Source organism: Acipenser ruthenus, chromosome 21 (genome assembly GCF_902713425.1).
Source record: "Acipenser ruthenus chromosome 21, fAciRut3.2 maternal haplotype, whole genome shotgun sequence".
NCBI classification, from domain to species: domain Eukaryota; kingdom Metazoa; phylum Chordata; class Actinopteri; order Acipenseriformes; family Acipenseridae; genus Acipenser; species Acipenser ruthenus.
This window is the reverse complement of record NC_081209.1, coordinates 22,617,279-22,678,226: the sequence shown is the minus strand read 5'-3', so window position 1 is coordinate 22,678,226 and position 60,948 is coordinate 22,617,279. Positions and strand designations below refer to the sequence as shown.

General features: G+C 37.3%; 4 protein-coding genes across 16 annotated transcripts; 2 read left to right on the top strand and 2 right to left on the bottom strand.

The window, feature by feature from the left end:
- The first annotated feature begins 2,819 nt into the window (after positions 1-2,819).
- Positions 2,820-5,114, top strand: LOC117428321 (beta-1,3-galactosyl-O-glycosyl-glycoprotein beta-1,6-N-acetylglucosaminyltransferase 3-like). The gene is made up of 4 exons (XM_058995642.1): positions 2,820-2,987; positions 3,239-3,286; positions 3,575-3,772; positions 4,467-5,114. The coding sequence occupies exons 1-4, from the start codon at positions 2,820-2,822 to the stop codon at positions 5,052-5,054; spliced, it is 1,002 nt and encodes a 333-aa protein (XP_058851625.1). The 3' UTR covers positions 5,055-5,114.
- Positions 5,115-5,314: 200 nt separating this feature from the next.
- LOC117427941 (transcription initiation factor IIA subunit 2) lies at positions 5,315-10,236 on the bottom strand. The gene is made up of 4 exons (XM_034046347.2): positions 10,046-10,236; positions 8,886-8,990; positions 8,060-8,186; positions 5,315-5,648 (listed from the first exon to the last, which is right to left on the bottom strand). Exons 1-4 carry the CDS (start codon positions 10,115-10,117, stop codon positions 5,623-5,625), a joined length of 330 nt encoding a protein of 109 aa, XP_033902238.1. The 5' UTR covers positions 10,118-10,236; the 3' UTR covers positions 5,315-5,622.
- A 2,328-nt stretch (positions 10,237-12,564) lies between these two features.
- LOC117428150 (BCL2/adenovirus E1B 19 kDa protein-interacting protein 2-like) lies at positions 12,565-32,372 on the bottom strand. Of its 13 annotated transcripts, none has more exons than XM_058995063.1 (13): positions 32,357-32,372; positions 31,101-32,126; positions 24,808-24,906; positions 23,452-23,525; positions 22,585-22,770; positions 20,517-20,699; positions 19,728-19,830; positions 19,475-19,606; positions 19,136-19,222; positions 17,637-17,735; positions 17,092-17,127; positions 16,590-16,613; positions 12,565-13,705 (listed from the first exon to the last, which is right to left on the bottom strand). In XM_058995063.1, exons 2-13 carry the CDS (start codon positions 31,415-31,417, stop codon positions 13,654-13,656), a joined length of 1,392 nt encoding a protein of 463 aa, XP_058851046.1. In that variant the 5' UTR covers positions 31,418-32,126; positions 32,357-32,372; the 3' UTR covers positions 12,565-13,653. The 13 variants fall into 13 exon arrangements, with proteins under 13 accessions (XP_058851046.1, XP_058851049.1, XP_058851048.1 ...); XM_058995066.1 differs by lacking the exon at positions 32,357-32,372 and adding an exon at positions 14,655-14,711 and having other exon boundaries at positions 31,101-32,166; XM_058995065.1 differs by lacking the exon at positions 32,357-32,372 and adding an exon at positions 14,663-14,711 and having other exon boundaries at positions 31,101-32,166.
- Positions 32,373-32,928: 556 nt separating this feature from the next.
- LOC131699194 (gem-associated protein 2-like) lies at positions 32,929-34,583 on the top strand. The gene is made up of 3 exons (XM_058995653.1): positions 32,929-32,993; positions 33,548-33,607; positions 34,185-34,583. The coding sequence occupies exons 1-3, from the start codon at positions 32,981-32,983 to the stop codon at positions 34,340-34,342; spliced, it is 231 nt and encodes a 76-aa protein (XP_058851636.1). The 5' UTR covers positions 32,929-32,980; the 3' UTR covers positions 34,343-34,583.
- The last annotated feature ends 26,365 nt before the right edge of the window (positions 34,584-60,948 follow it).

Below are 60,948 nucleotides of genomic sequence, written 5' to 3'. Positions count from 1 at the left end.
AGATTTTATTGAAATTGTAGGATTTGACAAATAATAACACATGTACTTGTTTGTATTTGTGAATAAAGTAGAGAGCAATGATCCAACCTGAAAATTGGGGTGTAATTCTCCTGCCATTTATAACTTTTAAAAAAAAATGTGAGTGCTTTGAAATGCGAAATTCAATTCTATGGCTTAAGCATTAGAAAATTATTATTATTTTTTTTTTTAAATATTCATATTTTGGAAATAAACTCAGTGTAACAAGGGACAGTTTATGTACAACAAAATGCTGGACTTATGTAAATGTTTGTAACAGGGTTGACATTACATACAGAACATGAATAGATAAATTGCTCTTAATTAAGAGAATTTAACATCCTGAGATGGCACGATACCTTTTTCTGAAAGTTTAACATGTCCTTTTTCTGACAGAATGTTAAAAAGTTGGAAAATAATGTAAAAGAAAATCAACTTTTCAAAATCTAAAATGTCTTCTATTCGTGGAATGACCCATATATACAGACGTGCTCAAATTTGTTGGTACCCCTCCACAAAAAAAGAAGAATGCACAATTTTCTCTGAAATAACTTGAAACTGACAAAAGTAATTGGCATCCACCATTGTTTATTCCATATTTAATAGAAATCAGACTTTGCTTTTGATTTTTTATTCAACAAAATATTGTAAATAATAAAACAAATGAAAATGGCATGGACAAAAATGATGGGACCGCAAACCTAATATTTTGTTGCACAACCTTTAGAGACAATCACTGCAATCAAACGTTTTCTGTAGCTCTCAATGAGACTTCTGCACCTGTTAACAGGTAGTTTGGCCCACTCTTCCTGAGCAAACTGCTCCAGCTGTCTCAGGTTTGATGGGTGCCTTCTCCAGACTGCAAGTTTCAGCTCTTTCCATAGATGTTCAATAGGATTCAGATCAGGACTCATAGAAGGCCACTTCAGAATAGTCCAATGTTTTGTTCTTATCCATTCTTGGGTGCTTTTAGCTGTGTGTTTTGGGTCTTTATCCTGTTGGAGGACCCATGAGCTTTCTGACACTGGGCAGTACGTTTCGCTCCAGAATTCCTTGATAGTCTTGAGATTTCATTGTGCCCTGCACAGATTCAAGGCACCCTGTGCCAGGCGCAGCAAAGCAGCCCCAAAACATAACCAAGCCTCCCCCATGTTTAACTGTAGGTATGGTGTTCTTTTCTTTGAAAGCTTCATTTTTTTGCCTGTGAACATAGAGCTGATGTGAATTGCCAAAAAGCTCCAGTTTTGACTCATCTGTCGAAAGGACATTCTCCCAGAAGGATTGTGGCTTGTCAATATGCATTTTAGCAAATTCCAGTCTGGCTTTTTTATGTTTTTCTGTCAAAAGTGGAGTCCTCCTGGGTCTTCTTCCATGGAGCCCACTTTCGCTCAAAAAGTGACGGATGGTGCGATCATAAACTGACGTACCTTCACCTTGGAGTTCAGCTTGTATCTCTTTGGCAGTTATCCTTGGTTCTTTTTCTACCATTCGCACTATCCTTCTGTTCAATCTGGGGTCGATTTTCCTCTTGCGGCCGCGCCCAGGGAGGTTGGCTACAGTTCCATGGACCTTAAACTTCTTAATAATATTTGCAACTGTTGTCACAGGAACATCAAGCTGCTTGGAGATGGTCTTGTAGCCTTTACCTTTACCATGCTTGTCTATTATTTTCTTTCTGATCTCCTCAGACAACTCTCTCCTTTGCTTTCTCTGGTCCATGTTCAGTGTGGTGCACACAATGATACCAAACAGCACAGTGACTACTTTTCTCCATTTAAATAGGCTGAATGACTGATTACAAGATTGGAGACATGTGTGATACTAATTAAAGAAACTAATTAGTTTGAAATATCACTATAATCCAATTATTTATTATCTTTTCTAAGGGGTACCAACAAATGTGTCCAGGCCATTTTAGAATATCTTTGTAGAATAAGCAATAATTCATCTCTTTTCACAGCTTCTTTGCTTTATTCTATGACATACCAAAGGCATGCAAGTATACATGATAAAATAGCTTTTAATTTCATCACTTTTCAGGAGGAATGAAGCATTATTTCAATGAGCTGTAAGGGTACCAACAAATTTGACCACGTCTGTATATATATATATATATATATATATATATATATATATATATATATATATATATATATATATGGACAACATTAATATTTTAGGAGTGCAAAGTCTTTTTGAACTACTGTGATATCAAATATTTATTTTGAACAGCTGATCTATCATAATCTTATTTATGTATTTGTATATGTTTTAAACCCATGATAACTGAGATTCTGGGAAATGCAATTAGTTTCGCAAAATATATTTTAAAGAGCCCGTACCCCCTTGTGATTTGGGTCAGACCTTATATCGCGAGATGTGTAGTGAAATTTAAATTGTATTGCAGCATATGGGAGAACGTAATATCGAACACAATTAAAATGGGTAAGTGGCTGATTAAAACGACACATTTAAACAGTACTAGTGACATTACAAATACAACTCACACAGCTTCAGAGAAACTTTTTTTTTTTTTTTTTCTACAAGAGCAACATTGGAATCAACCGCGGTGCCGAAATCAGATTCAAGCACTGGGACAGCTGCAGGATCAATCATGGAGCCCACAGCAGAGTGCTCAGCACCGTTGAAAAAAAATAAAGTGGAATTTACCCAGGCAGGCAAGCACACATTTTTTATCACAGTGGGAACATGACTATTTTGCATTTGCGAGTGAAGATGGAACAAGCGATGTGTGTATTATTTGTCTGAAAGTCCTCCCTAATAAAAGCTACAAATTAAACATGCATTGGTACAAATCAGAATACAAAGACGTGTACCCATTGGACAGCAGTGCCAGAAAGAAGAAAATAGCAGAGCTTAAAACCTGTTTGAGTTTTCAACAAAGTACGCTGCGCAAAACAGGGAACCAGGCAGAAGTGGTGACCGAGGCGCCGTTCCGAATTGCATGGGTACTAGCCAGAAGAAAAAAAAAACAAACGTTTACAGATGGGGAAATGGTCAAAGAATGCTTTCTGCAATCTGCAGATGTATTATATGATGGGTTCAAGAACAAAACTGAAAATTACGTTTGCTCGCCGCGTAGAGATGTTGGGGCAAGGCTGTTTCAATCAACTGAAGATAAACCTGTTACAAGCAGGGGCAAGGCTGTTTCAATCAACTGAAAATAAACCTGTTACAAGCAGAGTGCTTTCGTTTGCAGCTTGACAAAAGCACCAACATCGGGGATGGTGCTGAACTTGCAGTTTGGGTAAGATACCCTTCATCGTATGGAACACGCTGCTGATTTTATTGGTAAAATTGAGGAAGAACTACTTGGTATAATACTGCTGAGCGGCCAAACACGTGGGGTCTGACATCCATTTCCCTCAAGGAGTACTTTCAAAATAATTATCTTAATTGCATCTGGTCGAAGTTGGTTTCTATTTGTACTGATGGATGCCCTGCTATGTTAGGAAAGAAAGTCAGTTTTCTGAGTTTAATACAAAATGACCCCGAAATACCAAAAATAATCGGTTTTCATTGCATTATACACCAGGAAGCACTTATTGGAAAGCTGCAAAGTGGACGCTTTTCCAGAATCATGGAAGTAGTTGTCAGAGTTACAAACTTTATTCGTGCACATACTCTTAAACACCGGAAGTTTCAGTCATATATTGAGGAATATGAAACTCACTACTATAGAGATCTGGTACTACGCAGCAATGTTCGTCGACTTTCAAGAGGCAGGCTACTTGTAAGTTTTGTGGATTTGTTTTCTATTAGGAAATGTAAATGAACTTTACTATATTGCTACATATTATAATATGATACTCTATATATACATTTTATTTTCTGTCTAGATAAGTATGTACACGCATTTTAACATTATATATTACAATGGTCTGTCTGCATTATATTTATTTTTTTCCAACTTTGCATATTGAATAATATTCCTTTAAAAACTTTACATACAGAAATATTCTGCATGTCAAACTAATCCATCTTGGAAGTGTACACCAACACAGAGAAGTAAACATGTTCAGACTTATGTGAAAAGTGGACGTTCTATGGGTAAGAGCCATTATGATTGTACTCAAACACTGAAGCAGTAAACATTTTTAAGGAGATATATAGTGTAGCGTGCATGGGGGTAGGGGTCAAAGCTGGTAGGTGACACAGTCTATCGGCGCTATGCTTCAGAGTTTGAGGTCCCGGGTTCGCGTCCCATTTCCACCTGTGAGAAACCCCTGCCTGCGGGAACCGGGGTTCGTTACTGTATATATATCTATATTACACAGGTATTTTAATATTTATCTGTTTTGTATATGTTATTTTGTATTTTTCAGGTACACAAACAGATTCCCTAATAGAAAAAATAAAGTTGTATAAGGCTACTTTAATCAAGGGTTTCGTGTATTGAGCAACGCAGGAGGCTTAACCTACTGTAGACAATCAGTGATGTAAAAAGCAGAAGATTCCTTACCTTCCCACTCAGCCAGGAGGAAACAGACTTCCCAATCGCCTACTCCCTTGTGGTGCATGAGAAAATCGAGATGTTTGAAAGGCTTCTGAGGGCCATTTACAATCCCCAGAATGTATACTGTGTCCATGTAGACCAGAAGTTTCCAGAGAACTTCACCAAGGCTGTGAGAGCCATCGTGTCCTGCTTGCCGAATGTTTTTGTGGCCAGTAAGATGGAGAAAGTGGTCTATGCTTCTTGGTCATGGGTGCAGGCTGATCTGAACTGTATGAAGGATCTTCTTGCAACAGCTGTCCAATGGAGGTATCTTCTGAACACCTGCGGGACTGACTTTCCTATCAAGACCAATGCTGAGATAGTCCGATCCCTCAATGTGCTGAAGTCTGAAACCACCTCAGAGCATAAGAAAACCCGTTGGATGTACCACTACGAGGTCACTGATTCCATAAGCAGGACTGATACAAAGAAGAGCCCACCTCCTATTAGCACCCCAGTGTTCTCAGGCAATGCTTACTTTGTTCATTTCAAACCAAAAACATTAAGCACCATACAATAAGGGAAATTAAAATTACATTTGAAACTGCTTCCTCTTTATTTAATGAATGTACATACCAAGTGTGACCATTTGTACTAAAAGCTAGAGGAGTCTTGCATATATGCCTTTTCAGCATGTTGCAACTAGAAGTCTAAATATTTGTCTAAATTTATAACTTAAATTTCATAACTGTATTCCTTTCTGTCCAAGCATTTGCAGGTGGGCAGTGGAATGTTTACCCAAATGCAACTTGGCTGTTACAGAACACACTCACAAGAGAATGGTTTTAAATAAAAGTTTATTAATGAAATCTTCGGGATAAAGAAAACTAACAAACTAAAAGAGAATAAGATGATGAGCCAGGAATTTGAAATCTCTTATTAAAAAAGGTAATGAAATTTTGCAATCCCTGCCTGACCCACTTGGCACTGGTATTCCCATTGTTCCCACTGTCCCATTACTTACAGGGCATCTCAACAGAGAAACCTCTGGAATAAATTATAAATACAGTCCTGTCTGTAAGTGTGTCCTCATGAGCCCAGGCTCCTCTTCAAACAGAATCTTTCTACACACAAATCACATCTTCATTTCATTCAGCAGTATTGGAACCAGTATCTGTGAAATAAACAATAGTTAATAGTAGGGGGGCATCCAAAGATTTCTTTGGCCAATAGCCAATGGTTATCTACCCATATCGCCCAAAAACCGACTGGATACCGACAACAATAGATAGTGCAGGTAAGCTATTGTAAACTACTTGTACAAGCATAGGGTCTATATTCAAAATGTTTTATAATTAAACACTAAAAATGAATATTGTTTATTTGTATTTATGACAAAAATGAACAGGTATTGTTTACTTTTTGCATTTACTTCAGAAAATGAATACAAAGAATAACATAGTGCTATATTGTGTGCTTGACAGAAATTGATATGTTTGTTTTACAAGTCACACAAAAATAACATTTTGAATTTGTACTAGTAAAAACACTTCTGTAGAAAAAAATATGTGACGTTAACTTTTAGACACGCTGTCAAACACAGCGTATTATAACTTCTACCTACACTGTACAGTAGAAATGTAGCCTACGCAATGTCAACTACAAAAACTTTTGTTAAATTCTTATTTTAAGCACACACTGTAAATGCAGCACAACTTAAATTGTACACTTAATCATCCAAATATTAAAATTTCCAGTTACAAAATTCAGTCAAACTTGAATTTGTAACTTAACAAAAGACAGCACAAAAATCAATTTCTGCTTCAAAATGCCAAATACACCCGCAACCAATGCAGATTAAGCAAGACAAACAAAAATGACAAAATGCTACTTTGAAGTACACTGTGTAATACTACTATGACTACTACTACTATGACTACTACTACTACTACTACTACAAATAATTATAACGTATCGACCCTGCAGCGTGCACTAACTAAAAGTGCTTGTTTTGCTGTTCGGATGTGTCGAGCAGCACGGGGCAGGTGAACACTCCAGAATCTTAAATATTCAAAGAAGAGAGCTCGAGCTGGCAACGGTAGAAGGGTTTGTTTGTTGAGATAGAGAGGAGCCAAAAGAGTTTGTTAAGGAAAGAGTGTACCTAGAAAATCCAGTAGTACAATTAAAAGAGGGACATCATTAGCCAGCGATGAGGCGTGGGTCACAGCTGACAGTGACTAAATACCAGTAAATAATAAACTGTGAATTTAAGAACTGCAATCCCTGTCTCCATTACAATAATAATAACTTAAACCATGAATGTTACTTAGGATTCAACCTAATGCGTGCTGCCAGTGCTAATTTACGGATGCGAAACCTGGATCCTCAATGCAAAAATGACTCAAATTACAAACGACTCAGAGTATAGAAAGATGCATGCTGGGAATAAGAAGAAGAGACAGGAAAAAGAAGGAATGGATAACAGCGCAAACAAAAGTATGCAACGTTATTATAAGAGCGAAAAAACTGAAATGGCAGTGTGGGCCGGACATGTAGCAAGAAGAACAGACCATCGCTGGACCAAGGAGAGAGTAGACTGGATCCCAAGATATATAAAGCGACTAAGAACAAGACCTCCAGGAAGATGGCAACATGAAATTAGGAAACACGCCTTATATCAGTGCCATGCCGATAGGCTACCGATTATGGGTGCACCCCTGGTTAATTATTATTATTTATTTATTTCTTAGCAGACGCCCTTATCCAGGGCAACTTACAATTGTTACAAGATATCACATTACTTTTTACATACAATTACCCATTTATACAGTTGGGTTTTTACTGGAGCAATCTAGGTAAAGTACCTTGCTCAAGGGTACAGCAGCAGTGTCCCCTACCAGGGATTGAACCCACAACCCTCCAGTCAAGAGTCCACAGATCAAGAGTTAATAGAATATAATTTTTTTTTTTTTTTTTTTTTTTAAACTAAACAAGATGTGTTATTCGCTGGTTCACTTACATCAAGGTTCCTTTTTAGTATATAAAATACTACTTGGATGGGTTTGTACTTTGACACATCTAGGCTATCATGCTACCGTTTAAGAATTACTAGGCAACATATTTATAACATGATCTTTCACTCATGGATTTAATTATTTGTATAGTTCACTGGATTTGTGTGTTAAGTACACAAGCTTGCATGTTTTGTTAACAAGTGCATATGGCAACATAGTTATGTGACCTGAATTCTGAAAAAGGATTCTACTTGTCTGGCACTTGTTAAGAAGTGTTACTGCAATAAATCAGATTCAAGGCTCTTGCTAAGTTACTCTTCAGATGATCAAGGGAAAGGTCTAGGTTACTATGAAGGGGTTTAGCATGGGTCTGACCTTGTCACTGATCATTTTATTTACACACAAGTTAGTTTAAAAAAACAGCTGGGAGAAGGACAAATACAACTGTGGCTGGGTTCTCTCAGAACAGGTTGCATACAGTTCAAACACAATTATAAAAAGACATGAGGTATTTAATTTTTGAAAGACGCACAAATAGAAATGCAAAATACATTAAAAAGCATATACTTACTTTTTCCATCACAAGCTACGATCTTCACTTTATCGACTTTGACCAGATCTGTAACCTCTCTGAACTCAACGTCATTCAACACAAAAGTCCAGACATTGTCACAGAATCGATAGGTATTGAGGGAACCCTGGGGAGGGGGGGAGAAACGGTTTTAAATTAAATCTAAATTCACATCACATATTTATTTATACAGTATAAGTCTCACACAGTGTACAACTTTTGGATGAGCTACTGAAATATAACCACAGATCTGTCTCTAATTCTATAAAACAATTTTAAAAAACATCTTCTAGAACAAAAGTTCCTTAGTTTGTGTCAAATCCAAAGTTTTGCATTGGGCACCCCCTAGTGTTCGGAAAAAGGTTCAGCAATAAATAAAAGCTACCCTCTTGTAGTTCAGAGAGGGACTGCATCTTGCTTAAGGAGCTTCAAGAAGCAAAGGATTTAGATGCTGAATACAACTTACTGGAAACATTTTACTTTGAATTCAAGCCAGGGTGAAGAAAGTCTTTACCCATGAGTTTCATTTTCAATTTTGCTTTATACTGTACCTCTGTCAGGAATGTGTTATTGTGTCTAATGTTCCAGCAGACTCGTTTCAGATGATGTACACCTTGGTTCAGTGTTCTCAAGAAGGTTGGTAGACTGTACTGCTTTTAAACCCCTCATGTAATCAATTATTCTGATGCAAGCTGTATGACTTTCTTCAGGACACCAACAATATTGTTGTCCATTTTTTTCACCCACTTAAAAAAGATACTAGACAGCGGTTCCCCTAATTCTCACACCGCTGCAGTGTGCCATTATTTGGAAGCCAGACACTCACCCGGAAGTTGACTCTGTTCCTGACCCTCTGTGCCAGTGCTGTGTTTATAGCTTTGTCAAACTGAAGAAGCACCTGCAGAGCAAGCTGGGGAGTGATCTGCTGGGACTAGAAGCCAAACAAACTCTTATTGAATTACAATAAAACAAAACAAACAAAAATCAATCAATCAATCAATCAATCCAGGGAAATAAAGCCACAACCCCCCCCCCCCCCCCCCCCCCGCCCCCCCCCAAAAAAAAGCAATTCTTAATTTAGATATTTTAATATAAGTTGCGCTGACTGAAGATGATTTTTATATATATATATATATATATATATATATATATATATATATATATATATATATATATATATATATATATTGTATATACAGAATATTAATCTACACTGGGGGTGGCCCCCTAACTAAATACTGAATCATGGAAAATCCTAAAGGTCAGAAGATGTAGTGGCACAATGCATTTTAAGAATGTCTTCATATCTTACGATTGTGTTTTACAGTTATTTATTATACAGAACTAGCTAGCTTGCATAGAATAACCTGTGTCACACTGTGCCTCATTTAACCAATGGATTGGTAGGACTTGATCATGCATTACAAGCAATGCCATGGACTCCAACAATAGAAAAAAGATAATCCACAAAAATAAATGTCTCCCACGGCATAGCGGCTTTCGATATTCATGGTATACAGTAATGGGGTTCACATGGGGCTTATAGTAACAATGTTTGTGATAATTCCTAACAAAATAACTAATGTCGTTTTTGCTTACAAGTTCTTGAAGAATAGGCAGCAGTATGGTTACGAGTGACTCGGGTACTGTACGTACTTAAATCTACCAAAATCTCATCAAGCAGTCAAGACAATATAACAAGAATCGCCTTACTTAAAAAAAACAACACCACAAAACTTTAAGATAGGGTAAAGGCTACAGCTTTCTCTTTCTTATAGTTAAGTTAACGTCACTCGGATCTCGAAACGAAAACAATAATAATACTTCAGATTTAAATAATATCTTGAGTAGCAGTTGAAGTTTGGTCATTGTTTACGTGCACCATTTAAACCGTACTGTTTTTTTAACAAGCATTTTGTTTTGTTTTGGTGCATCCCCGGCGGAAATGAAAACGCTTCACAGAAGAAAACACCGCGTTTTTATCACCTGAATGAGCTCATCCAGACTTTCCTGAAGGCTGTTGCCAAGAGTAGTATTTCGGTAAAGTTGGTATGCCATCTCTACTCGATATTAATCTGGGTTAAAAAATAAACGTACAGCTCCTCCGTAGCCGAATAGAGAGTTCTTTACTGCTTGTGTTTTTTCACAGGAAACTGACTCCTAGAGACTACGGCGCGACTAAGAGGACAAAACTAACGAGGCCCAGAAAAGCGATTTAAAGAGACACTACTGTTCATTTCCACATACAACAATCGGCGTCTGGAAGGCAAAATGTACAGTGAAAACAACTCTTTTGGAATCATACTGTAACTTACACAATATTGTTTTCATATGATATTAAAGTTGTTATCAAGTGGTATTTCTATTTTGAATTGTATAAAATACAATAAACTATATAACTAGTGTATAACGCATCCATGAGTAAAGCAAAACAATGGGTGCTTGCAAATCAAACCATGAAGACAACCGGAAGATGGGCTGTTACTGTAGCTAGTGTAGTGTGGAGGGATCCCCAAACACATACATTGGGGAAAATTATTGACCTGGTTTGTACACTGAACCAACAAAGAATGTGACCACCCCTGCTGGTTGCTTGGGGAAGTTTGACAATATTTTAGTATCCTACAATAAAAAATCATCCCCTCTTCAAATATTTACAAATAATATATGAAATATTTCTCACATTTTTGGTTTCAAATCTCTTGTGCTTTTCCCCACAAATTCTCCTCTGCAGACTGCCACTTGGCAACCACTTCAGCAAAGAAGAGCAATGCCAAACAGCTACCATGCACCATTACAGCAGTCCTGAATATCAACTATCAAGGAGTTTATAAAGAGGCAGAAAATTGAATTAAAATGAGAGCAGACTGCTGTGGGGTTTTCTTATTGCTTTCTGTGCTGTCATGACACATTCCTGGAATGTAATTTCCTGTGAGATTGCGCTTGGCTTTAACTGAAACACTCCTTTCAAAATGAAATAGTGGAAGTTATAAGTCTTGGAAAGACAGGCCATGTTCTTTTAATATAGTGCTTTACAGTAGCAGTAAGAACTTACAGGTTCTACACAATACCGTCAAACTGTACAGTAAACTGAAGATGTTTTAATTTCCTAAAATACAAAGCCTATTGCTTACAAAAAGAAAGTGAAGTTCAATCAGGATTCCACCTCTACAGCATGTACAGCAAGGCTCGGCACGGTGCTGACAGAGGGCTTCCGAGTGGCGCATCTGGTAAAGGCACTCCGAGTGGAGTACAGGATGCGCCCTATAGCCTGGAGGTTGCCGGTTCGAGTCCAGGCTATTCTATTGCTGACCGTAGACGGGAGCTCCCAGGGGCGGCGGACAATTGTCCGAGTGCCGCCGGGAGGGGAGGGCTTAGGTCGGCCAGTGTGTCCTCGGCTCACTGCGCACCAGCGATCCCTGTAGTCTGGCTGGGACATGCTTCGGAGGACAGCATGTGCTCGTCTTCACCGCTCCCGAGTCAACATGGGGGTGGTAGCGGTGAGCTGAGCCTAAAATTAATTGGATATGCCAAATTGGGAGAAAATAATAAAATAATTGGTGATTACTAAATTTATAGAAAAAAAAAAAACACACATGTGGTAGTCTTGGACGTTTGAGTGTTATTGAACAGACTGACAGAGAAAACAGGAATCTACTGAACCAGTTGTGAAGGGACAGTAAGTGTATGTAGTACTAAACAAAACAAGAAAACTTTAGATTTAGACAAACGCTTCACAAAGTCTTTCTCAATATCACAGTTCGGAGGTGTTCCAGTCCCCCAAGGCTCTCTGCGTTGGGCACAGTATTCCTTACAAAAGAAATGTTTTACTGTCATTCCCTGTTCTTCACTTTCATTAAAGCTCATTGAGTGTTATTCAATAGGCCTAGTCAGTGCTTGGTATGTTAAGGGGTATTACCAACACGGAGCCGTCACACCTCCAGACTTTTCAAGGTGAGAAAAAGTTATTTGTGACGAGAAGTTGATCTGCATAATCATAAAGGGAACAGAGAAATGGTACTGAAACCAGCAAAGGACTGAAAATAAATAGATTTGACCGTACATATTTTCAGAGCTCCTACATCTTTAAAACACAACCTTTAACTGTTAAACACACTCAGATATTGTTTTAGACAGTACAGTGACCAAATACAGTATATTCTTACTGGAAGAAATGCAGCTAAAATGAACCATTCCTGACTAAGCAGCAGCTATCCATACAAATCTTGAGCTCACTGGTTAGAGAGAGCTGTGCTGCAGAGGTCTAATCATTATCCAATCAACACTTAAAATCACCAGAAATGCAGAACTTTTACAGTACTGGAACTGCTGAAGCAACTTTTCCCTTGAGGTTTGTAACAACATTCTGTCTCAGTTGGGATTAACTGAATGGAAACACGGATATCTGGCACCTTCTAGTGGAGCAAGGTTTTATTTAATCTTGCATTCCAGCACCAAAAGGGTTTATTAAGCAGCAGGTGGAATCCTATCACATGCAACAAGCCTCAATCAATACCTGTTATATTACAAACGTACACTATATGCATACTGTATATGAATAGATATGTATAGATACGCAAATTCATACATACACACACAAATACATATATATGATTGGGTGTTTAAAAATATAAAAACATGTAGTTAGCTAATTACACTTTTTCAACACTGCAGACCTCTATATAGGTCTAGAAGATGTGAAACAACAGACCATTTAATTAGTCCAGTCTTTGGTACAAAGTTTTTTTTTGGGTCTTTCTGGGTAAGACACTGAAATGAATGAATAAATGATCCTGTAGAAAAGGGTTGTCTTTTTGCAAAGTTATTGCATAGAGAGTTACATCTAACTCAAACTGTGATTCTGTGAATTTAATATCAGACGTGTACAGTAATGTTTTTTTTGCAGTAGGCAGTTTACTTGCAATCAGTAAATGTACAATAAGATACTTTTTACACACATCTGACAACAGTCAGTAACAAACTACACAAATACATTCCAAAGTGAAAAACAATTCTTCTTTCCTCGTTACATCTACATTCTTCCTAGGACTACATCTTAGTTTTACCAGTTTTCCAAAATGGCTTATTTTTTTTATTGCATGTACAATAAACACATGTGAGCCTTTTCATGCAGACCATCAGCAGTCAAAGAGCACAGAAAGTCTCTGCCTTTGGTTTTTATAATATACATGCTGCAGGTTCACAGACCTATAAAATATTGCTCAAAATCATATCCACCATAAAAATATATTAATCTCTATCCTTTTCCACTTAGGAATATAAATATATATTTTTAAATGTACTGAAGAACATGCATCATTCAAAATTAGTGCCATATATATAGTTTCTTAAAGTTTGGCATGATAGGTAAAATATACAAAATGCTTGGCGATCGTCCTGAACAGTAAGTGTTTGGCATACAAATACAACAGTGACCATTGCTATGACATCCCAGGCTCCTAACAATATTAAAAGGCTCTTATTCTAGAACAATAATATCTAAAGGCAACGGCTGACCAATGCACTGTAAATGCATTAAAGCAGCATTCTTCAGTCGGTCACATCTTTCCATGAAGGACTGGGATTGGGTCTATTCACTGCTGGGCTGCTGCCGTCTCCTGTTTCCCAAGCATATCCTTGTCAAGTCTGTGGATTCAAAATAAAACCAAAACAGAGGTAGTTGGAGAGGGAGTCAAAATTACACACTGATAATATGAATTCCATACCTGCCCCCTGCTTATGACAATTAAATGAAATATATCAAGTGTCGTTGTTTTTCACATGCTGGGTAACTGTGCAATTCTGTCCCGCGTCTTCAGTCTCTAATGCTCCCAAAAAAAAAAAATGAAAGCTTCTGGTATGAGATTTTACTGGCCTCTATAAAGCTAATAAGTCAGTGCAACTGGTACTGCTTTCCTCGCTAAATCAATGTGATCAATTAATCTTAAATTCAATTTTTTATGCTTTGCTCTCTATTATGTAAGTGGATTAACCTTAACTGTGATGACCACCTCATTATTTGTGCAAGTTTACAGGTACAATGGCAACCCTTGATTTGATGAGAATTATCAGGAGTGGATAACATTTGTGTAAAGCCTGTTGTCTAAACTAACATGGAAGACTGCTACAGCACATACAGGATGAAACTAAAAGAAACTGTACACTTGATTGTGTATCTTATTTTGTCATGAAGGAACCACAATTCATGAAAGAAACATATAGGACAAGCAACTGTTTTCATTTTGTCCAATGTACAGTAATCGGCCTATGATTTCCTGGTTACTGGAATCACGTGAGTATAACCTAATCACATAACACTTAGGAGACACAGCAGCTGGAAGAGAGGAAATCTCCCATCAGCTATTGCAAAGAACAAGCAATCGCTTTCTGTTTTCATAAAATATGGTTCTTGCATAACCAACAATTTTCAGTTTAGCTGCATAACTTTTAAGGAGTCTTAAAGAAAAGAGTGCTACATCATGTGCCTTTAACAACCACCATAGTGCACCACACAAGAACACAACAACCAATAGTCCACAGTCACCAAATAACCAGTGTGAACCCTATACTCCACAAACACAAAACAGCTACTAACTTTATTACCAAGCAACAAAGATGCTAATTTTCCACTCTGGGGCTTCAGCGTTCAAACCTAAATTTGCAGAACAATACAAAAAACATCCATTATCTTCCTGACGCAAACGATTTCTACTGTTGTTTGTTGTTAGCATTGGCAACCAGTGGGATTTTAAGACCCGTCTAAACATTGCGTCATGCTGACCTGTTAGGACGAACTCATAAACCACAGGATAATTACTGGAAAGGAGAACATAAAGAGCTTCTCTGTAGTATTTCTCCATCAGTGGAGGATGCATTAATAGACTTTTTTTTTTGTTTCAAATTCGTATGAAGCAAAGCTCTGTTCCCATGCAGTATTCCTACAAGAATACAATTCGAAGAAAAAGTTCTTCAGTAAAAAATAGATTTGTTCCAAGTGCTCTAAAAAGGCATCTGCTCTGTGACACAACTCATCGTTCACCCAAAAATGTACTCTTGAAAAGACGTCACGCAGCTTACTGGCATTCCTAACAACACTTTTCAGTAATTTGCTTTATCACAGTGCAAGGGAGTATTCTACAGCATATAAAATGGAACGTTTCATTAAAATGCAACATCATTTGTATGAAAATGAAAATGCATTTTAGATTGTATTAAAGTGTGAATCAGGCTTTATTAGTTGTTTTGTTAGCATCAGTCACGTGATCTCCACCCTTTCGTATTGTTGCAAGAGGGCTGCCTTGTGGGTTCTACATATGCAAGGCCTGCAATGCCAAAGTTGCTACAAAAAAAGCAGTATTTAAGTAAACGTTTAAATCCAATAAAACCAGTAGAAATGTGATTAAAACGTTTTGTTACATAGCGGCGGACGATCTACATCATTTTGTCTACTTCAGGTAGGTTTGCTGTTGACTGAAAATAATTTAACATATTCCAGTTTCCTGTCATGAATTACGTTACCAGAGTTACTGTAGTTATTTTTTTTATCTCGTCCAAATTCAATTCTCGTCAAATTCAAGGCAAGAAGACAGAAGGTAGGAGAGCACGGATTGAATTCATCCAGCAACCTTTTCACTGTAATTAGTACAACCCAATAAATCTAAAGATTATTTTGTGAACAGTGCACAACTGAATTATCTTTAAGAGGGGTCAAGTCTTTTTACATCAAGAGGATTAAGGATATGCAGGTAGTGGGTCAGTCTGTGGTTTATAGATTTAGGCAAGCCAATTTCAGCAGTGTAAAGAGATTGGAGGTGATTGAAGCTCAGCTAGGCATACTGTTGAAATCAAAATATTGGTTAACTCAGGGATTGAGACACTACTTTTTGAAACATAAAACTAAAGAGCAGTAAAAGGGGGAAATTGAGATGTTTTGAACAAATTACATTTAAGATGAAATGAGCAGGGTTTTGTGAAACTGATGTAGGATGAGAATAAATGAGCAATGGTGCAATTTGAACTAAATAGCCTTTTGACTTCCATTAACAATTATAGTCACGTCCCCATTGAAACCTACCAGTACACTTAGAATTTCACTGGGAGTGTAGATCTCGCACTCAGAATGTCAATGACAAAGCATTCTAAGAGTTTAAACCACACCAGCTTATATATAAACAGATTAAGTGCGTAAATATCAAATTTTCATCTTTTTTAAAATTTGGATTTGATGACTTCTGGGATGTTCGGTGGCTTCCCCTAATCAAGTTGAAAGTGTACTTTCTCTTGCAGTCTTTGTATGACAGACCGACTCACTTCGCTCGTGGGCCTGACACAGCAAGGAGTGCACGAGAAATACACTTGCAACTGGATTAGAGGTAGCCCCCCCTCCTTGCTGTTTGGTTCCTGCAGAGTGTAGGAAGTGTTCCAATGCTCCTTCAGAGCATGGGACTGGTCCATTCTTATTATGAGGCGGAACACAAATAGCACAGTATCTTAATGTAAAATGATATACTGCTGGGGATGCAATACTCACAGATGATGTACTGAGCTTTCCTGTCTGTGAGAAGGAGAACAAAATAGAAAATAGCAGAGCAAATGGTAAGAGAAGACAAAGGAACTTCAAGTGCATTTGTATTAGGAGTCTCCCCATTCTATAGGGATCGAGGGAGGACCAACTGGTCTTTTCTCAATTGGGTACACCTGGGACTCATGAGAAAAAGCAAAGCAAAAGCAAAGACAAGACAGTGGTTTCTGAAGCCTCAAGCAGATAGTTTAATGGATAAAGCTGGCTGCACCAGTAAGCTCTATGGCTAAAGACTTAAAAGATGCATTCTATTTGATAAGTCGTGCTGAGAATGTTGAGTCATTTTTAAAACTGGGGCAAAGCAATGTGCTCCTTTTTGGGGGGTTGGGGGTGTTTAAACAAACCGTGTGTCACATTCATGCAAGCCAACCAATACAGTAATTGCAGAGTTAGTTCCGTGCAATGCAATCTACGCAGGCCTAGCCAATTCCCTAAATAGGGGTACAGATACCTTTTACGCGTTTTCCTAAATTTTTCTTCTTCATACCTTTGAAGGGTAGGGAAAAGTGGTTATGGAATTAGGTCAAAGAAAATTGAACAGCCAACAAGACACTCAAGACAGACGAACAAACACTTGAAAAGAACAGAATTAAAAATGCTGATCACCAAGTAGCTTATTATCTAGTGTTATAATGCAGAAACGATAACGCAAAACAGAAAAACAGGGGGTCTTGAAGCCTCCTCATATTATAAGGCACTGAGAATTTAATGTCAAAGAAGGTTTGATTGACAGACCATATTTTTGTCCTCCCAGGTAAGGGGCTATGTACATTTATGTTCTGTAGGCATTTTCGATATGAAACAAGAGTTTTGTTTACTCGTTACAAAACAATGCAAAGAACGGCAGTCAAAGGATAACAGCATCAGAACAGGCATTTCGTGTTAAAAGTCCTTTTTTCTACATATAACAGCACACTATGAGCTGTGCAAAAAACATACTATGCATATAAAACATATTGCTTACTGGCCTAATTAAAGAGAAAAGATCACACTTACTGTTTGATGCACTCTGGTATAGAAACATACTCCATAGGAACTAGCTCAGCTAGCTCTGTTAAGGTGAAGACATACTTGATTTTTTGGCTAAATTTTGAGCTGGGGAAACAAGAAAAGACAAAGCAGATAACCCTGCTGAACATAGCAGGTACATGTTATGCATAAACTGAGCTGTGCTAGAATGGGATTGCTATAGAACATTAAGGAGTGGTTTCACAGACACTGAATAATACTAATCTTGGACTACCTTACCCAAGGTAACATTAGGTGGTTTGAGATTAGTGCCAAGACAAGCTAGTTCCTCTTGAAGTAGGACAAGGTAATACAAAGGAATATACCATATTACAGCTTCAGCAACAAGCCCCTAAGCCTATTGGTAGGGTGGCTATCTTTGACAGCTGCTCTGTGCATAATTCTTATTAATATACAATGACAAGGGGGAGGTTTCCATGTGTGGTTATTTACACGTTAAGTGGCGATGCGCGTGCAAGTTTGGGAGAACATCTCGACAGAATCAGGTTTATGGCCGAAAATAACGACCACAGAGGGGGCTAGGGTAAATCTAATTTACCTGTGAGCATAACGTAAAACATGGGAAATCCACGCCCATTTTCACGTGGAAACGTCCACTGCTCCCAATCCAGACAGCCTTGGGAGCATACGTGGAAGGTGTCTGGCACTGATCCTATAATCCTATGTCTACGCTGGTTTTCAGCCATGGTGATCTGCAATAGCTGGGTTGAACAGTTTCACTATACACCTCCGGGTTCATTATTTTCTTTAAGTAATAAGTCTTGTGATAAATTAGTTGAAATATTATTCACTACTAATATAATGCCACCCCACCAATGGACATCTGAATAACAATTTGGGCAAGTGCAGTAAAACACATCATCAAACAACCAGGCACGAGGCATTTATTTATTTATTGCATTTATATAGTGATTTTTATACAAAAGTATCGCAAAGCACTGTACAGTACATAGCAGAAAAAAAGAACAAAACCACAATGCATTTGTATTTACAAATCACAGCTTTATTACATGAGCTTAACACTGTGCTTTAGAGTTTCACTCAAACAAGATGTCACCTGACAACTATGGATTTCAAGATGAGATTCCCTGGTGTACCTGTTCTCTGTGCGTGGAAACCATATTTTCCCGAGCTGTCTGCGAAAACAGCACGCCTACGCATGGCTAATTTGCATATCGACCTCCTCCTTTCCCCTTCATTTGCATGACGTCAGGTGAAAAGAGGCTCTTGTCGAGTAAAACTGAGCCAATGGAAACCCAAATGCATAGGGTCATTTTTCATTTGGCTCGAGCACAATGTCTCGAGAGAAATTAGAACACACATGGAAACTCCCCCATTGCCTCCCAACACACCCGAGGTGTGCAGATATCCCACAGCGAAATACACACTGTCTTAATCATCCTACTCCAATGCAGCCATTACTCGTTGAGCAGTCTTTAAAACACAGGACCAGCTGTTGTACTTACCTTATGAACGGCCGTGTGACAGCCAGAAGCGTTCTGATAAACCAGGAAGGGTGAACAATTATTAAGGATTTCAGGTTTTTCCGTAACCTACAATGAGAATGCACATTCTAAGTTCAGTTGACACAAATAACACAACTACCAGTTTTTCCTCAAAGGTGGCCCACAGAGTTACAAAACGTAAAAATAACAACTCATACTTTTCATTTTGGCTCTCAAGTTGTTTCTTATACGTTTAGAAAAGTATTTGGTGTTCCACAATGACGATTTGCTTGTCTAACATTATAACTACATTTCTTTTTTTAACGTTCCAGTAAAAGTTCATTCTTCAGGTGACCTTACCTCCTGTCAATCTGCTGATAGCATTTCCGGAGCCAGCCTAAACTTGGCATCTTTCGGCGTGTTGTAGCACCATTTAAATACACTATCATATAGTTCTCAGCGACCAGCAGCTCTAGAGTACCAATTACATACCTAAAGGGAAAACACTGGTTAGAGCTGCTCTTCAAATCAACCCCCTCATGTTTGAAGAAAGATGCTCAATAATAGCACACTGACACAATCAAAACCTGTATGAATATGAATGTTCACTTACTTAAAAAGATTGTCCATGATATATCTGTAATTGGGCAGATTGCCCTCTGGCATGAAACATACAGCAAACACGATGATGGCATTCAAGCCATCTCCATAGTAACCTAGAACAGAAAGCACAGTCCAGTTTAGACAGTTTTCATGGTGCAAATTCCAACCTTCCTGCTGCACAAAGACTGAAAGATATCCTTGAACAGGAAAAAAAAAGATATACAAGTTAAAATATACATTAATATAGAGGGACACGTTTCTTTGTTTAGTTAACTTATTAACATACATCACCCACTCGATATATAGCGGGTGTTATAAATCCACTATATATCGAGGGCCACAATATAGCGAGACACCCATAGAAAAACAAATAGGCTAATAACAAATACTGTACAACCACGCCCTTGTTTTATCAGTGGCGTCACGGTCCAATATAAGCCCTCTACGCAACCCGTAGAGGACAATAAAAAAGCAGCACACTTTAAAAGTTGAAACTGCCCCTTCCAGTACTACAGCCTCACATGAATGGTCTAGAACTGGCTCTGAAGCAGCGTGGTTGGAAAATTACAATAAAGAATACAAAAAAAAAAGAACAAAAGACAAAAGCAGGTGGGGCGTTTGTAATGTTGCAAATATGAAAAAGTATTTTAAAGCCTTGGCTAAATGCAAAACGCACGCAAAGAGGCCTTTCAGTTCAAATTCACCGTCCCTGCAGTCTAACAGCAAAGCCATGGTCATTCCCAAGCTCCTACACACACTGAATTAAAACCGCAGAAATAACGCGCCCCTCATCACTGACCTCCGTGACTGATCACCCTCTTGTAGGGCTCGATTGTCTTCATGTCCACTCTGTGGTCCTGATCTCCGATCCTGAACACTCGCCAGCGCCGCCCCTCCTCCCTCTCGTCCGTGGTGGAGTACTCCTGGATCGAGTCCATGCCCTTTCGGAGAACCTCAGTCGTCTTGGGCTTGGGAAGATCATCTGGAAAATTCCCCCATCAGTTACTGTAAACCACTTCAGATCACACACGATTCACAGGGTACAGTTCAAGACTCCCGGTTTACAGCGGCTTGAGACATTCCAGCTTTTAATGTAGAGACTCAATTAGACACACCTAAGACTAAAGAGACAGTCCTTTTGTACACTTACTCCAAGGCTCATGGGAAACCTGGAATGACTTCAACTGCTATGCAATGGGAGTCTTAAATGATTCCCTATTTACAGGGGGGTTCCTTGTTCACTGAAATGATGAGTCCCATATCAGGTAATGGGCTTAGAATCATGACCTTTATCATTAGTCAGTAAGCGCATTTAAGGCCCGGTTGATAAGTTGTAGTAGTTCTGAGTAAATGTAGTAAATATTGGTATAATCCAACCAAAGTAAGTCTATTTTTAAATGTAAGTAAACGTACACAAAACATTATTTACTCAGTTTTTATAAAGTATTCAATTGACTGAGCTATGTTGCAAAGTTTTAAACATACTTTCATGTTTACTTGAGTATAATTAGACCACCCCACTGCAGCCTAAAATGATCAGCTAGCTGTACAAGCGGCTCTGCATGGTCTGTCCACTCAGTGGGACCAAGGTAGGATTCATCATTTAAGCAAATGTTGTGATTCTGTACAATGTGTCGCTTGTAATTGGTCTTGCACGGTAAACCACTTTTCATCCTAATTTGGACGGTTTCCAATTTCACTTGGGTATCTGCACCCTTCTCTCTGGATTTTAACACAGCATTGATTTCAGAAGTGCAGATTTTATACATTGTCAAGTTTTTACATGTTTTTTTTATTTTAATAAACCTTTTTATTGACGGATTGTATGAGCAAAAGAAAAAAAGGCATGCTTTAAAATTAGGATCAGAAGTGGTCAAACCGTGACTTTAAACAAAAATCTGATCTTGATTTTCAGTCTGTGACATTAATTTATCCAAGCAAATTCACATGACATAACATTCATATAATTACAATAGGATTGGGGTAATGAATATAATCTGGGTTTACATGTATATGAGGGTAACTGATGACTTGATTTTATTTTATTGAAAAAAAAACAAAAAACAAAAAAAAACATTTTAAATAAAGCAAATCACTTCTTCAAAGCTTGGCTGATTTCTGTGTGAGCAAAACAAAGAGACATTTGGTCTTCTGTATGTGCTGTGAACCTTACCACAGAAGAGACAGGAGACAGACCTACTGCCTGCCTGAAGCCTGCTTCCAAGAAAAAGCAGTGAATGGGAACAATCCTTCCAGGAGAGAGAGCAGAAAGCAGCATTTGGAAACACAAAAACAAGACAGACACCCTTTTTAACATGTTATGAACACTTAGAACTTAAAGGGTAAACTAATGTTGTTAGTCCACTGGGGTATATGTCAGGATTGTCAACGCTGTAAATACCAACAGACACAACACAGCTAGCTTGTATAATGAAGAGAAGAACAAGAACACACATTTATTAGATTGCTTTACCGACGCTACGACATAAAGCAAGGAATCATGACAGCGTTGCATTCAAGACGAGAATGTCTTCTGTAGAGTCAACATCATAATCAAGCCTAGTTATAATACTTCAGTAAACTGAGTATGACAGTGTTTTCTTTTAAATTGATTAGTAAGTCTTTCTTTTTGGTACCGTTGCAATACAAAGCAGCAGGCTAAACATTCTTCAAAAGTAGAAAAACACCTGTTAAAGTTTCCCAACATATTGTGTATTCAACTGAGTGGGTGTATGCGGTTCATTTCTTACCTCAATAACTACGTACTGCAAAGACTCTGCGACCACCATCACTGCAGAAAGGGACCAGACTACCCTGTTCCTCTTGGGCTAGAAGTGAATGCATCAGGCACTGTGCATTGTGCTTACCTTCCCATTCAAACTCATTGCTGTTGTCAGAGGGTGTGTCCATATCATCCAGATCCAACTCCCCACTCTCCTCCAGCTCATCTGACAGCACGGACCCATCGCTGCGATTCAGCGTCAGACTGATATTGGGGGCCACTAGCTTCTTCCTGGCTTTCTTATCGCCGTTTGCCTCAAAAGACCGCGGAACTAGAAAATAAAAGAAAATAAACAAATATATAGTGTGGTCTAGTCGTTAAAGAAAGGGGCTTGTAACCAGAAGGTCCCCGGTTCAAATCCCACCTCAGCCACTGACTCATTGTGTGACCCTGAGCAAGTCACTTAACCTCCTTTGTGTCTTTCGGGTGAGATGTAATTTTAAGTGACTCTGCAGCTGATGCATAGTTCACACACCCTAGTCTCTGTAAGTCGCCTTAGATAAAGGCATCTGCTAAATAAACAAATAATAAAAAAGCCCTATCAAAAATAGCATATAGCATACAACTCTGTATACTACAATCCAGGTATATTACGCACTTTGTATATCCCCTTCCTGTCACAAATGTTTAATTTATTTTATTGAAATTTTAAAACAGTTTGTGTGAACTCTGTGGAGTTCAAGAAGTTGCTCTGCCATAACTGTAAAAAAAAAAACATATATGCATTATAAAATAGATACATAGATAGGAAATTGTGCACACAGTGAATGAAGGGGATATAACGTGCAACCTGAATATATAACACTTTTGAACGGCTGCACGTAATACTGTTTATGTATTGTGATTGTATTGTCTTATTAACTTGCTGTGCATTGATTTGTACTGTGGCTGCAATCCAGAGACTCAGCTTTAAAGGGATTCAAGGGAGAAATCACTGCCTCTGCCCACTCACCAGGATGGCTTTCTCTCCCAGAGGCTGTGAAAAGCTCCCCATCCATGTGGATGTCCTCCTCTTCTGGAAGTGGCCTGTGAAATCAGAAAAACGTACTGCATGTCAATAACAAACATATACCCAGGCACAGAATATAAACCAGACAACGTAGAGTTAATGAGTGCCAGAAGTCTGATAACAACCAGTTCTCTAATATTTCTTATATAAAATGTAAGTGGCACTACCTACTCTATGTAATTGTGCCACCACTTTACTCTAGGATAGGTTTTAGTCGTTCAAAGCTGTTTTGGTGGTTTAGATTACAATTATTGAAGAAAACGCATCTATTTATTTATTTTCTGAATTAGTATTGTTTCTGTCATCTAAAGCTAGAAAGAATCAGAGTCACACTTCTACTGAGAGGTTTTGTCCCTCTCTTCCTATAGACAGGAAATGCTGGGCATCTGAACATACAGTTAATTCAGAGCCCCTTCTATTGTGGGAGAGAACAGAGGTCTGGCTTCATTATAAATGTGAAAAGCACATCAAGAGCAAGAACAGCTAACTAGGAAGAAAGTTGCAATGAATGAGAGTTAAAAAAAAGTATTTTATTATCGTCCAACCCAACACCCCAATAGGAGCTTTTCACAACCATCCTCAAACCTGCCCATAATCACAACTCTGAATGGCTGTGGCATGACTGCAAACCAGCTGTTATTTATTAGGGGGTGTCTCCTTTAGTTGCAGCAGTAAATACAGAGTCTGTGTCATCTGGTGTATCCTGGATTACTTGACCCGAGATGAGCAACAGGTCTGTGTGTTTTCCTAGTAGAAACAGTGTATTTACCTGCTGTATACATTAGTGGATTACTTGGATCATATCTGCTTGTATCTAACCATTAGCTGGGAGAGTGTTCGTGTCTGAAAAACACTTGAACATGGGACCACAAGAAGAGGCTCTGTGTCCCTTACATTACAGTTAGGAAAATATATTCAAGTGGAGTGCTCCATTTGTTTAATTATCTGAATATTTAAACACTGTAAGCAATAAATTCGTTCATGCAGCACTGCAGTTTAGGGAAAGGTTATAAAAAGAGGCCTCCTCTTTTACAAGAAAAAGTTGTTGGAATCTGACAAGTATAATGCTGGTCCTTTTCTAGGTGGCATAATGCAAACCATTTCTCAAAGGAGAGGCACTTGTTTCAGAAACGTGACAGCAGATGAACTGTGCTTCACCTCAGAACTTCTGTTTAACTTCCCTGAGAAAGCCCCTCCTCACTAACTGCAATCTTCTCGTGCTGCGTGATGTGGCTTAGTGTTTATACACAAAACCAGGGGTGGCGTCTGAAAGACATCAGAGCCTCATTGTTTGAGTACCTTGGGAAATCTTCATCCTGCCATTCTTCTTTCAGCTCCACAAACTCCATCCTCAGCCTGGCCTCTGTGGTGGCCACCGACTCCTGCCTCTCGAGCAGGCTGCAATGCAAACGAAAGGAAACCTGTTAAAAATGGACTCCTGCACACAGCCAAAGCTTCCTTCTCCTCTCTTCAATCGGGACTGTCATGTGACCACTTGTGAAGGAGCATGTTGATCATGGCCATAAATGACGCCCTCTGTCAAAACAACAGCATTTATAGCACTTTGGTGTACAGAGCTTCAGAAGGATGAAACAAGCTGCATTTATAAAACACCCATGATTGTCCATGATATTTCTGGACACAAAACCTCTGGTATAAAGGAGCACAAAGAAAAGAATTTGCATAGGAAACAACAGTACTAATGTCACCAACACCAGATCAGCTAGCCCTGTGCCGGTCAAGGGAAACAGTGAGCTGTTTTCCGCGATCCTCAACTTTTCACTTTGTGTTTGTTGGACAGTATCATGAGTTTCAATCGCCCTGCCAGACTGTACTAAATTGGTTTTGGTTGTGGCTCACTCATGGACCATTCATATTTTACAATGTTCATTCATACAGTATTACAAGGGTGTACAATCAAGAATTACATGAAACCACCGTTAACCTTTATGTCAAATTGAAGTTAAAAAAAAAAAAGTAACTTTTAGTCAGATTTACTGTAAGAAATATTTCCCAGTTAAATGTGAATACTCCAGTGTACAAATGTGCTTCTTGGTCATTAACAGCAGCAGGCTTCAAAGAACTTCCTTAACGCATCACAAGATAGATCAGATTACATCCTTCCAGAATGAGCTACAGCTAGGCCAAAAATGTAGCCTCACCCAGAATTTTAGGATTGAGGCATAATTTAAACAAAAACAAAAAAAAAAACACAATATGAAAAATTTTAGTAGGACAGCATTTCATGTTTGATTTTGAAATGTCACATTTTTTAAATTTCTGTCAGTTGTTCGTTAAGTACATGGAAAACTGCAAAGCGGTATGTATTCCAATATGTTAACGTAACAACAGCAGGTTTCTTTCGACTTTATGAAGCAACATTTGTGAATTCTATATAGTGATGCAAAACTTTTGGCCACAGCTGTACAATCCACCTGTCTTTTTCCCCCCTGAGTCGCTGCATTATTCTTAATGTTCAGTATTTATTCTTTAGAAGCGCTGCCCACTTCCTTCACTTTGCATTTGGTCCATTGATAAGACGTGTGCATCATTCAAGGGTAGAATTGTTCTTTTATCAGGGACTCAGTCCACACTGCATCTCTGCTTATCAATACCCAATTCACAACTCCTTGAATCAGACTAATCTAGAGTGCATGTTGCATCCTTTAGTACAATTAGGACCCCCAACCCCTGCAAAAACACACAGCATCATTATTAAATGCTCAGACTGCTCCAACTAGCATTCGAGTCCAAATCCCTCTTAAACTGCAGCTGCTTTCACTCCGCGCTGCCCACTGTACTTGAGTGACTGCATTTACTTATTAAATAATAACAGAGTGAAACGGAACAGAGTAATTAACCGTCGTGTTGGATCTTTGATGGAGGTGCAATACATTAAATGAACCTTTGAGAGGAACGGCTGCCCCCTAAACACATCACGTCATCTTATCGGAACCAATCAGAAAACAAAGCAAGTGACCTTACGTTTCATTCGCCTCCTTCCCCTTATACAGTAGCTACCCCTTGGTTGATCTGCAGTAATCCATAATGCAGGTGAGGGGTTTCGTGCCTCGTCAGGTAGACCAGGTGGTGACATTAATGTTTCATGCTTTCATGTTACATAAATACATTTTACTACACATTTCTGTTGTGCAGTACATTTACCATGTGCACTGTATGATACCTGTATGCAGGTCTTATTGCAGAGACCTGTAGAATTTGATCCCAGCACCCTTTTTGCAATTCATTTCTTGCACAAAATGAGCAAGATTCCTCCAGGAAATTCCTTGTAAAACCCTATGGGATTTTTGGATCATATTCCCTGCACAGCGATTGTATGGGTTACTGCTCAACATCCTGCAGCACTTTCTTTCATACGGTTGTGCTTCTTTGTATGAGGTTAATAAAGTACAAACTGTTAAAACTAACTTGTTATCATTACCATATCATGTTAATATAGTGTACTGTACTCCTTTTCAGCAAGTTTAACAGTTAATCTTTTTATTTTTACATCAGCATAACTGACAAATTAAAAAGCAAGGATGTGCGTTATAATTTTCTTCATGATTATGTAGACAAACAAATATTGATGTTAGAAGTTTTGAAAGAAATTAAACACAGCGGAAATAAATTGCCATTTGTGTAGCGGTGGCATCCGTTATCAAACGATCTTGAATGGTAACATGTCAGTACGACGGTATTAAGAGACAATGGGAAGAATGATACCACATGGTAATAGTGGCATTGCGCTGTGAATCCAGAACTGCAGTCCAGCAGTTTATCAGCACTGCTGCAGGGTCTGCACTGTATCAGGGCACCTAAGAAAGTGTACAATACTTGCTCCAAATCCATTGTGAGCAAATGCTACAGTATGTTAAAGTACAGAAGCACCTCAAAATATATTTATTTTCATTATTTAAAATCTCAAACCTCAATTTTATACAACTACAAAACAGTTTTTTTTTTTTTTTTAATACAATAGTAAAACACTGTTTGGCTCCAGAAAACGAACCACATCCCGAAACTTGTGAAGCATGTGCAATCAATTTAGTTACACATTTTTTTTTTTTTTTAATCCTCACAACCATTATGGCTTCAGACAACCCCATCCATGCCAAATGTGTTCAACGCAGGATTCTTAATACAGAGGAAGAACAGATTGTTTTGAAACCACCAGGCTGGATGACATGTCTACAGAATGAGTCACTCACTTAGAAAGTGAAGAAAAGAATGTGATGAAAACAAAGGATTTCAAAATGCTTTTGTGACTCGTTATAGACGTGCATGTTGCTCTTACAGCAGATCTGTCTGGACAGGTAACAGATTAGGGCGCAGTTACTGCATTATTACAAGGCGTTTCCTTCAAAATTTGGCCAAATTAGGTCTTACTGTATCTGACTGCCATTCAAAACATGTACAGCCAGGCAAGAGCTTAAACTCACTTCATTACAGACCAAGGCGTTCATTTTAACCACTATAGCAGCGACCGTCATGTTCCTGTAACCTGTGTCCTCATATTCTGATAGTCAAGTACCAAAGAATTTCATGATCAGGTTTTATCACAAACAATTAGGATTATTTTGAAATAACATATCAGCTAGACCTGCTCCTACAGATACCATGCAATGCAAGGTTGCCCCTTCAGGTTTAAAGATAAGGAGGAATAGTGAACTACTGTAGTATGAAACAGAGCAGCACTGCAGTTACTGAACCCAGTGCAGCATCTGGTCTGTGGATCTTGTATGATGTGAGACCCATCACAGATATAAAAAAGTGATTATTGTAAGAGTTTCCCATTCACTTCATTACTGTAGAACAAAAAAAAAAACTCAATGGGGCAGTTGTGTATTTACACTGTGACTGCACAGGTAAGTGTTAACAAAAAAAGGTTACTTAACCTGTACCCATGTTGTCTGTATTGCAGTGATATGTTACTTCAAAATAATCCTAATTGTTTTGATATCTCCTATAAAACTGCAGTCTATCTACATAATGTTCCTTCCTGGAAATTTCACATCATTGCCCCCATTTCCCATAATGGGAAAGCCAGTAACAGAAACCCACTTGATATGAGAGGCATGATTTAATCTGAGCAGGGAATTAGAAAGTCATCTTGTTACCATATTTCCTACTAGGAGTTGTAATGTCTCATTTTGCTCACCCTTTGACCTCGCTTTTCTCCTGGCAGTAAAAATGACATGGACAGGTTTCTGAAGTGTCACGTTGGAGACACCTCCCAGCTTTGTAAAATGTTAATTTGGTTACTTTGTCAAAAAAATCAAAAGTTTTTTTTTAGATGTGTGGTTTTATCATCTATATTTTCCTTGTGCTTTATACTTTAAGCTCACTTGTGAAGCAAAGTGCACTGAAGCCTGTGGTGCAACACTCAAATGCTTCCCCACAATCAGCCTGAGGAGTCTTTTCTGGAGCAATTCAGCTTCACTGGTTAGTGAGCAGCTTGTTTCCCTTGCCATTATTTTTTGTCAGGATTTTAATAATTCAAATCAAGCCTAAATATCATTGTGTTTGCATTGTGAAGCCTCTGTACAGTATTTGTGCTACTGTGCTTTGCCGAAAGCAAAATGAATCAATCACCACTGTCTAGGAAGCTCAATAATGATCCTTACACATCGATGTTTTTGTTGTCCATTAGGCTATGTGACTGGTTAGCAGTGAGTGAATGGCAGGACAGGCAGGGTACAAGCAGGCTGGCTTACATACAGTACAGTATACAGGGATCAGTGACTTGCTTGGAATGACAAACACTATGCAACATACTGTATACTATTATTGTGGTGACATATCCAAAATGCCAAAAGAAACTTTATTCTTGTAAAAACGCTCAATGTCATGTACCGAGGCTATTCTGGGAACAGAGAAGTTTGGGAGCATGATCTGACGAAGGCTCTGAGAAATCTATTTCCAGCTGATTTGTGTGAATAAAAATATCAACCAAAAAAAATAAATAATCGGGATACTTTTGAAAAAAATGGTCTCTGTGATAAGAGTTCTGAAATTCAAGACTAGGTGCTGGACTTTAAGCCCCTGGAGCTCCTGAAAATGTCCAATCCTAGTACTAAACAGGCACCTTGGTGGAAGTGGTTGCACAGTAGTTCTGTAGCAGCAGCTATGAAAGCAGTGCAGTTACACTTGCAGGTCTGGTACAGTACAGCACAGCAGCAATTAGTGCTCATTACCATATCTGTGTGGGTGGCTTTAGCAATGTACATTTGTAAGAGGATTGAACTGTGAAACACTTGATGTTATGTGGTTGCTACAGTATACCTGCCTAGATGAAATACAATTAATTCAACTATTTTATGTGCAGAGAAAATGTTAAATTACTGCAGCCTACGATGATGCCTCTGTGTAAATCCCCCCTCCCCCGACTTAAAAAAAAACTATAATTATAAGGTGTTTCATTAATTATTTTTTGCAAAAGGACACCTTTTCAGTAGACTTGCTGCAGCTTGAGAAGAAATGAATGATTTTAGTGTACTGCAGCAGCTGACTCAGGTAGTGAGCGCTTTGTGTGTAGTATGTTTAGTGTACAGTATTACAAGCCTAAACTAGACAGGGCCTGTATTTATGGCACTAAACGCCAGGATGAGGTTTGCCAAACACTCATACAGACGTGTGACTGTCTTGTCTCACCACAATCCTGCAGCTGCCCACCTCAGTCTTACAATACCTTACTCTGCTCAACTAGTTCTGCTCAGAATTGAAGAAAGAGGTTCTGGACATTATTTTATTTGCATTCTTTCAACTGTAATCTACATCAGAGCCATGACACCAAGAGTAAATTTGGGTAATTTTGATGAACAAAGTATTGCCTTTCAAATAAATAAATGTATGTCTGTATTTGAAAACTAATGTAATAATTTAGTAGTAATAACTCACTGGCACCTTTTTAATAATGTTAGCAGCCTCGCATGGAGAACCATAGGGTAGACTACAGTACATCTCCATTGCGAACCCAATTTCAACACAGGTGTAAGACTGTATCAGAACATTTACCCCTTATACTGGTAAGCAGTACATTAGTCACATGAGCCACTGTGGTCTTGGGGGAAGTGTGGGGGAGGGCAGAGGAATGTATCAAGCTTTTGTGATAATTCAAGTCTATAAAGGGTGTGGCTAACAGCTTGGAGTATTTGTACAGTAACACCAGGCATCTTTTGAATTAAAAATAACTGGTGGCTACAGTACTGTTGGTGGGTTTCCTGGTTTGCATTACATGTATGCAGGGCCAATGAGGATTTTAAAAATTGACAATACTGCTCATTTTTGCTTTGCAAGTTCTATTATGATACTAAAGCCCAGATTTCAACTATTATTTGGCAACCTCCATACCCAAAACATACCAAAAGGGTAATAATATAGTATAATATAATAATATATCTTGCCAGTTCAGTTAAAATGGGAAATGCAAAGAGAATAAATGGAAGAATGCATATATTTCTTGTTTTGTGTTTACAACAACGTGTGCAACATTTAACAATAGCTGTTTTTAGGGTTAGATCGACTACTGACAGGTGTGTTGCATTGCGAAATTAGTTTGGTGATGGAACTGCAAGACAGCTGTCACTCACCTTCCATTCTGTTCTGAGGAGAGCTGTTCATAACTTCTACCCGTGGTAGAGGTCCTAACGTCCGCAGCTTCCTGTGGCGGACCTCCTGTTTTGGTTGGAGTCGCTAAAGCTGCACCATCAGCACTCCCTGATGAAGGTGCCATCCTGTGCTGTGGCGATTCAGAGACTTCATCTGGAGTCAGTGTTGCTGCTGGTGGCCTGGGTTCCACTTTCTGAGATACGACTAGCCTGGGTGTGTCTGAATCTGACTCCGAATTGTTTTTAGTCAATCCAGTATCACCTACCACTGCCTGACTTTCAAGTGCTTCGGCTGCCATGGGTGCCAAAAGACTATTGCTTTTGTTTAAGATAGTCAATATTCAACAATTAAAATAGCTGCTAATGACTGACCACAAAAAAACACGTCAAGTTTGGTTTGCAATGCAACACTCGTAGTCAAATCACTCAAGCAACTTTTTAAAACGCGCATCCAACTTTTAAACAAACTCTTCTTATCCTCCGTTTCGTGCTGCTGCCTTTTTTGGTTATTTCGCTGGCCTGCTGTGGATAAGAAGCCTGCCGCTGTCCTTTTTGGTTGATTCAGACTGGGAGGGTGCTTTGTGGCCCCGGTCTCTATATCCAGCCCTTTTTTTCGTTCCTTCCTGTGTGTTGGAAAAGGCTGTACGGCTCAACTACCTTAGCTCAGCACTAGTAGTAGAATCATGCTCTGTATCATCTTCGGGAGCCATCCATTGAGTATATTTTAATTTTTGGAAGCGATTTAGCTTTCCCCAGCCTGCCGCTTGTAAACAAAGTTAAGTAGGTTTTAGGAACTAATCGAGCATTGTGTAGCTCACCTCCCAGCTGTCAGGTTTGGCCGATCCCTTCACTTTCCGCTCTGCTGCTCTCACTGTTTTGTCAGACTCACAATCTGTCACCAGGCTCGTTTCGCTCAGCCCCGTTACTCAGGCTATTCCGCAGCTGCTCCCGTCTCCTCCCATAAACTGCGAGGTTTCTCCGCTTCTGCCCTCTTGTGTCGAAGGAAGACTAAACAAAAAGCACACGGTGACTGTTTTTAATATATATATATTTATTAACTGTGCCTTTATAGTGTCTAGATCTGAAAATAAATATCTCTCAATACGGGATTTGCAACAGTTGGAATAGGTCGGTTATCAGGACAGATAGCTGCAAAATGACAGCAGTGCAAACTTGTCACCAAGGCAACTGGATTAGAATGAGAACTTTAAATATATATTGTGACACACTTTGCATACCTGGTACAACAACATGCCCAACCAAACAGCTCGGCTGAAAGCAAACGTTTCACATATACTGTGACCTGAACCCTGCACAACGATGCTGTACACACAGGAAATACAAAAAGCATTTAGAAAGAATGTGCTGTTATGAGTTCACTTCCTGCACATGTGATTTAGCAACTTTTTATATGTTAGGTAGTTATATTTAGTATTGGATATGAATGATGAAATACATTTAGCAACATGTTACTATTTTAGAAGCTTTTTAACGTCGCCTACTGGTCAGGGTAGTAAACTGGTATTACAGTATAAAGGTATATTTTGAACTTTTCATGTCATGTTAATAAACTCATGTTAAACATGATGATGCCATCCTGTCAGTTACCAGTTGAACACTTTCAGGCAACTGACAAACTAGCTTCAACAGTTTACATAATATCTACCAATATAATTACACAGTTAGTAAATACAACCCACAGTCCTAGCTGATGTAGCTTCGGTGATAGGGAAGAAGTCTATTGTGCTTGCATTTGTTTTATGTTCTTTTACTAAAACCTTTTGGAGTAATGTCAGTTTTTTTTTTAAATCCTAGACCGCTTAAATGGTCGATCTACAAAGTGTTGACATGTGCGTTCAGAAATGAAAATAACAGGTACAGTTTATTGCTAATTTACTCATTCTTTTGGCGATTTATTAAATTAATACATCGCAATTGTTAAAGAAACAAATGCATTTTGCACATTTTAAATACGAGCTAAATAATTCTTTCCAATCCATTAAATCAGTTAGTAATGGAAAAAAACCCAGTAATTTCTTGTTATATATATATATATATATATATATATATATATATATATATATATATATATATATATATATATATATATATATATATATTACAAGAAATTGAATTATAATTTTTTTTGGTTGAATTTTTGCGTTTCTGTTTGAATCCCATTGTTTAGAATTTCTGAGCACACACTCCTATGTTTTAAAGTTAAATGGTAGCCTTGATTTCTTGTACATGTACAGTGTGGCTCTTTGCAACAATGAATTATAGCGATAGACTCCCTCTGCTGGCACATTCGTGGTATTGCAAGATATAATCCGATAACAGCATAGTTGGCTAAATTGGACAATAATCTCTTGTTAACAATGGCTTTTTCTAATACTGTTTACCCTTCTGTGTACTCTTTTTTTTGCCAGGTTGTTGTTATTGCAGTTCATCAGGAAGAGAGGCAGAGATCCTATTCATACTACATCCTGGTGACTTTCTAAAACAATTTAAAGCAGCCCAGTGAAGCTCTCAGAATCATGTCTATCTAGTACATCTTGTACAGCTCACTCTGCCCCTAGTGAATGTAAAAATACCACCTTTATGTAACATTTCTTACATCTGTTAGAGACAGACTGTTGGAGGGGGGACAGATACCACCTTACTCAAATGTTCAGGCTCTTCATGTATCTTAGTTGTTTCTTGCAAATTTAAACATTAGCAGTTTGTCACAATGGTACAGGTTCCTCCGTTACAAGAATCACGTGGAAACAGAGAGTAGAAAACACATCTTTACAAAGCATGTGGTGAGGGTTATGGGTTGGGTTACCTAGTCATGTTGCTGATGCTGAATAAGACCCCACTTGCTGCTTATAGGAAGTTGGGACTTTACAGGAGATTGGCACAAGATGACTTTTACAGACTAGTTTCATTGTGCAGTTGGAAATGTGGCAATAGACTGCAGTAATCAAATAATCAATGCAGTTTTTAATATTGGCCACTGGATGGCAGAAGAGAACTAGTCCTGAAGCGTTTCTAAATGTGGTCCCTGGTGATTTTGTCATGCAGAACAGGTACAGGTGGTTGATAAGGATTTAAATAATGAAGACAGAACAATTGAAAAAAGAAGGCAAAGTGACAACTACTTCTTAGAAGAAGAAGAAGAAGAAGAAGAAGAAGAAGAAGAAGAAGAAGAAGAAGAAGAAGAAATTATGAAACAATTATAAATGTAATCCATAAAAAACTGTGATTCCAGATTCATTCAATACAGTCATCGACAGTATCTAAGCAATACTTCCTTGCCTTTTCCTCTCCTATCAATGTTAATAATCAGTGGTCTCATTTTATTTTATTCCATTTTCATAGGGTGTACTTTTGACTCTGTTCCACTGATGCCCACTCCAATGTAATAATAGCAAGGGATCTGGCTAACGATCATCCAAATTACTTGCAGATCTATTCATGCAATTTAAGTTAAACAAAACTGCTAGATATATCACTTAAAGTGGGTTTATTTAATACTGATATTATATTTTTAAAAGGCAGTGCTAATCAGCAATATGTTTAAAGCCCTCTTAGGAAAAAAATAATAATTATATATTTTTTTACTTTTAAAATCCTTTCACTAGAGTACCAAAAAACAGTTTGAAGGCAGATATGTAGAATGCAAAGTTAATCATAAGAGGTGTTGTGTCCTGGAAAATGTCTACGCCTACAATTGCTGGAATAAGCATTTGCATGTTTAAAATGGTTGATAAATCATTGTTTAACAAGATTTCTGTAAACCACTTACATGTACATCAGCATAATAAATTGTTGTTTGGTAATGAATGGAACTGTTAAGAACTAGATTTAAGGTGACAAGCTTTACCATCACTTTCATTATTTAAAGAAAATGCAAATAGAGAAAGAGGCATTGTAAATAGAAAAAAAAAACTGAATGCAATTATTTGGACATTCTGAAAGCGCTCACTATAAACTTTGCTATTAAAATTAATGTACAAATTCAGTTTCTTTCTGTAAAATGTAATTGAATTCATTTAACTTATTTATCTCTATATTATTTATAAAAACTGGAGAGGAATACAAAGAAGAAAATGATGATAAATAGAGAAAATACCCAGGAAATGGGAACTGCTTCCTTATTTAATTACTGTGTCAGACTGAATTACTTCTGAGATCTACAAACCAACCACATACATACAGTATAGCACAGTGGCATTTAATATCATAGTCAGCTATCAGCATCTGGGAGGTTGTTTAACACACAATGTGTATTATTCTATTGAGTAGCTGGATCAAATCTGATGTTGTTCTCATGTAATTGCTGAGTAGCTGGTTAGTTATTGCTTTGGGTAGCAAAGGTTGCGAGTTCCACTTATGGACTTACCAAATGCTTACCTGTATGAGGATACAATACATAAACACATAAAGGCATACAAATGTGAACACGTATACTGATATTAATAACGCATGCTTTAATTACAGTTGTTCCGAGCCAGCCAACATACTGTATGTTATAACTATATGCAGGGATTCAAAAATACATAGCTGAAAGGACTTTGTTTTAAAATAAATAGGCTTCTATTTAGATGTACTGTAGTTGGTTTTGTTGGTACAGTACTATATTTTCAACAGAAGAAGCATTTTTAATTCAGAACGACATGATTCTGAAAACTTGCCAAAATGCATCATAGTATCTAAAATGTAATGATTAACTTGTTTTACGTTAGAGTAGCTGGTCTTGTTTGCTCTGTTTTTGCTGCATTTTCGTCATGTGAAATCGGAGGAAGTGCTGTGCAACTGCACAATAAAGAGACTGATTTGTCATGCAAAAAAAAGGGGCTGCGACGGATAAACAAATAAATTATAACATTGAAGAGATGGGCTTTGTATCAGAAAACTGGTGTCTGAAATCGCATGTGACAGGTAAGTGCATTCATTTGTTATATATATATAATGGGAATTGATTTGTTCCTTTATACAAGGACGGTAAAACACAACTGACATGTACCTGAGTGTCGTAGATATATATATATATATATTACATTACCCTACAGGGTTTAGTTTTTCTGTGATATCGCTTCACTTGCAGGACACTGAAGGAAATACATTGCCTGGATATCTTGCTGTTATGCAGAAACTGTGTGATAATTAGAGGTAGAAATACATTAAAGGCAAACATGTACAAGTGCCTGAAACAAAGAAAAACTCAGAACTGCTTAAAAGCATATGACAATACAATAGATATGATTTTTTAAGACTTCAGTCCATTTTAGTTAACTGACAGTTCTGAATTGACATCATTATAAATATAAAGAATGTTTTTATTTTGTAATGTAAAATGTTGATAAGAATGGTATAATAATAAAAAAAGCCTTGATGGGATAGTCAGGAACCGTAAGCATCAGTTACCTTAAGTCCCAAGATAAACCAGTATTTTGTAGTATAAGGCATACTAGCAATTAGTCTATAACCCTAGTGGCCTTTGAGTTGCCTTGAGATGTTGAATTCTCAAAACTCCCTTCTTTTAATGATTTAATCAATGGCAATATTTAGATTCAACACCATTTAGATCAATTTGATAACTGGGTTTGAATCTGAGCTCAACCACCTGGATACTTACACTGCATTCTGCATTCAATTAAAAATGACATCCATAACTTTACTCAATTCAAGGTAAAACCTGAACGATGTTGACGCAAGAGAATTCATTAGTGCTCAAAGGTACCACTTCTCATGAGGCTAACTTTCTAGTATTTCAATCTCCGAAGCAGAGACGTTTGGATATGGATAGCAAATTATTTGCACTTTCTACGTACCAGTAAGTTCCAAGCATTACGCACAGTCTACACGAATGAAATGACTCTATATTAGCACGTCTCTGACTACTGAAAACATCATCTCTGTCTGTGATTTCTCAATCAGACTGGTGGTCATGAAATTCTCTATTGCATCCTACAAGAGAGGGATTCCCCTGGGGAAGGTTTGAGGAGCACTGGCAAGGCAGTACAAGAAACGCACAACAAATGCACTGCCCGCCTGGTGTACCTAGGTCTATGAAGACCTCAGTCTCTAGTGTTTGCAATCTGGCATCTCTCATGTAGAAATACTTACAAGTGCAGGGTTTTTAATTGCAGGTTTAAAGCTGCAGTTTCCCCACAATCAAATCTGTTTTATTAGTAAAATGTGATTCCTGGGCTGCTCCACTCTAACATAGTTCTGTGCGCTATAGTTCATTAGAACCTGGACTGTGTTGGATTACCAGTTGGTTTACATTCCCTGAAGGTAGTATCAGCTGATGGCGCCCAGGCTCTTTTTGAATGAAATAACTTCTACTCCCACTACTACCTGGCCAAAGACAACATACTGTACAATTATCATCCATCACAAAAATAATACAAAATAAAATCAATGATGTTATATTGCACATATACAATAGTTACATCACAAACACAACAGCACCACAAATAAGTAAAAATGAATGCATAAAATGCAGCACATTCGGTGATAACAATTACAGTCATTAACGAGTTATGTAAAGCATTCCAACTATCTGGTGCTGCAGATTTAGATGCACATCTACCAAAATGTAGAAAATTTCAAATATTGTTTTTATAAATGGTGTTTCTGTGAAATGCAATGCAAGCTAAAAACCCTCTTAAAACCAAACAGTGCACATTACATCAGAAGTTGCTCATGTGTTTGTTTTTTTTTACTCCAATTGAATTTGGTCAAAGTCTTTGGATGGTAACTCATTTTTCCATTCTTTCCTCTAACCTAGTGCATTCTAATTTTAACCCACTACCACAAAGCATTAAAATGATAAATGAAAGAAACAGGCAGTTCCGATGCCTAAACCAAGTTTAAAGTTGTCTTGTCAGTTTCCTGCTGTGTTTGAATAATGGAGTCTCCTGATAAAAGTTGAAATTTATGACTCTTTTCTTACTATCAACAATGGTGACCACACACTGGTTAACGGGAACTAGCCATTAGTGTATGCAAATCAGGCTGAAATAGGCAGTTCCTGTCCAGAGTTAATTTCTAGGAATGTATGTCATGAGGTTATTTGAACAAATCCATATTTCAGATCAAGCTGTCTGTGATTTTCAAAAATCACGTTCGCTCTGAAAACCACAGGACCACCAGTATTTTTTTTATGGTAATTATTCTTAATGCCCGAACAAACATAGCTAATACATGCTAACAAACCATCATACATTAACTAATTATATTGATCTAGTCACATACTTACAAAAACAGAGTGCACTGTAAAAATATTGTTTCTAATTTGGTGAACAAAGGCTGCTCTCTTTTATTTTCGCCTGCAGTCTAATTATTCCAAGCTGTTTCAGTTTTCTATTAATCACACTCAAATTGTAGGATTTTTCGCTTCTTTGGCTGAGGTGTGAGTTGTGGGTTGACTCCCAATTAAATCTCCCCCTTCTACCGGCAGGCAGTCGCTAATGGGATTTAAATGTTTGGAAGGCTTGACTGGGACATGCGGAGTGCAGAGGGATTTTGGCAGTGATGAAATATGCTTCCACTACAATAGGCAGAGATGAAAAAGAGATATTACCACCACTACTTGAATGAGTGAAGATGATGCTTTAACATGTTCTAATGCTCTTTGTCATGGGGGCTTTGATCCTACTGAGGGTATTTAGAGTAAATCTTTGACAGCAGCAACAGGAATGTGCCACAAATGATGATACCTTGGTCACAAGCAACAGTGACACAGCTCCTGTGTCACAGAATTGTGTTTGGCTTTGTTAAGATAAACAGATAATTGCACTGGTTTATTTAAGTAGGATATACTTGCTGTAACACATACGGTAATTTAAATGTAACCAAAGCTGTTTGTCAACATAGCGTTTTGTATCTAGTAAAACAAAGTAAGAATTATTTTGTTTTTACAAAATCACCTAGCATTCAATTAATCCAGTGTCATCGATGTCTTAATTTTAGGAACTGTTTGAATGTTTAACATAATTATTCATCAAAGACAAAGGTTAATGGCCATTCCATAGCTACTATAAAAGGTAATTAGCTTTAGTGACAAACAGCATAACACCAAGAATAGCATGAAAAATGAACAAATGCAGTCTCTGTTCACTAATGCTCAGTATACACTGGATTCAGCACTGAAATTACTAATTAACACATCCGTGTTTACTCTGCCACATCAGTAGTCCTTGTTAATTTGCAAAAGATTCAGTTAAATTAAGCAGCATATTATTGTGTTTTTAGCACGCCTATTGTATTTACTGAGGATTTAGGGGTGTGCAACTACAAATTGAGCGAGTGGTGTTTTCCTTTGAAGTCAAATCTAATTTAACTCTTTCAAACGGATTCACCCACAAAACAAAAATCTGGAGTTTCTAATTAGCTGAAGCAAATTAACATCAGAGGTGACCTTATAATTCCAACTTCAATCCAACTCTTTTCTATAGCAGTAATCTGCACTAAACAATAAACAAGCTGTTGTGAAAATGCTTTTTTTTCTTCTAAAAATGTAATTGTTCAACATTGTTGCACACATAGATCAGCACTATCTCGTTTACAGACATGCATATAGAAGATGTAAGGGGAACTTTACAGAGCCAGAAGTCATTAGCACACTTATTTTTTAAAAATGTTATTCACAGGTGAAAAACACCCAACCCGTTACTAAGCAACTGTGTTAGGTAAACAAATTCAACCTTTCTTGGGGTCCCCAAATAGAGCAAAATACAGGTTCAAAAAAATTTCATAGGCTAAAGTTATTGTCATAAAGGTTCCCCACATTTTGAACTAATCAATGTAAGATTTTCAGAGTTAGAAAAGGCTGTGAAAAAGGTAAAAACAATCTGAAAACGTTCTCCGTGAAATGAGACACCACAACCACCGTGTTTTTTTATAATGGTGGGTTGGTAGCTATGGATCATACAGCAGAACTGTCAGCAGAAATAGGTACACATTTCTAATTACTGCCTGAATGGAACAATGACTGAGCTGCTTGCAAGACGAAGCCCTCTCTACCACTGCCACCAGTCCAGGTATCCCCTGTTCTACACACAATGGGGCTTTACTAGTTCTGCAAGGGATCTTTGAGTGATATAACAGAGGATCCAAAACATTCCAAAGCTATCCAGGCAGCAATACAAAATGCGGTATAAGATTATGATAAACAAGAAAATGAGTGCCCCAAATATATACAGAGAAAATCTGCCTGCAAATGGGACTGACATTGTGCTTGCTCTGTATAATAACACATTATAGCTTATTTTTTAACATCCGACATATAATGAAGAGGGCTTTCCTAATTTATGAGGTCTTAATGAGGAAGCAATTAAGCAAATGCATTTCCTTACTGAGACAGAGTGAAGAAACCACTTTCGGCAAAAAAAAAAAAAAAAAAAAAAAAATGTAATTTTGTCTTCAACAGATAATCACCTTTTCATCCCTCTGTACTTGACAAATGTAAAGAGGTAAAGTCTGTAATGTCTAAAAACAGGATGTTATCCACAAACTACCCTTTCCATATCCGTACTTTTATATACCTCAATTGTGTAAAAACCAAAGCTGTTTCCTTTCCACTTTGTAAATGTTACTTCTTCTTGTCTCGCTAATACTGACACAACTGATAAGGGAAACTGAAACAGAAATCCTAATTATTTTGGCAGTCTCTTGCCAAGGGTGCCTTTTAACAACCTATCGTAATTTGCATACTCCATGTAGAACATGCATACTTCTCTTACATAACGAACAACTCTTGTATTACTCTCACCTCTTATGTAGAATATTTTAAGCCTAGTATACTGCACACCTTGTATATAATGCAAACCCGTGTACAACAGACAGACATTGTAATAAAGTTTGTAAACTGGTGCGTCTTATAGTTATAAAATTACGTTATTTCAATCTTGCCAAATTGGTGATCACATTTGACCAGTACTTTGAACTTTTCTACTGATTCTTGAGTTTATTTAGTTTTGTATACTATCTGATGACTGTGATAGATTGATCTCTATTTCCCCTGCCTCCACTGCTGGGGCAGTATGAGGTTGGAATGAGCTCTCTTTGTGAAATCTAAGCATAAGAGGGAAAATTGTATAAAAAGCTTATTTTGTATATAGCAGCTTACAAACCAAATTAAGGAACAGAAGTAAAAAACAAGCAATGATTATAAATGTAAAAGTGGAATGAAATTAATATTTAAGGGATGAAAGATTAAAGGGGAATAATACAAAACACAGACTGATGTCACAAAAAAGTACAATTCTGACAGGGCTTAATTATTAAGATCCTAATTATTTTATAAAGGAACACCTACTAGAGCAAACAAGGATAGCGTGTGACCTTTTAACATTGGTCAAATGTATATGGTCTTCAAAAATCACATTCATGTGTATTCCCTTGTTAATTAGCTGCATTTCCCCCGGCAAGAACCATACTGTCTTATTGATTAAGATTTCTGTACCAGGAAAAACATATTTAAAAAAATACTTTCTCTACCAAATGAATCAATACATTCCCATGGTAAATGAAGTTGTGTACTGTATAATTGTTTGAAGAAGGTAATACTAATGACAAAGCATTCATTTAGGGTTCAGAACATCTGGATATACAGGGTTCGGGTTCGGGCACATTTCAAGTGGGAACCCTCAATATCCTACAATATTTTCCTGTGTCTCTGGAGAAGTTAAAAAAGAGGTTCTATTATGTAACTGGGGCATTTGACTTGTCTTTACATTGTATTTACTGTACAGCAGATTAAAAAAAAAAAAGCATAGATGCAAATGTGTTTATCAGTGCCATTAAAAACATATTGATAAAGCCACCAGCTTGTATCATTGATGCTTTTAAAAATAAAACAACAAACGGCAATCAATTATTCAAAAACAAAACCGCAAAGCTAAGGAAACATGAGCCGCAATGTTTGAAATGTTGATTTCTAGAAACCCATTACAAATGTAGCGCCCGCCCATGTTCCCGATTTAACCACGGGTCGTATACGATAATATAGTTGACTACGCCACCCTTACTAGATGTTATAATTATATAAGGGAAATTGCATATTAAACCCAATCAAAGATCAAACCCCCACACAGACCCCCTTCAATTAAATGAAAGACATAGACATATATGCAGTTCAAAATGCTCCAGTGGAGCTGTTTATTAAAACACAATCAATGATTGTGCAATTCAAGTAAGGTAAACAGCAGCAATTCAGAACATTGATTAGATATTAAGGCAACTCGAGACAGCAGTTGTACACAATTGATACTATCCAATATTAGAAATAAGACACTAGGTTGGTGTAATAGTATGCAAAATATCCAATATCATGTAGGGTTTAATATTTATTCCCTTAAAACACTGACAAGGACTATGTAGCAAAAGTGCCAAGTGCATGAATTATATCAATACTCTTATTTAAATGCACACACTTTAATATGATAGAACAGCAAAATCTCAACACAAAACACACAACATACAGTCAAATAATAAAAAGACAATTTCCTCCCATTGGTATTTAACACCTTAAACTCACAAATTCGAAATGACTTGGTAATTTGGTAAAAGGTTTGTACACCCATTAATTGTACATCCAATAATTCAAAACACCCAATCAAAACTAGAAGATAAAATGTTTAAGAACTTTAGACATCAAGACACAGAAATAAAACAAAGTGATTTGGAATTGTTTGCATTGATTTTTTTACAACATAGTAAAAAAAAAAAAAAGAGAGAACTGTGAACCATCTGGAGCATAAAAAATAATAAGGATTTACTTTTCATGACAATGTCTAATATCTAAAACAAGTGGTGCCGCAATACTGGCTGGCATCATGGTCTCTTTAGTAAAGTCATTCTGTAATCTGAGTATGAAATTAAAGAACATGTCTGAAGAAAAGTGACCATCACTAGTGAATACATACTGTGTTCTCTTCTGTGTCTTTGTCTTCTATCTGTGTATAGAATTTGATATTGCGCTGCACTCATTTTTAAATGTGTAGGGCAGAATGCAGTTTTACTAGGTTTTATCAAAAGTACATTTTAAATTAAGGCTTTTCTTGCCTTTTGTAGTAGGGGTAGAAACTAAGAGACTCTCAAAAAAATCTGTCACAATATGTCTGCCGTTTATCTGTTACTACTATTCACTCGTTACTGGGGAATGCTGGACCAATATCACATTATACACATTATTCATTGGGAAGTCTGAAATGTTAAATTCTGAAAATATTCAGTAAAATGTATATCAGAAGTGGCTAACACTTTAGTTTAGGTATCCGTTATAAGTGGTTATAACAGAAAAAAACAATGGCAAAAGTGTATATCAACTGTTTTGCAAAAACAAAGCAACCTGATACAATTGCTGAGACAGACATATAAAGACAGACAGACACAGGCATAGAAATACCTGAAAAGACAGACAGACAGACTATATCCGTTATAAGCGATTATAAACAATAGCAAGAAAAATGCCAAACATTAATAATAGTCTTATTATTTTGAAATCATATTCTATAATTGTTAATAGCATAATTAATAACATGTTTATAGATTGTTTGTAATCACTTACATCGGATCCCTAAAGTGTTACCCAGAAGTCTGTCTACTCAACCCATTTTGTCCTTCTGGTATGAAATATGACACAGGACTCTATCACTGGCATGTAACAGAACACTCTCCTGGGACCCACATTAAACTCTTCAGTATTAAAATCCAGTTTACCTGTGAGATTTATTTCACTGCCCTATGAGCCCCATATATCAGGCTCTGGCTCTATGATAACAATGCGCTGGGGCTTAAGTCCCTGACAGATGCATATTTGCTGACATATAACCCAGCCGAAGCCAGAGATCATTACCCCTGTGAGTGATTGGAGGGCAGTCGTGACTTAACAGTTTTATTTCCCTCCTGCAGCTGAGCTTCTTGACCAGGCTAGCTGAGCGGACACAGCCTTTCAAGTCTTGTTACCAGTTCAATGGCTCTATCGTAAAAATGCGCCTATTCCTCCAGCCCCTTCATCTTGATCATCGCTGATGGGCTATCAATAATTTCAGGCTGGGTGCGCACTTGGCTGAAGGTTAAATAAATTCTGCTTGATTGTTTGTACCCAAGCGGAAGAATTCCAATTTGCAACAGATTTTCTTACAAGCAGGGGCCGCGTGTCATGCAGGTTAAAAGAAAGCTTCTGTAAGCACTGTACTGTATACACATGCTGCAGGTGATGCACTGTGGACCCAGGACGATAGAGAATGCAGAGAGGTGAAAGATTTGGGCTGCTGGGTACTATACTTCTAATTTAGATTGTGTTGCCCAGTACCGTATATAACCTCATTACAACATTGTTTTACTTGGTTTGCATGTCAGTGGAGCAACCATTGATTTTGCACTGTTTAAAAAGGGGCTAGTATTCGCTGTTAAACTAAATATTTAAGAAAAAGAGAAATATTCACATATACGTTACATATATCATAAGTTGTGATGTTTATTTTTTTGCAACACAAACAATTATTACAGTAAAAATTATTACAGTAAAATTAGTTTATATATATATACATACATTTGGTATGCATTTGGTTTTACAGTGTGAGTCAGTGCTTTTATTAATACTGATAAAATGACTCTAAAAATGCAGATTCTATTCATGCTAGTCTTTGTGGACAACAAAAAGTCACCTAATCATTTTTCACAACTGACTGCACTTGGCAGTTCACAAATGCGCGTAAAATGCTGCTCAACCACTGAGGTATATAGAAACTGGGATTCCATCCATGGAAAAAATAAATATTAAGGCTTTTATGAGCCACTAACCCACACTCTCTTTCGTAGGTTGCTGACTGTGTCCCAAAAGAATTGCTCTATGATTGTTACTCTTTTAAGTCCTTCCTTAATTCTTCATAATACATCATCAGAGTTCACATTTCTTACACTAGCTACTAAACTGGAATGTAGCATTCTCTTTTTATAGCCCTGAATCCACACCCACACACCCAAGAACTTTCTAATGATTGCCAGATTAGAGGTCTTCCGAGAGTGTATCAAATAAAGGTAGGCTACAATTGTAGTTTAATTGTTATGGTTCGTAAATTATTCTTGCACTTTCTAAACTACGTGTTACTCGGGCAGGTTTAAAGTTACACTATTATTAAACCTTGTAACACCCCTTTGTGTACGGTACTTGCTATGAAGACATAATGCAGTCTTCAGCAAGACCAGCACCAAATACAGAGCATATATTGAACAACATATGCAGAAAAGGTCATTTACGGTGAGCATGGTTTGTTATTTCATACAGTATGTATTCAGGTTGTATATCATTTTGATGCTAAGTTTCCACAGTTATGGTGGTCAGTGTCTCTCGTATCTTGCAGGATTAATGGGTGTGCAGCAATCTCTGTACAGTTCTAAGAATTTACATCAACACCCTTCCATTCTGCAAGTGTCTATTGTGCCAGTCATTGGATTTGTACAATTTTTCAGCATTCAAAAAAATAAAATGTCCAATTTATATTTGCAGTTGGGTTTTGATTGATTTAAACGAAGGTGGATATAAATATCAAAACTGATTCTATAGTTAATAAAGTAAAGAAGCTTCTAAAAATCAAATCCAACATTTCATTTTAGTCTTATTTTTGGGTATGATTTGAATGGTGATGATATTTAGATCCGCTGCTGTTCAGATCAGTTTATTAGACCCCAGTAATTAAATCAATGCAATACATTGCTGGAGCGCTACACAGCCAAGGCAATTCGATTGTTTTACTGCGTCCAAAATATGCTTACGTCAGTCACAGCGTTCTCACCTTATTAAATATATATGATCTATATCTGGCCTAATATTAAAACAGCAAATTACGACATATTTAATGATAAATAGTTCATTAAACATGACAAGCTTTCTAAGAGCCGGGGTGGTAGAAACACTTTCTGGGATAAATGCTTTTCACTCAGCCACTGAAAGCTGTTCAAATGTCAACAGCAAGTGCCTAAGTTAATGTCTAGTGCTTACTAATAATGTCCAGTGCTGTGGTACCATGGGTGCAGCGGGCTCAATCTGTGAGTCACGCTTGGCATTTCTGGACCACTGGGCTAGAGGTCTTCATAAGTCTACCCAGACCCGAGGACCCGAAACGGGTTTTAGGGTGCAAAATTGTCACGTAACACTTGGGTCGGGTCCGATTTTGTTTACTAAGTAATACTTTGGTACTAAAAATCATCGTTTATAATTCCTGTTGCGTGGATTGTCTTCCCCCAGTAGCACATGACATGGCTTGCAGACCTCAGCAGCAGACACGTGACCCATATTGAAGGGGTTTCTTTTAGATCACCTTAATAGTTGGAGTAATGGATTTGTTTATGAAGGACGTGAAAGAAAAACAAATTCCATAAACAAAAGCTCACAGAAAAATGCAAGTCTGCGGTGTGGGAATCATTTGTTGTTATTGTGGACAAAGAAGGAAAACGAGTTTTGTAAAACAAATTTTACATCTCAATTCCATTTGCCCTTGTGTTAACTTTGTAATAAAATCACGCATTTACGAGATCGTACTTCAGTTCATTTGATTTTCAGATAATGTGTTTATCTTTGTATCTTTTACACAAACATATTATATATTTAATTTTACAGTCCTCTCTGTAGGTTCCTGATGTAATAAACACTGTCTGTAGTTCAGCCAGATTTCCAGGTTGACTGGATAAAAACACTGCTTTCATACTGTTTCTAGTCAGTGCATATACCAAGCTGGGGAAAGGAAAAGCGTTCCACTGTTTTTTCGGGCCGGGTCCGTTTCCGGGTCTAATAACAAGGATTTTACATCGGGTCGGGTCGGGTAAATAATTGTCGGTTTGTGGTCGGGTCGGGTTGATTAATTTGGACCCGTGAAGACCTCTAAACTGAGCACAGTGCTCTCAGTCGTCGCTCACGTTTCAACAGTAGATGGCACTGAAGGGTGACTGTTATTTCAATTTAGAGGCCAAGGCATGTAGAAACCTCAAATCATGTTTTACAACAAAGGTGAAGAATGGTGCAATAAGACAGACAGGCATATATTATATATTAAAAAAAAGAGAGTGCCGGATAGTGTTTTTAAAAGTGGTCATAAAACAAGAATAATGAAGCTGTTTACAGCTAAGAGACAGCTGTCAGCTTCAATGGCTGTGATTGATGACCAAACACCCTAGTGTGAAGAAAAAAAAAGAAAAAAACCTGAGCGCCCCAAAAAAATGAATGACTGCGATTCAGCATCTTTAAATGTGCCACTTAATATACTGCGAGCGTAATTAAATTTCCAGCCCTGTGACCTTGAGACCATTTCCAGAGATAATAAATGAGATCAAGAGTTAATCAATGTAGACACAACTAGCAGTGTCCAAGGAAGCACGACTCTGTCACAGCTTTGTCAAGGTCATGACAGGAATTAAAGCGACTGGCAACGCCAAACAATACAATATTTAGCTTTTGGTGGAGACTGAAGATATCTGCCTATTGCTTCCCAAGCACCAAATCCACAGTTAATAGATTCCTTTTTTTTAAATTAGATCATTAGAAAGCCCAATCTACACACTGTTATTAGGTATAATATTTATAAGTGGGTTGAATGAATCACAGTGCTTTATTTTGATCGCAGTGACCAAATACATTTCCAGGCTCTGCAACACCATGTTTGCCTGGATTTGCTGTAGGAATGAACAGTGATATGTTTTATTCAGGAGAGTTATTTTCTGAGAACTGATACACTGTTAATGCTGTTTTAAATGAGGAAACCTTTTTTTTTTTTTTTTTTTAACCTGTTAATATTAAGATGATAATTAAGGGGACAATGAAGATTTGGTCCCAAATGTTTGTTTGTTTTTGGACATTTTTTTATGCAAATAAAAATAACTTTATATTGATATTCGGTCTTACCAACTTATATTAATAACATACGATTGCTTCTCCTTTACTACTACTACTACTACTACTACTACTACTACTACTCCTACTACTACTACTAATAATAATAATAATAGGTATCAGTAATATAAAGCTATAAAACGTAGATTAGTCATTGTGTAAAATGTACTGTATTAAACTGCAGGTCACATCAATAAATAAAAAATCCTCAACTTGTCATGGTACTAATTTAAACAAAAACTAAAGGGTATGTATTATCCACCTTCTGTCTCCCTAGAAATAGAGATAAAAGAGGCTTCCTCTAAAGAATAGTGTGACAGCTGTGTAGTCTATCTGTCGGCTGCTGTCTCTCGTAGCAGTAAAAGAGCAGCAGAAATTATAATCAAAGGTTAGCAATATAAGCAAAACTGTTTATATGCTATAATAGCAACCTATTTCATTATGAGATTAAATGTTTAACCCTAAAAGGAACATTTAAGATCGTCTCTCAATACTGCTCAGGTTTATTCACTCTCACTACAGTAGATACAAAAAATACAAATCATTGTATAAAAAACTACTTATGTGAGGTTGCTGGGATTTTTGCAATGTTACTGACCTAAAAAGGTTGATCAAAGACTGTTGCAACTCTCGAGCCTGAAGCGAGTATTAAATTGGACCATTCTATGTTTTGCTCTGACAAATTATACTCCAGAGCCCTACCAATCGTGGATGTAACTTAATTAACAAGAGACAGTCAGAGGAACCATTTCAGACTTCTTTTTAATGTATTTTCAATATTTTATTATTTTGATCCTTGAGCAAATCAGGAAGAAGTAAGAAATAACTTTAGCAGAAACTATTTACTGATTTCTTCCCGTGTGATGATCTCTGTATCTAATAGACTGTGTAGAAGAACCTGAGTGGATAGAATCTATTCCTGCTTTATTCTCAAGGCAATCTATTTACTGTCATACAGCTGCTCTGGTAGAACCCAGAACCACTCACAATGATGATGACAAACACCATCAAATAGTAATGAGATGCGTGTAGCTGAGGCAATCCTAGCGGATTCCCTGCTACTGTAAAATGCTCTAGAATACCATCTACAGTACCTGTGGCTTATCCTGTCTGGGTATAAAATCTGTCTTTAGGAATATGTAAACCACTAGGTAAGATCCTGTTCTAATTCGTGCAGATTCGGTAACTTGCTTTGATCGTCTTAAAGAGTAAGGACCTGTGGCAAAGTGCCCCCCCTGTGTATGTTATATGTTACGTGTTGTGTGTAAATGTTGGTGTATAGGCATTGATACACGGGATATAAGCGGGTCTGTGTTTCACGTGTGTGTAAATTTGTATTAGGCACGGGGATGGCACATCACATCACGTGCAAGTAAAAAGTAATAATATGTGAGCACGGGGAATTGCACTTTAATTAATTCACGTGCAGTTGTACCGAGATTCCAATTGAATGATTGACTAGCAATCGAGTCTCGGTACAACTGCATAAAAGCTGCATGTTTTCACTCACTGGGGGTTGGGTGTTCGGTGAGTGGAGAACGGGAGAGAGGGAAGGAGAAAATAAAACAACATAAAGTAAATAAGTGTTTTCACTCACCGTGTTTGTTCGGTTGTCTGTGCATCCACCGTTTGTGTGTTAGTACGTTTTGTTTGTCCTTTTATTTTGGCCTCAAGTGCCGTGTCCTGTTTTTGTGTTTAAAACCTTTTATTTTCTGTTCTGTTCTGTTAATTATTAAATGCTGAGCGCGATCACGCTCTCAGCTTAACCAAAACTCCAAGTCTCTGTGTGTTACTTCCTGGCTCTGGTCTGACACCACCCACTCCGGCCGTCTTTGTGACAGGACCCTATTCTGATGAAATGAGTGCAATCACAAACAAAGTGGTTAGAGTCAATCGCGTCTGCCCCGCAGGGAGTGGCTTCTGCAAAAGTGTGATTCTGATGGAATTAAAAACCCAGAGAAAACGCGTTTAGTGGCGCATTGACAGCGCCCAGCCAATCAGTGCTGAGTAGGTTTCTTTTTTTTTTTTTTTTTTGTTCTGTGTCATAATGTGTGTTTATGTATTCTCTCTCATTGGCCTGGCCTAGGATGTGCTGACTAGGTCCACACGCTGTACTAAACTTCATAAAATATTTTCTTTATGTACCACACTCTTTGTTTCATAAACCAATTTAGCCTAACAACGTTGTTTCTTTTGTAATGTATTAATGAAAATAATATTACATACCTGCTATACCCTTCCTCTCAATGGATGAAATCACAGTAATAGCAAGCATATCATCCATGATTATTAGGGGTCTGCTTAAATCGTGGAGAATTTACATATTTTTCCCGGTGGGTCATGGAATAAAATTATGATTTCGCGGACCTGTTTAAACATTAAATAAACCAAAGTAAATAATATTTCAAGGAGCACTATAAAAGTCTAAAAATATTGGAACTTGCTTCCTTACTAAAACAGTGCAGCCATTTGTTAAAGGCAAGCATGCAGCATCCCCCAGCAGTTTGTTTGAAGCGAGGTGACTGTGCTGGATCGTACCAGTAGTACTGATTTAACTTGGATACAACCGACAGGAATACTTTTTGTCTGCGCTGACTTGCAAGTTTGTTTTCTGAAAGCTGTTATTTGTTTTACGTTCTGTTTAGCAGCCACTGTAGCAGCCTTTCGTTGTCTAAGGATGTTATTATTATTTTTTTTTACTTTTCTTTCTTTGATTTCCTCTTTCTCAATCCAAATGCCAGAAGTTGCTACTTAGGACTACTTTGCTTTTATAGTGTGTTCAATTGTTAAAGGTCCTGATTGCACACTACATAAACCTGGTGTCAGCGGGTCTAATGCAATGCTCAATTGTCTATCTGGGACCCCACTGCGCAGTCATCAGAATCAGAAATGTGGTTTTAATTTCCTTACACTTCTGCGGTTTGCAATCATTCTGTGCTCCTGGGTTCTGGTTCTCCAATACTGAGTCACTTTAGGAAAATCAGCTTGCTATGGGAATTCTAAATTCCGGCACTGCACAGCCTTATTCATTCTATTCAAATCGTGTGACAATGTGATCTTTGAGTTCTGCCAAACCCACCTACTCAGAATGTCTACAAACATTATAAAATAGTAAAGGGAATGTGAAAAAGCTAAAATTACTTCTTCTGATCCAATGCCTATGAAAAAAGACTAAAATCCAACAAGCTGAGACAAATTACATATGAACTTTTTCATGCAACAAAATAAGGATGACCTGCCTTCATGCCATCATTAATGTTACTTGAAATCTAAGCAAATGTATTTTTTTTTAATTATCATAATCCCTTTATGATACATGACATGTCCAACCTTTGTAGCATTTTCTGTATTAATGTAATTTAAGCTATCAATCATGTTAATCCAACAGGATCTGCTTTCATTTTTTCTCTTCTTCTTGGGAATTTGGTTAAATGGCAAAGTGGATTAATGAACTGCCTTGTTAATATAGCTTTCTGCTCGCTGTCTGAGCTTGAATCATGACCACATCAACAGCGGCCAACAAGCTTTCACACTTGATGGCTAATCAGAGATCAAGCGGGAGTAAGTTCTGGAGGGCTTGGCCTTGACCCAAATGTCTATCAGGTTATATCTGTGCTGCTTAGTACTGTAGATTTCAACTAACTTTGAGACTGGTCCCAAAATATCAACTATACCCGATAACAGTGTTAGAATGCCTAATTGCTGTGCTATGTGATTGAGACTAAAACGCACACAACCCCAAAGCAGCTTGAAAAAGCATTTGCATTTGAAAAGAATTGCTGAAGATTGTGTGGAAGGAGGCTGATGCCTCATTTGAAATGAATGCAGCTCTTATGTAATGCCCCTGCTTATACTGTATGTTAGATTGAAAGCTCTCAATGATAAACTTGTATGTTGTACAACTTTCAAAGACTGTCTCTGGGATATGTGGTCCCAGGGTGTCATATAGATTCAGCACTTATTGAATTACTTATTTACTCTCGCATGGTTTCTTATCAGTAGAAAATGACAGAGGAAGCCATACACATTTCAAAACGTGTTTAAAACATTTAATCATACACAGTGTAAAGTGTGTGTGTGTGTGTGTGTGAGAATGTAAGGTTGTCAGGGATGGGGTTCAATCTGTCCCTTTGGGGAATGGCCACACCTGTGATTGCTGGCAGGGACAGATTTAACCCCATCCCTGGCAACCTTACATCCCCACACACACACTTTATACTAGCAGTGTCTGTGTATATATTTGTTCCATATTTCATCAGAAAATGAGAGAAAATCAATTATGTAACAAGCTTTTTTTTTTTTACAAGACAGATAATTAATTGAGGGTGTTATTTAAATATAAGAATAATGCACCACACCAGCAGTAATAGATGTCATGTTAAAAGAATGGTTTCATTGAACTTTAGCTCATAAAAAGATTTCATCAGCACCTGCACATCAGCTGCTCTATCTTTATTTAACATATCTGCATTGAGGACAGTCATTTTTCACTCTGCCAGAAACCCCTAGAAACGGCAGATCAAGTGTGTCATTACTATACCTAAACTCTCAGCCTCTTTGGCATGAGGGATTAACCCTTTAAAACCGGTATATTCTAGAACCTCCCCCCAGCTATTCGTTTGCCTTTCAAGCATCATTTACTGCACAGGGAATCAATAGAAGAGTCTTGGCAATGACTCAAAGCACCAGTGCATACACCTTTCACACTGAGGGGCTATGAGGGCCTGACACTACCAAATGGGTTATGATCTCAAATCGAACAAGGAGCACAGCAAATTTACAGTCTTCATCATATCAGTGCTTAGCATTTTTACCCAGGGAAAGCATGATAATCAAATTCTGTTGAGTCAACTTACGCTATGGCAGCGCCTTGAATATGAAAGGACTGCCTATTTTAGTTTTGTGTTATTTATTTGACAAAACAGTCTGCTTTACATCATGGTCCACGAGAGGCAAGGAATACAATAAATATGACAGTTTTATTAAAAGCATTCGCCAATACAAGTACATTTACACAAGATGTATAAAAAGCTGATTTTAAACAGACTTTGTTTCTGAGATATGACATACCGCATGTTTTTAATGCAGCAGAAATGAAAAGGTAGATAAAAGGCTCTACAGCTTGTGTTTTTGCTCTGCTGTCAATTTAAAAATGATTTGTTTTTTAACAATAACAGCAACATGTCCGCTGTTGCAATGAGTTGCCGTAAAATTAACAATTATTTACCCTTGTATTTAAAACAACACACATTAAGCAAGGTTTAATCAAATGAATAAAAAATGTCACGGTTTTTGGCCAAATGACTACAAATTGTATTTAGTCTTGTGGTCAACTGCTTAAAAGCTGAAGTCGTTGGAGTCTATTTAACAACGGCAGTTTTTAGATCTGCCACTCAATAGATGAACTGAATATTGTGCAAGGTGGCTGGTTTAACAGAACCTATGTAAAGGAACCAAGCCACAAATTGTTATCCTTTAGTATTGTTGCTGCCCCTCTCCAGAAAATATGAAATTATGTTTATGATATTATTAATGCAGCTGTAACTAGTTTTTTTATTTATTTTTTTACAAGGGAGAGAATTAATTGAAAAATATTCCATTACCACCACAGTCCAAAGTATGCATACACGGTATTTGTCTTAAAGACATAAACCTTATTTAAATGGTAACTACAAAAGCCAATGCAATCTATTCGCTCAATCAATCAACGTTATTGCTCAGTTCTCATTATCATTTACTGTTGGGTTTCAAATGGTGACTCAGTGCAAGTCAATGATTTGTATACATTATTTACAGATATAAAACTTTCCAAATCATTTTAATGAAGTGTTGGGACTTTCTGTTTGTTTGCACAGAACACAGAGTGTTTAACCCATTCCCTGCTGTGTGCTGGCTGCTGCAGGAGTAACTGAATGGCAGAGGAATGGCAGTAAGGAAGTTATCTTTGTGAGTCACCTGGCAGTGCTACCTGTTGTTTTGTTTTCTATTTGTCATTAACGGTAGTTCCTAGCCAATGCCAGAAGCAGTCAACAAGGGTGAAAGTTTTGGCAGCTGAATTTAGTTAATAACCACGTATTAAATATTTTCTTAAAGAGTAAGTAGAATCACATTTCAATTTCAGGTTCTGTTGCTCCAGTAGTGAATTATTAAAATCCTTCTCTAATCTGCCTTTACCTGGTTTTGAGCTTGTCTGGAGAATCTTAAATGCCAGCACTGACCAGACTTCCTCATTGCATTCAAATCATGTTACAATGTGAACTTCAACTCTGCCAGCCCCATCTACTCTATATTCATATAGACAGAGAGTAAGTGGGGCTTGCAGAGTTGGAAGGTCATATTGTCACATGAATTGAATGGAATTAGGAAAGCTCTTCAGTCCCAGTACTTATATTTCTCCAGACAAGCTCAAAGCAAGTTCAAAGCCAGGTAACAGAAGATTTATATTTAAAAAAAAAACAAAAAAAAAACAGAACCCAAGACCACCCAGAATGATTACAAAAACTACACACAAGTAAAGGGAATGTAAAATGAAATTTTAAAAAAAAAATGTAATTCTGCACAAAATGAATCTTCAGCACAAGAAAAAAGCATTGATAAGTGTTAAAAAGAGACTTTATGTGAAATTGGTATGTGAAATTGTATTTATTTTCAGCATTATATCAATTATTATTATAACTCATTGATAGCATAAAGCAAATTTCACAGTTTTAAAAATGAAAAGCGTTCTTAAAGATAGTCAGTGCAGATGATTTGCTTTTACAAAACCTTAGCAAATAAAACCTTAATGTCATCAACAGGATTGCTGGGATTGCTGGGTTTTCAAAGGGAATGTGTGCTGTGTAAATCCAAGCTAAACCCCAGCTTCCCCACCACGGCTGACAACCGCTCACAGAACTTGTTAAACACAGAAAGAGAATTTATCTCCCATATAAAGTCAACACACAGCTAAGAAAAGAAATGAGTGCAGGCAGCAATGCCAAGATTAATCTAAAAGGACGCCGGCAAGTCTTTTGAGAGGAATTACAGTAGACAGCCACAGCCTGTGTTTGTACTGTTTACTGATTGATGGTAGACAGCATAGCAAACAATCCATTTACTAACTCCCAACAACTAAATAATCTGCTCGTTTCTCAGCCTAACTCGAATGCCAATAGAATATTGACAAAATGTCACCGGCCCAACGGGAGCTGAGCTGATCTCGTTATGGCACCATTTTTCTTTCTGAGGGGTCAGCTGCATGGCAGCTGGACAAGCTACTTTATTACATTAAGTCATGTACTTTAGCTCCTACTGGCAACACACTGGCTATGGTCTATACATTCCATACGCACAGAGCGGAGAATGCATATGTGTTTAAAATACAGATTCAGTATCACAGAAATATTAAAAGATACAGGGGTTGTGTAATAATAGAATCACCCCCTATAACACTGTCAGTAATTAGTCTTGGACATGGAAGCACCTGCCAACCGAGCACCTGCTGCCAACCTTCTTTCAAAACCTGCCTTGACCATGCAAGTGGGAAATACAGCTTCTATATGTTACAAAATACACGTCAGAGATTTGCATGACAAAAGGATCACATTTTTGAACACAAGTTTTTTTTCTTTAGATATCATAATGATTTCAGAGCTTAAAATGAACAAAATAAGGTGTCTACATGTACCATTTACCATGACTCCAATCTTTAAACAGCTTGACCATCTTACCACTCATGGATATGGAATTTGAACAGGTTAGCAGCTATAGCAACCACAATTACAACTTTTGTAAATCAGGCTTTTATTTGGAATCCTGACTGTTGTCAAAGAGACTTCACAGCTCTGTTCTTTAGTGCTGCAGCAGTAATAGGGGAAGGTTTAACCATATTACCTAAGACCTTGAAAATACTGCAATTCAATAGTCAATGCACTTTTGCTCAAAACATCCCCCCAGTCAAAAAAGAAAAGGCTACAAAGTGAGTGGTTTTAAAAAATACAGCTCTGTAGGATGCTAGAATGTAACGTAACAATTTTATAGCTCCACATTTGCACAGTCGGTCCAAGACTATTGATGTGCATAATTAACTGCAAAGGAAATACTCCCCAGAGTCAATCTGTCTGCTGCATTAGAAAGTAACATGGTTATGTTTTAATTAGCCATTTTATTGTTGACCAAATTAGGCAGAATGAGAAAGCACATGGTTAAAGAAAACAGACCACACAACTCTCACATACGCACACTATTCTTATTAAAAAAAAGAATTCACTTCAGCTGTACTACAAAACCAAATGCCTTGTTATCTGTCATGCAACTTTACAGCAATTCAGTGCAATTATTATGTTTTACATTCTGAAACTCTGCAGTTCTCATGATCCAGATTTAAAATAGAAAGTTGAATCTTTAGATTTTTTATGTATGTCCCCTGACCAATAAAAATGGGTTATATGTAGCCAGGAGCTTTCAAAACCTACTCAAGTTAGATTCTTTCAAAGGTGTTTTTTCATTTTAATAATTTATTTTCATTGCATTCAAAGAATAATTCCGGTTCCATATATAAGCGTTTGGAAATGTCATGTTTCATCTCAGTGCAACCCCAGCGTGCTAAAAATAATAGAATCTGATTACTCACTTAACTAATTACTTAGCAAATGAATTACTTTAATTAACGGAATGATTTATTTAAAGCACTTGAGATAGACGCTTTATCACATGCAGAAGTGATTTGAACAACCCACAGAAGCATATAATAGGCATTTGCCTTTTTTCATTTACTTAAAAAAAAAAAAAATCAAAAATGTCAATTTCATGTTTTCATTGAGACTAAAACAATGATTTTGTAAATTAGACACATTTAACAATGCATTACCTCAGGTTTATTAATTCCCTTTTATAGTGGTAGAATGTATACATTTTTTATATTTTTGTAATTAACAAAACTGTCAAAATGACCTTCTGGAATTGGTACAGTACACCTTTCACTTATTGTGCAATTTATAATTGTCAATTTGGGACTAGGGAGCTTGTATGATGTCGGCCTGACTGACTCCATCTCTTTCTACAGGGCTGTCATTGTTATCAGTCCTGCACTTTTCATCAGCACTACAATCATGAACAACCTTTGAAAAACACGGTTTAAAATACTTTAATTATTATTATTATTTTCATTTAGTCGTCGCCAATGGTTTTTACCCCGGTTTTCTCCCCAGTTTGGAATGCTGCAACTCCGCGGGGACTCAGGAAACGGAGGCTGAAACACACATCCTCTGAAACGTGCTCCTGCCAATTGGTCATTTTTCGCATTGCGGATCCACAGCGAATCCACCAGACCGATAGTGCTGGAAGACAACACAAATCTGAATGGCTCCTCTGCAGATCTGCAGGTGCTCTATCAGCCACAGGGGTTGCTGGTGCGTGGTGAACCATGGATTGCCCTGCCGACTTAATCCCTCCCTACCCGGGCGGTGCTCAGCCAATTGTGCGCCGCCCCCTAGGAACCCCTAGTCACTGTCCGTAATGACATAGCCTGGATTCGAACCTGCGACCTCCAGGCTATAGGGCGCATCCTGCACTCCACATGAAGCGCCTTTACTGGATGCGCCACTCGGGAGCCCCAAAATACTTTTATTGTTAATGGCATTATACCAAATATTTTATCCCTCAAAAACATATGGCCACATTCTTTTTAAGAACATTATGATAAGCTTAAATATAAGGCATTGTTTGTTTGTCTTTGTTCTTGTTTTAAATAGCAGTATATTGCATTAATTCTATTGTTCAAAAATATGAATGCACAGTATGTAGTCAATATGTGTTAAAAACATATGCCAAAAGCAAGCTGCTGTGGAACATGCAGAGGCTGGAAAGCAAAGGGTTAAAATGAATATATAAAACAATAACTCTGGAGAGGACAAAATGCCAGATATCAAATATCAAAGTTACTTTTTGGTCAATGCACATCATGATTATGTGGGATTCAATATACAAAGTATATTTTACAGGCTATTAAGAGGTCAGTATCCCTGATTAACAAATGTAATATCAAATCTTGCTGTTTCAATTTTGTAAAGAAACAATTTCTTTTTTCACATGGTTGTGGCTTTTCTTTTTTAACTGTGGGCTAAAGCTTCTTGACATTGACGAGAGAGAGAGAGCGAGAGAGAGAGAGAGAGAGAGAGAGAGAGAGAGAGAGAGAGAGAGAGAGAGAGAGAGAGAGAGAGAAAACAAATGGAATGCAGAATCTCTTCTCCCATTTCTGACAGACTCCGGCAGGGTCAAGCCATCAGCTTTTACCCCCCAACACCTTGCCACCTTGTCAGTGATCCTGTGACACCCATCCACAACTACCCAGCAACAAGACTGGTAGCCCTCCGAGCTGCACCACTGCCGCCTCAAACAACTCACTAAATAACAGGGCTTAATGGCAGCCTTTCAAGGTGCAAGGGCAACATATCATAGTGTGGTATTTTTAGAATCGTCTAGGATCATATGACATTGCAATATTAACTTAAAGTACTGTGTTCATTTAAATTCCGCATAGTCTGGAATTATAAGATTTGCACAATAAATAAATAAAATAAGATGGTGATCCGCATAGTTGGTTATATTATACATTGATTACAGGATGTGAATATATTCGTGTGAATATATAAATCCCTGGAAGTTTTGAAATGTTATTTGTTTAAATAGAAGAAACTGATTATATGTTGCAACATGAATTATCATAACTATAATTAAACTAAAAGAGTTTTGAAAACAATCCAACAAAATATGTTATAACAAAGCATTATATGTGCTACATTTTTAACTTGGTAAGAAATTAAATATTTATGAAAAGGGAATCCATAAAAATCTGATTTATCTTTATGAACTGAATAGGCTGGAACACACACACACACATATTAGGAATAACTAAGCTTTTAATATTTTGTTAATATTAGGATTTTAATTGTTATATAAATTAACATGAATAGAAAGATTTCTTTGTGGAGTGAAATCTATGCCTATTTTTATTTAACATTTAAGAGATTAAAAAGTTTATAAAATTATTAAAGAGAGCCCCAGGGTGTTAAAGATTGTTTTAACTGTATTTTATTTTAAAATTGTACTTCAACTCGATTCTATTTTAATGCAAAAGGGAGTGTGTGTGTGTGTGTGTGTGTGTGTGTATATATATATATATATATATATATATATATATATATATATGAAATGTGAAATTAAAGTAGTCCTTGCCTGTAAAGCTTTTCAGATCAACATGTTTCATTGTCAATGACCAGAAAGGAAGTCTCTGAAGTTTTCAGACACCAGGGTACACATAATAGAATATTTTTGCATCTCTTAAAAAGGATTTCTGACAAATTTTTATCGGTACGCTTTTTTTTTTTTTTTGGCAATGAAGCCTTTAACTTTGGTGACTTTTCCGATTAAAATGGACTTTTAAAGCTATGCTGTGTGGAAAATGGTATTCCTTTACAAGTCCTATTTGAATGTCCTTGCCCATTGTTCATTTTAAATTTGAATATTCATTCATTGTATTTGTTGTGACATTTCCAGACTGTTACTACTGTGCTGCACAAGCATTCAAGCCAAGATTTTCAATGCAGGGACTGTTCACTCGGACCCCTCTCACAAGGTTATTAAAAAAATCTTCTTTTTATCAACAAGAGAAGTGTTTTTTACAAGCGTCTGACAGAAATACCTTCTTTTTTTATTTACTAACTTCAGATGGAGATGCAAACAGGCAACTTTAACACTAAATCTATAGGATACAAAAATACCTTACAAATTGTGCAGACCTAAACTGCAGCAGTAAGTGATTATCACATAGAGATATAAATAATATAATTTAAAGGGTTACATTATGTTTTATCACCAGCAAATAACATTATTACTGTATTTGTTTTATTTTAAAACATTATCAAAAGCCTACAAGCGGAAAAATAATAATAGCAGTTTGTATCAGGCAGCAGCTCTGGAAACAAAGTCTCTGTGGCTAATTTTATTGCACTGGGCACATTTATTAGCTACTGTTACTCAAACATTTATGACTGTAAAGCTGGTATTAATGTCTGCTGAACATACTTAGACCACATATAATACCCGCCATTAGGATAAGGAAAAATTAGCAACAGGCAATAATATTTTACACTTCTCAAGTGTTAGCTAGGTCAAGCTTCATTACAGTATACTGTAATAAAGTCAGGAAACACTGGCTTACTTTACAGGACATGCACTGCTCTATCATTTTAATGTCAACTTCAATTTCTGATTGTAATGAAATACATTAGCGCTGGCTTCCCCAGTGAGTGCAATGTTAATTTACTGACAGCCACGGCTTTAGGATGTCGATTACATATTGAATTACCCCCATTTTAAAAGATTATTCCGATTTTTAAAGACTAAAGTAACCTATCAATCTAACCTAAATACACAGACAACGCAGCGTTATAAATAGATAAACCAGACCTTGAGTTTTACAGGAGACCCTATTTATCCTGACTGCAGGGGGAAAAAACTAACCATATACGATAACAGGGTGTTTGAAGAATATAGGGGAGTTTATATCCAGCTGCTAGCGGAGAATGTTGGTACCAGTTTAGATTGTACTGCTACCAATTAGAATATGGTGTATCATTTGGCAAAACTGACAGTTTATCCCAGTAAAACCAGCACAAATGTAACATATATGGTAGGTCCATGACATTATTCAAATTCACATGCACAATTCTAATGTTCTATTCTTATGGGACTGGGTACATACACAGCTGTTTGTTTTTTTAACAAGCAATTACTTCCACAGTGTTTTCATAGATTGTTCAACGTACATTGAGCTGTACATAAAGAGGGATCTTTATTAAGAGGCGTAAAGGTTATAAATTCTTTAGATTGATTTATAATTACAAATAATGAAATAATCAAATACACATAATAATTATACTGTACTAATTGAGACCATTATAAAAC

What these genes read in the sequence shown, in the direction of transcription:
- LOC117428321 (XM_058995642.1), top strand. Translation starts at nt 2,820, where the DNA reads ATGCATTGGTACAAATCAGAATACAAAGACGTGTACCCATTGGACAGC. An exon ending in GTGCTGAACTTGCAGTTTGG is followed by an intron (nt 3,287 to 3,574) that starts GTAAGATACCCT and finishes ATTATACACCAG; the next exon opens with GAAGCACTTATTGGAAAGCT. An exon ending in TTTCAAGAGGCAGGCTACTT is followed by an intron (nt 3,773 to 4,466) that starts GTAAGTTTTGTG and finishes AACCTACTGTAG; the next exon opens with ACAATCAGTGATGTAAAAAG.
- LOC117428150 (XM_058995063.1), bottom strand. Translation starts at nt 31,417, where the DNA reads ATGGCAGCCGAAGCACTTGAAAGTCAGGCAGTGGTAGGTGATACTGGA. An exon ending in TCCTCAGAACAGAATGGAAG is followed by an intron (nt 24,907 to 31,100) that starts GTGAGTGACAGC and finishes TTTGCATTGCAG; the next exon opens with CCTGCTCGAGAGGCAGGAGT. An exon ending in GAGGGTGATCAGTCACGGAG is followed by an intron (nt 19,831 to 20,516) that starts GTCAGTGATGAG and finishes TTTCTGTTCTAG; the next exon opens with GTTACTATGGAGATGGCTTG.
- LOC117427941 (XM_034046347.2), bottom strand. Translation starts at nt 10,117, where the DNA reads ATGGCATACCAACTTTACCGAAATACTACTCTTGGCAACAGCCTTCAG. An exon ending in GGAACAGAGTCAACTTCCGG is followed by an intron (nt 8,187 to 8,885) that starts GTGAGTGTCTGG and finishes CCCCCTCCCCAG; the next exon opens with GGTTCCCTCAATACCTATCG. An exon ending in CGTAGCTTGTGATGGAAAAA is followed by an intron (nt 5,649 to 8,059) that starts GTAAGTATATGC and finishes TTTATTTCACAG; the next exon opens with ATACTGGTTCCAATACTGCT.
- LOC131699194 (XM_058995653.1), top strand. An exon ending in CCTATTCATACTACATCCTG is followed by an intron (nt 33,608 to 34,184) that starts GTGACTTTCTAA and finishes TTTGTCATGCAG; the next exon opens with AACAGGTACAGGTGGTTGAT.